This window comes from Struthio camelus, chromosome 7, assembly GCF_040807025.1.
Source record: "Struthio camelus isolate bStrCam1 chromosome 7, bStrCam1.hap1, whole genome shotgun sequence".
Lineage (NCBI taxonomy): Eukaryota > Metazoa > Chordata > Aves > Struthioniformes > Struthionidae > Struthio > Struthio camelus.
In genome coordinates, this window is record NC_090948.1 from 44,021,295 (window position 1) to 44,072,558 (window position 51,264).

General features: G+C 55.0%; 2 protein-coding genes and 2 non-coding genes across 4 annotated transcripts; 2 read left to right on the forward strand and 2 right to left on the reverse strand.

Annotated features, from left to right (window-relative positions):
* Positions 1-13,360: 13,360 nt before the first annotated feature.
* On the reverse strand, positions 13,361-13,432 carry TRNAE-UUC (transfer RNA glutamic acid (anticodon UUC)). Its single transcript has one exon. It is a non-coding gene; the product is annotated as a tRNA-Glu (tRNA).
* A 9,048-nt stretch (positions 13,433-22,480) lies between these two features.
* Positions 22,481-27,289, forward strand: LOC138067876 (PHD finger protein 7-like). Its single transcript, XM_068951185.1, has 8 exons — positions 22,481-22,514; positions 23,275-23,366; positions 23,958-24,059; positions 24,521-24,645; positions 25,228-25,390; positions 25,479-25,585; positions 26,156-26,272; positions 26,869-27,289. Exons 1-8 carry the CDS (start codon positions 22,481-22,483, stop codon positions 27,182-27,184), a joined length of 1,056 nt encoding a protein of 351 aa, XP_068807286.1. The 3' UTR covers positions 27,185-27,289.
* A 3,574-nt stretch (positions 27,290-30,863) lies between these two features.
* On the forward strand, positions 30,864-30,936 carry TRNAK-UUU (transfer RNA lysine (anticodon UUU)). Its single transcript has one exon. It is a non-coding gene; the product is annotated as a tRNA-Lys (tRNA).
* Positions 30,937-33,427: 2,491 nt separating this feature from the next.
* LOC138067877 (PHD finger protein 7-like) lies at positions 33,428-38,118 on the reverse strand. Its single transcript, XM_068951186.1, has 8 exons — positions 38,085-38,118; positions 37,242-37,333; positions 36,879-36,980; positions 36,469-36,593; positions 35,851-36,013; positions 35,156-35,262; positions 34,555-34,677; positions 33,428-33,848 (listed from the first exon to the last, which is right to left on the reverse strand). The coding sequence occupies exons 1-8, from the start codon at positions 38,116-38,118 to the stop codon at positions 33,533-33,535; spliced, it is 1,062 nt and encodes a 353-aa protein (XP_068807287.1). The 3' UTR covers positions 33,428-33,532.
* Positions 38,119-51,264: the final 13,146 nt, after the last annotated feature.

A 51,264-nucleotide genomic window follows, 5' to 3' on the forward strand; every position in this document is an offset into this window, starting at 1 on the left:
CAGCATGTTCATCGTGTCACATATTATGGCTTCTTCAAATACATCAATAGCAAAAGGAAGACTAGGGAAAACGTCGGCCCGCTGCTGAATGGGGCGGGTGCCCTGGTAACGAAGGATACAGAGGAGGCAAAGTTACTGAACACTGCCTTTGCTTCAGTCTTCACTGCTGAGGCCAGTCCTCAGGAATTCCAGACCCTGGGGACGAGAGAGGAAGGCTGGAGAAAGGAAGACTCTCCCTTGGTCGAGGAGGATCAGGTTAGAGATCTTTTGTTCAAACTTGACATCCACAAATCCATGGGCCCTGACGGGATGCAGCCACGAGTGCTGAGGGAGCTGGCGGATGTTATCGCTAGGCCACTCTCCATCCTCTTGGAAAGGTCCTGGAGATCAGGAGAGGTGCCTGAGGCCTGGAAGAAAGCCAATGTCACCCCAGTCTTCCAAAAGGGCAAGAAGGAGGAGCCAGGAAACTACAGGCCTGTCAGCCTCCCCTCCATCCCTGGAAAGGTGATGGAACGGCTCCTCCTGGAGGTCCTCACTAAGCATGTGGAGGACAAGAAGGTGATCAGGAGTAGTCAGCATGGCTTCACCCAAGGGAAATCATGCTTGACCAATCTGATAGCCTTCTATGACGGAATGACTGGCTGGGTAGATGAGGGCAGAGCAGTGGATGATGTCTCCCTGGACTTGAGCAAGGCTATTGACACTGTCTCCCATCACATCCTCCCAGGTAAGCTCAGGAGGTGTGGGCTAGATGAGTGGACGGTGAGGTGGCTTGAGAACTGGCTGGATGGCCGAGCTCAGAGGGTTGTGGTGAGTGGCGCAGAGTCAAGTTGGAGGCCTGTGGCTAGTGGTGTCCCCCAGGGGTCAGTCCTGGGTCCAGTCTTGTTCAATGGAGTCATCGATCACCTGGATGAAGGCCCAGAGTGCACCCTCAGCAAGTCTGCTGATGATACTAAACTGGGGGGAGTGGCTGACACACCAGAAGACTGTGCTGTCACTCAGAGGGGCCTTTTACAGGCTGGAGAGCTGGGCCGAGAGGAACCTCCTGAAGTTCAACAAAGGCAAGTGCAGGGTCCTGCACCTGGGGAGGAATAACCCCATGCACCAGGACAGGCTGGGGGTTGACCTGCTGGAAAGTAGCTCTGCAGAGAGACTCCAGCGGAGGGCTATGAAGATGATCAGGGGATTGGAGCATCTCTTCTCTGAAGAAAGGCTGAGAGAGCTGGGCCTGTTTAGCCTGGAGAAGAGAAGAGTTTCCCACCCAAGAGGTTCCCACTCAGCTACCATCCTTCTGGGTGGTGTTTCAGAAGCCTTACATGACAGCAAGGCATGATCAGCTCTCTTGGGCTGATCACCATCACCATATACCTTGAAGGATTACACAACCAAAATTGTAAGCAATCTGGGCACAAAGTCTCAGCAAATGTCTTGAATTCTACCTGGCATCATCCAGGACAGAGGCTCTGTGACCTTGGGGATTTGGTGACTTCACGTGTGATTATACGAAGAGTTCAGACTCTTCCCCAGAGTCTGGACCGTCCCACCACCCAACCCAAGTATGTGCTTTTTTTTTATGTTAACTTCATTCCACAGGAGAGAGAGTGAGCCAATATTGACAGGAGATACTTTGGTCCAAAAGCCCCTCTTATGGCTGTAGTGGTCATCTGCAGCAGTCATCTAGACCATGACCTTCCTAATCACTCCCTGGTATCCACTTGGTGTCAGTCCAGCCTCAGCACTTTCTTCAGGCCCGAAACACTGGCAGTACCTGCCCCCTTGGTAAACATGTCTGGGCAAACTGTATCTTATCCTATAGGTATACCTCATATGTAGCTGTTGGCAGCAGAGACAGGTCCCACAAATGGATGCCAGGCCTGAACTGGACCAGTCATCTTGCATACTGGCCTCTACTGTAGTTTTTCTTTTCCTTATGCTCTTTCCTCTTTTTTCCCTCTCTTCACAAGACACTTCATCTCCCCACTCTGCCTCTGGAGCCTCACTTCCTCTGGGCACCACCAGATCCCAACTGTGGAGTGCTACAACCAGACCCAGCAGGAAGCTTCTTCTGTTGCAGAGTAAACTTTCAACCCCCTAATGTAGGTGGTGGAATGGGCTAGTGATCTATTTGAGATACACTATACCCTCTGTGACATTCCCCCAAACAGACTCTGCTATTGCTTGTTAACTTATGGGGCTGAAGGAGAACAGCCGTCTGAACAGATGTCTGTCTGAAAAAAAGAAAGGACCACAAAATCACAGTAACTGGAAGCCAAATACTGGAAGCTCCCCTGAGGGTCTCCAGCCTGAGGTCAGCTCACAGTAGGGCCAATGTCACAGCTACAGCAGGTTGCTCAGGGCCATGTCCAGTGGGGATTTGAATATCTCCAAAGATGGAGTCTCCACAACCTGTCTGGGCGACATGATATAGTGTTTGGTAACTCTTAGAGGAAAAAAAGGCTTTTCTTATGTTTAAGTGGATTTTCCTGTATTTCAGTTTGTGCCCATTGCCTCTTGTCCTGTCACCAAGCACCACTGAGAAGAGTCTGCCTTCGTCTTTTTACTTACCCCACTGGCAGGTATTTATACACATTGATCAGATCCTCCCTGGACCTTTTCTTCTCCAGGCTAAACAGTCCCAGCTCTCTCATCCTCTCCTATGTCAGATCCAATCCCTTAATCATCTTCATAACTCTTCACTGGACTCACTCTGGCATGTCCATGTCTTTCTTGTCTTGGGGAGCCCAGCATTAAGGCAGCACTCCAGGTGTGGGCTCACCCATGCTGATTAGAGGGGAAAGTTCACTGATCTCCCCTCATCCACTGAGCTAGTCATCTCATCAGAGAAGGCTATCAGGTTGGTCAGGCATGACTTCCCCTTCACAAATCCATGCTGACTACTCCCAATCACCTTCTTGTCCTTCATGTGTCTGGAAATCGTTTCCAGCGCTATGCGTTCCATCACCTTCCCAGGGATGAAGGTGAAGCCAATCTGCCTGTGGTTCCCTGGATCCTCCTTCTTGCCCTGCTTGAAGAAAGGAGTGGCATTTGCTTTCTTTCTGTTCTCAGGAACTTCAATCTTTTCCATGTTCTTTGTCACCAGGACCCCTGCCCCATTTGGCAGTGGGACCATATTTTACCTAGTCTTCCTTTTGCTGCTGAAATCCTTCTAGAATCCTTTCTTGTTGCTCTTCATGACCCTTGCCAGATTTAACTCCAAGTAGGCTTTGACCTTCCTATTCCTATCCCTGGGTGCTCAGACAGTGTCTCTGTATTCTTCCTGGGTCACCCATCCCTGCTTCCACCACTTTTACACTTCCTTTTTATGTCTGAGCTCCTTGTCAGGAGCTCCTTGTTCATCCATGGAGGCCTCTTGCTGCCTTTGCTTCATTTTCTGCTTGTTACGATGAACCATTCTTGAGCTTGGAAGAGGTGATCCTTGAAAATTCACCAGCTCTCCTGGACCCCTGTTCCCTCCAGGACTGTATCCCATGGGATTCTTCCAAGCAGGTCCCTGAACAGGCCCAAATCTGCTCTCCCAAAGTCCAGGGTTGTGATCCTGCTATTTGCCTTGTTCCTTCCTCTTAGGATCCTGAACTCCACCAATCCCATGGTCACTGCAGCCCAGGCTGGCCCCAGCCCTCTAATCCCCGACTGGTTCCTCCTTGTTTGTAAGCATAAGGTACAGCAAATCATGTCCCCTCGTTGGCTCCTTGATCATCTGTGTTAGGAAGCTGTCATCAATGAACACCAGAAACCTGCTGGATTGCTTTTGCCCTGCTTTGTTTTCCCTCCAGCAGATATCGGGGTGGTTCAAGTCCCCTGTAAGGATCAGGGCCTGCATATGTGAGACTTCTTCCAATTGTTTGAAGAAGGCCTCATCTATTTCTTTTTCCTCATCAGGTGATCTATAGAAGACACCCACTACAATGTAACCCATGTTGTTCTGCCTGCTAATCCTGACCCATAAACTCTCAGATGGCTCACTGTCCATCCCACAGCAGAGCCCCATGCATTCCTGCTGCTCTCTCATGTAAAGGACAACTCCCCTTCCTCGTCATCCCAGCTTGTCTTTCCTAAATAGCCTTTATCCATCAGAGCACTCCAGTCATGTTAGCTACCTTACCACATCTCAGTGATCCTAATGAGATTGTAGACCTGTAACTGGACACAGACTTCTAATTTGTCCTCTTTGTTTCCCATGCTGTATACTTAGGGCACAGGCACAGGCTTCAGAGAGGCATCAAGTCATGCTGACTTCCTAGAAAGGGCTTTCCCCATAATAGGACCAAGGCACTTCCTTATTTACACACATATGCTTGGGGCAATTCCACTTCAGCCCTGTTTTCTTGATCAAAAAGTTTACATCATCCCAGACTCTTTGCTTGCCAACCCTGTCCACCACTTTCTTATTTGGACACTGGTCATGTCAATGGCAGTAACTGACACTTGGAATATGCAGATGTAGTAGACACCACTCTGGAGCAAGGTATTATATGTTTATTATCTTGAAATCCCCGAATCACAGGGGGAACTCCAGGAACCTTGTGGGGAAGTGACCAGGCTGTCCCAGGCACTGCAGAGTGTCAGCCCATAGCAAGGTTTGGAGGGGCATGGGTTTAAGGAGAAGTAATAGGCTACAATGTGGGGTACTGTGCATGTGCTATCAGATAACAAAGGAAGCAATAATTCTTTAGGCGTACAGATAACAAGGGAAGCAGTAACTCTTTAGGACTACAGAAGTCCAGATTGACACCTATGTGGTGCAAGTCTAAGGGCTGTGACCTGCTGTTTCTCATGGGTTCTGCACACCAAGTGTTTTTGGAGCTGGAATGATTGATTGGTCAGCATGCTCCTGTCTCCTTGCCAATCTTCTGCTGTTTATCCACTACAGGTCATTCTTCCCACCCTCATCATTCCCATTTAAAGCTCTCATCATCACCAGGTTGGCCAGCCTGTTGGCAAAGATATTTTTACCCCATTTTGTCAGGTGGATCCCATCTCTACCAAGCAGTTGTCTGTCCTTGAAGAGGGTCCTATAGTCATAGAAACTGAAACCCTATTGTTGACACCAGCTGTGCAACCAATTGTTGATCTACAGGATCTGTCCAGTCCTGCCCAGGCCCTTCCCCCTCATCAGCAGGGTTGAGAAGAACACCACCTGGGCCCCCCTTACCCTTAACTATCGCCCCAGAGCCATGTAGTCACATCTGATGCTTTTCAGGTCTCCCCTGGCAGTTTCATTGGTGCCCACATGGAAGATCAGCAGGGGGAAATAGTTTGATATATGCTTCCAGAGGTGCTGCTGAGTGTGAATTCTGGCAGTGTTCCTGGCATCTATACCCATTTATTTGGACAGGTCTTGAAGAGTGGGGAGAAGCGTGACTTACAGAAGCAGTAAATGTGGCTACCTTCCCCTTCAGTTCCTTGCACTCTTTTCTTCCTTTCTTCTTTTCATGTCCAGTCTCAAACAAGATGTGTCCCTCCTACTTTCCTACCTCTCCTTGCCCAGATTGTGTCGCTTTCTGATGAAAGCCAGTCTATATGCGATGATAGAGCAGGTCAGGTACCCTGCACTGAACTGTGTGTAAAAACACATACCTGAACAAGTTTTTAGTAGCGCATCACAAGTTACAAATGGACCTTACATAATCAGTGAGAAGTGTTGTTAGTGTTCAGGTAGTGTTGTAAGCCACCCAAGAACCAGGACATGTAGGCTGGCAAGACCTGATGAGGAGCTGACCTTATTCCAAGGAATGTGTCCCTTCCATTGTTCCTAAGTCAGTGGTAACATAAAATAGACTGACCACACCAAGTAGAGGGGAACAGAAAGTGAGGACTCTATCTGTGGCATACATGCTAATCTCCTGAATAGCTAGAATAAATTAATTCCATGCAGCTCCAAGGAGCTTACAAAGAGTGAGTGGCAGGGTAGGGGAGTGAAGAGGAGAAAATGATGGAAAAGATAGTTGTGTCCTAATGTCATGGAGGAACTGAACCAGAACCTGAGTGACAACCCCAGAACCCAGAGTCCTCTATGGCAACAGGTAAGATGTGATCTAGTCTCCCTTAGGTGTAGCTCATTTGTGGCACACATAGAGTTAATTTGAAATATTCTCCTGCTGTTGATAAGGAATCACTCCTTGGGTGACACAGTGTGCCAAACTGTTTGTGCTTTAAACTTGCAGGATGAGCTGGAATAGCCAGTCACCTTCCCTGTGAGGACTTCCTTGCCCACTTTGTTTGAGAATCAGCTGGTTAGTGGGTTGAAAGCATTGCCTAAATCAGCTGACCCGATAGCCGAGTGGCTGCCATCCTCAGCTGAAGAAAGAATTTGGTGTTTCTTCATGAGCTGGAGAAAGGGCAGTCCAAGTGGAAGCTCTCAAGCATAGCAGAGTTAATATTGTCTTGGGACCATAAGTTAGCAGTCTTAGCCCTGGATGCATCTGCCATAGATAAACAAAGACAAATGGGCCCAACTGATGGTTTTAGAGACTAGGTAATGCAAAACAACAGAATCACTCATATGGAGTCAGAAGATATTTCATAATAGCTCTTACATATTAAAGGACTTTTGTCAGTGATGGACATTGTTGAAGAGCTGCATAAGCCATTCCTAGTGAAAAGGTGCTAAAATGCTGCACTATAGCATTTTTCATAGTAACAGTGGCACAGCAGAGAGAAACTGAGCTGCTGAGAAGGAAATAAGAGAAAATGAAAAGAGAAAGTCAAGTAGCTGCTGAGTGTGACGTCAAATTACACGAACCAGTTGAAGGCAGTCAGCCAGAAGTGCAAGTCTTGTGGGGTATTTGTTTTCAGGACACAGCCACATTGTTAGAACTTGAAGGCAAATGGGTTGCAAAAGAATTAAAGGATCTGAAGAGAAGAGTATGATCAGTAGAAGGAAAAGGCATGAGAGACAGAGGCAGGATGAGAAAAGAACCAGGGGTCTATAGTAGGCTGCAGCTGCTGCCACAGAGACATAGACAAGGTAATGCTGGAACAGAACGTCCTTGCAGCGGTGAGCTCTTCCACCCAGTGAGGACTGGTCCCCAAGCAGGGAGAGAAAGAGAGGGCTGATGATGTAGCTTCTGTATTTTAGTGGATGGAGAACTTCATAAAAGTAGACCAGCAGGCCCCACAGCTCCTGCAATGCAGAGGATAGCGTCTAGTTATGGGAAGGCTACATCAAGCCTAAATTGCTGTGGATGTAGTTGATCCATTCGCTCACCTTTGGCTCAAAAGGGCAAGCAACCAGCAAACCTGGAGAGCAGCACATAAGTGATAACTGTGTCTCACCAAAGCAGAAGGTGGGCCATTCTATGGTGGCCATTCTATGACCATGGGGCCCTGTTTGAAGATCAACAGCTGATGGGGAGCGATGGGATCCACCTTACCAAGCGGGGCACGCGTGTCTTTGCCAACAGATTGGCCAGTCTGGTAAGGAGGGCTTTAAACTAGGCAAGATGGGGGAAGGGGAGTGGTATAGTGGCAGGGGAGTCAGTAAAACACCACTCAAGTCAGGATGCCTCCAGCAGGTGCATGCAGCCAGGGGAGACAGCATGGGACATGGCTATGGAGGATCCTCTTGCACCTCTGCTGGGAAGCCTGCATGCTTGACTGGCTCTCTGAAATGCCTGTACACCAATGCGCGCAGCATGGGGAATAAGCAGGAAGAGTTAGAGCTCAGTGTGCGGTCGCAGGGCCATGATCTCATTGCAGTTACAGAGACATGGTGGGATAGCTCACATGACTGGGATGCTGTCATGGATGGCTACGTGCTTTTTAGGAAAGACAGGCCAGGAAGGCGAGGTGGTGGAGTTGCCCTTTATGCGAGGGAGCAACTAGAATGTGCGGAGCTCTGCCTCGGGGTGGATGAAGAACAAGTTGAGAGCCTATGGGTAAGGATGAAAGGGCAGGCTAACATGGGTGACACTGTCGTGGGGGTCTACTACAGGCCACCTGACCAGGAGGAAGTCATCGATGAGGCCTTCTACCGACAGCTGGAAGTAGCTTCACGATCACAGGCCCTGGTTCTCATGGGAGACTTCAACCACCCTGACATCTGTTGGCAAGACAGCACAGCTAGGCACAAACAGTCAAAGAGGTTCCTGCAGAGCATTGATGATAATTTCTTGACGCAGGTGGTGGAGACGCCAACGAGGAGAGGTGCGCTGCTAGACCTCGTACTAACAAACAAAGAAGGTCTAGTTGGAGATGTGAAGGTTGGGGGCAGCCTTGGCTGCAGTGACCAGGAGATGGTGGGGTTCAGGATCCTGTGAGGAGGGAGCAGGGCAATGAGTAGGATTGCAACGCTGGACTTCAGGAGAGCTGACTTTGGCCTCTTGAGGGACCTACTTAGGGGAATCTCATGGGACAGGGCCCTAGAAGGAAGAGGGGGTCCAAGAAAGCTGGTTAATATTCAAGCGTCACCTCCTCCAGGCTCAAGATCGGTGCATCCCTCTGAGGAAGAAGTCCAGCAAATCGGGCAGGAGACCTTCATGGATGAGCAAGGAACTCCTGGCCAAACTCCAACAGAAGAAGGAAGTACACAGAATGTGGCAAAGGGCACAGGCCACTTGGGAGGAATACAGGGACGTTGTCAGAGTGTGCAGGGATGCGACAAGGAAGGCTAAGGCCCAGTTGGAATTAAATCTGGCAAGGGATGTCAAGGACAACAAGAAGGGGTTCTTCAAATACATCACTAGCAAAAGGAAGACTAGGGAAAATGTGGGCCCACTGCTGAATGGGGCGGGTGCCCTGGTAACAAAGGATATAGAGAAGGCAGAGTTATTGAATGCTGCCTTTGCTTCAGTCTTCACTGCTGAGGCCAGTCCTCAGGAATTCCAGACCCTGGGGACAAGAGAGGAAGGCTGGAGAAAGGAAGACTCTCCCTTGGTCGAGGAGGATCAGGTTAGAGATCTTTTGTCCAAACTTGACATCCACAAATCCATGGGCCCTGACGGGATGCAGCCACGAGTGCTGAGGGAGCTGGCGGATGTTATCGCTAGGCCACTCTCCATCCTCTTGGAAAGGTCCTGGAGATCAGGAGAGGTGCCTGAGGCCTGGAAGAAAGCCAATGTCACCCCAGTCTTCCAAAAGGGCAAGAAGGAGGAGCCAGGAAACTACAGGCCTGTCAGCCTCACCTCCATCCCTGGAGAGGTGATGGAACGGCTCCTCCTGGAGGTCCTCACTAAGCATGTGGAGGACGAGAAGGTGATCAGGAGTAGTCAGCATGGCTTCACCAAAGGGAAATCATGCTTGACCAATCTGATAGCCTTCTATGACAGAATGACTGGCTGGGTAGATGAGGGCAGAGCAGTGGATGATGTCTCCCTGGACTTGAGCAAGGCTATTGACACTGTCTCCCATCACATCCTCCCAGGTAAGCTCAGGAGGTGTGGGCTAGATGAGTGGACGGTGAGGTGGCTTGAGAACTGGCTGGATGGCCGAGCTCAGAGGGTTGTGGTGAGTGGCGCAGAGTCAAGTTGGAGGCCTGTGGCTAGTGGTGTCCCCCAGGGGTCAGTCCTGGGTCCAGTCTTGTTCAATGGAGTCATCGATCACCTGGATGAAGGCCCAGAGTGCACCCTCAGCAAGTTTGCTGATGATACTAAACTGGGGGGAGAGGCTGACACACCAGAAGACTGTGCTGCCATTCAGAGGGACCTGGACAGGCTGGAGAGCTGGGCCGAGAGGAACCTCCTGAAGTTCAACAAAGGCAAGTGCAGGGTCCTGCACCTAGGCAGGAATAACCCCATGCACCAGGACAGGCTGGGGGTTGACCTGCTGGAAAGTAGCTCTGCCGAGAAGGACCTGGGAGGCCTGGTGGACAACAAGCTGACCATGAGGCAGCAATGTGCCCTTGTGGTCAGGAGGGCCAATGGTCTCCTGGGGTGCATTAGGCAGAGTGTTGCCAGCAGGTGGAGGGAGGTGATCCTGCCCCTCTCCTCAGCCCTGGGGAGGCCTCACCTGGAGTCGTGTCCAGTTCTGGGCTCCCCAGGACAAGAGAGACATGGCACTCCTGGAGAGAGTCCAGCGGAGGGCTACCAAGATGATTAGAGGGCTGGAGCATCTCTCCTCTGAAGAAAGACTGAGAGCTGGGCCTGTTCAGCCTGGAGAAGAGAAGACTGAGAGGCGATCTCATAAATGTGTACAAGTATCTGAAGGGGGAGTGTCAAGAGGATGAGGCCAGCCTCTTCTCCGTGGTGCCCAGCAAGAGGACAAGAGGCAACGGGCACAAACTGAAACACAGGAAGTTCCATCTGAACCTGAGAAAAAGCTTCTTCCCTGTGAGGGTGACAGAGCATTGGAACAGGTTGCCCAGAGAGGTAGTGGAGTCTCCTTCGCTGGAGATATTCAAAACCCATCTGGATGTGATCCTGGGCAATATGCTCTAGAGGATGCAGCTTGAACAGGGGGATTGGACTAGATGATCTCCAGAGGTGCCTTCCAACCTAAACCATTCTGTGATTCTGGGGACTGACCTGGTAGGGAACATCAAGAAAGAATGAAAATGACTACACAGAGATTTGGGAGCATCTGTAGGCTTTCCTCCCACAGCCTGTGTGTCCCCATGCCTGCTGTGGCTGGTTTGGCACACAGGGAGCTCCTCAATATTTGAAAAAAACGACTTATCAGCTATTTAAAGTGCTGCAGGACTGCATTTGGGAAGAGAAAGGCTGGAGGAGGTCTTTGGGGAAGGAATGCTTAAAATATTTCTTGATGGGACCTATTTTAGTTTTCTTGTTTTCACAGAACTAAGATTGACAATATGCAGCATATTCCCAGGCAGAGAGTAGATGCAGATCCTGAAAGCAAACTCCTGGATGAGATTCTGCATGTAGCACTCAAGGGGGTGAGACACGGTGCGAGAAGTGAGCCTTCTCCCTGCCTTCTCATGTCTGTGTTTTCTCCAAAATGGGAGTGGAACTCACACTGCCATCATTTCAGGGAATTTATTTCAAGATGAAAGGGCACAGACTGCATATAATAAGGGGGCGTTTGTGCTTGAGTTTTCTCAGTGTATTCACTAGCTGTTCTCTCTGTTTGTGTTTGTACTTAAAAATGTGCTGGAACAAGACCAGACTTTGTTTAACCTCTGTGGTTTGTATCTCGCTACCTTGGTTATAAGAGCATGCAGTTATGCAGGAGCAGGATAAGGAACCTCAGACATGTCAATGCATGCATTGCCATCAGTTTTCTGGGCAGGAGCAGAATTCATCCTTTTGTCCCACAGCAAAGGACGGCTCTATTTCCTTAGGGTTTTATGCAACTCAAGAGAAGCCCCCAGCCCTGTACTTATGGGTCTATGTTGTGTGGTCTCCCACAAAATGTCAGTTCCCTCAAAGAATGGGCTGGCTGCCCCCTGCTCCCTGCCCCCCCTCCCCCCCCAGCTCTCACCATTTCCAGCTCAGATGGAACTGAGAATGTACCCGTGTCTGTTTCTGCTCAGCCACTCAGTATTTCTCCTTGCCTGTGTTTTGTGGGCCCAGAGGCCAAATCTCTACTGTTAGGGTGAAGTGTCACTGCAGTTGGCCTTGCCGATCCCAAGACAGCTTACAGATAATGCATATAGTCATGTATACCAGAGATGGCTGCAGGGGAAGGAGCTCAGCAATGGAAGCTAGCACATAGCTAGAGGCTGATGACTGAAAGGGGAAACATCCCCTACCAGAAAAAAAAGCTATTGAGAAAGAAAGGGTATCTGCAATGTTTTCTTTTTAGTACTGTGTTGACACAATGAGAGCAAAGCTGGCCAGAGCTTTGAATAAGGTGGCCAAAATGGCTTTTTAACCCACTGGAGGCATTTCCTTGCAGGCTGCTAGCCAGTATACCACTATTGCAGGGCTGTCTTAACATAGCTCAGTCATAATCCTGGCTGTGCTGATGCACAAAGGAAAAAGGAAGTTTTTTTCCCCAGGTTTTCCTTCCATGGGTCTTTCATGTGGGTGTTTTTCCTGGGGAAGGGTTTCAGGTACAGGTTTCGAGGTTTCAGTTCCGTTTGCAAGAAGAGCATGCTGCCCCTGAGTAGCACCTCAGTGGAGAGGAGGGCCAGGAGCAGAAGGGCAATGTAAGTGTCCTTCGTGGGTCAAGGACAAAAAGTTTCTGAACCCTTTGGCTCCTCTCAGGGTTATCATTTTTCTCCTCTCTCAGGCTGACCCAAAGGCACAGGCATGATAGTTCAGTCCTCCTGGAAAAATGAGTGGGAGAGGACCTGTTTCCAGAAACAGGACTGTCTGGGGAAAGGTCCTGCTGTGAAGGGTCATGATATCAGGAGCTGTCACCATCAGAATGTTCAGAGCCTGTGTCAACACAGTGGTGTGGGCAACGGATGTGCTTCTTTTGTGCAGTGCTCCCTGCAAGTGGGTTTGGATCCCACCCTTGCTAGCGGCCAATATTATTGCTTCTTAGAGCCAAAGGAGAAGCTGTGATTTGGAGAAGAGGGATTGGTGGCTTGGTGCTTTCTCCACACCAGCCTTTCCCAAAGCATGTTTAAAGCTGGTCAACAAACTGCCCAGCTGGACAGATGTGTTACCAGTTCCCCTACTCCTGCTTCACCATGACTCCTGGTGAGACAGCTCCCTGTGTGAGGTGGCAGGAAGTAGAAATTCTGGTGGTTAGTCTATGCCCCTTGCCAAGGAATGTGCCCTCAGGTCCTTCCGGAGGTCTGCAAAGTTGGCAGCATTGTGTGCAAACAAATTGCCTGCTTTAACAATTGTGGGTGGGGGAAGATGAAAAGATTTAAATATCTGCTATCAGATAGACCCCTGCCAGAAATCAGTCCAGGTGTGGGCAGCCCTTTTCCCAGTCCTAGGCAGGGACTCCCAGTGGGACAGTGAGTCTCTCCTTCAGTTAGTCCCTCTCTGCTCTTTCCTAGTCACTGACACACTGGTTGGAGTAGGGGCTCAGGCTAGTGGTGGTGAGGGATGTTGCAGGTAGCACACCAGGCCAAGCCCCCGACTTTCTGCAAAGAGGTAGATTTGAGGAGGGGGCATGTGGTGGTAGCAGCAGAAGCTGAGAGGAGGACCAACAGCAGCTTGCTGGAGGTTGTTTGAGCCGAACTTCCCTTGTGGGGTAGAAAGAACATTAAAGAGTTGGGAAGAAACTGTAAAGGTCAGCTGGACAGTGCTGTATGATGGGTGAGGAAGTGGTTCTGGGGATAGGAACACAGGGAAGGGTTTGTGAGATGTCAGAGGAAAACTCATTGAAGAGTTCACCTTTCATGCAGGATAGTTGGATTTGGGTCCTAGCTGGTTCCCTTTGATTTGCCAGTGGAAAGATAAAGGAGATAGATAGATAGAATAAAAGGCCATGCAAGGTGCTCAAGCCACCAAAAATCAGCTGATGACAAAGACAACAGAACTTCCCACACCGGGAGTTGAACCCGGGCCGCCTGGGTGAAAACCAGGAATCCTCACCACTGGACCACATGGGAAGGGATGCAGGAAGAGCTTCATGAAGCCCTCTTTCCAGGTGATGCCTCACCTGTCCAAAATCCTACTGGGCCAAGAGCAGTTATTGGGCCCTGGCCATGAGACAGAACTTACAGCTTACATAAGGCAATGTCCAGGAGGTGCAGAGGGTGTTTTGTGAGCAGGGCAAGCAGCAGCTCCTTTTTGTGGAAGTCCAGATCTAGGGCTCTGATATAGGCTCTTCTCCCAGAGAAAAATCCCCCAAGTGACTCCTTCAGCCCCAGTACTCTGGACACTGCACCAGTTGCCCCTCCAGGAGGGAATGACAAGCCTTGGTTGCCATGTGAACAGTCCTTGTCCTGGTCATGGCAGGGCATCCTGAGGGATCCCGAGCCCTGCCCAGCAGCTCCCTATCTGCAGCTTGTACACAGTGAGAGCTATCTCATGTCAGGGGAAAGCTGCAGAAGGAAACTTGCAGATAGCCTTCTAGCTGTGCTATCTCCTCCAAGTGGATGGAGAGGACAGCAACTGGGAGAGAGGAGGTAAGCAGGGATAAGGACTGTGCTGGATAGAAAAAGAACAAAAGTGATGTGTTCAGATGCAGTGATGGTGAGATCAGCTTAGAAAAGAAAAGTCTGAAGTGTGACTCACAAGACTGAAGCCTAAATGACATTTAGACTCCTAGATGTGGGGTGTTTCCTGCCATCATAGGGCGTTGAAGGGAGAGATCTTTATATGGGGCTGAACGGGATCCACAGGAACATGATGGCGTCAAGCCAAACCTCGAAGCACTGCCTCCCTTCTCAGCAGAGTGAGACAATGAGGAGCTGGGGACCAGGATCTCTCATGTCTCTCATATGCCTAGCAGGGCCCTGTGGCTTAGTGTTTTGGAAGAGAAGAGAGGAAATGGCCAAAGGGCAGTGAGGAGGGTCAGCATTCCCCCTGTCTGGGATTATCTGGGAATTAGGAGCTATAACCCTTCACAGAGTGAGCAGAGCTGGTATTGCAGCCAGTGCCTCTCATGGATTGCTCCCAGCTTGAATGACCACTAGCATTTCAGGGACATATCCTCAGAGCGTGCATGGACAGGACTCATCAAACCCTTATTCATTGGACCACATGGTTAGCAGTGAGCTTGTTTTTCAGCTCCTGTTTAAGTCATTCTGACAGAAAGTACCTTGGCTCATTCTTGCTGGGATCAGGCAGTCCCTAAGCACTTGAAACCCAGCTTGAAGCTCATTCATCAGCCTGTTACAGTGACAGGAGCTGGGGCAGGGCTGGGCTCCTTGGAGGCAGGAGCCACCAGAAACATGCTGCATAGCAGTGGCAGGGACTGCTAGAAGAGGAGGGAGCTGTAGGTCTTTCCAGGACATGAGTGAAGATTTTCTCCTTCACAAAAGGAGGGCTAAAGGAACAGTTTGGGATTTACTCCATAATGTCCCTCTTCTCCCATCATCCCTTGGAGCCAACCAGGAGGCTTTGGACAAACCTTTAACCCTGTGAGGAACAGATTTTTTTGTCAGGGCATTGGTGCTCTCTTATGTCCCAGGGTTCAGTGGCCAGAGCAGCAGGTTCATTGGCCAAGGGATGGTAAGGCAAATTTTGTCAGAAACTGAGTGTATAAATCTCAGTGTTGTCCCTTCCCTTGGAGAACCTGGGCCTCTGTGGAGATCCCTGTGGCGCTCAGGGGTCAGCCTGGTAGCACAGCAGAAAGGAGGCACTGAAGGAAGCAGGGCCCTACTTCTGCAGAATGCTGGATGCGGTGCTCCCCTAGACTCTCCTGATATGGTAGAGTCAGCAGGGCTGTGCTAGTACACAGCTGGAAATCACTGAGGGAAAAACTTAGTCCCCTGTTGGGATTTAACTCAGGGGTAGTACACCTGCTTTGCAGCTAGGAGCTCTTGCTTCAGTTCCCAGCATTTCGTGTCTGCTTTGACTTTAAAGTCTACTCACATGTGGTTGTGGTGGCAAAGAGACACTGGCATGCAAACTGAATGGGTGGGGGTTTGGAGAGGTCAACACGCGGGTTATACAAGTGGAATCAATGGACATGCCCTTGCTTTTGGTTTTCACAGGAGATGGCTGAGACCTGAGTAGAACATGCCTTTCCTCTACAGGACCTTCTGGGAAGAGACTTCCCTCACGTGCCCTGAGCCCTTTCTGTGCTGAGGGCTTTGTATAGCAAGGCTTCTCGAATTCTCTTCTGGCCATTTCTTCTTCCTGCACCCCTCCCCACTCCACATTACCCTGGGGTCCAGGCACTAAAAGGCTGATGAGAGCATCAGGGGAGTGTTTCCAGGAGCTTTGGGGTACTTAACAAAACCCTTGGCTTGTCTAGGCCCTTTCAGAGACCAGAAGACCTGTGCTTAAAGTGAACAGGCTGTTTATGGATCCAAATCCCAAATATGTGGACTGTCCCTATTTTTCCAAGGGAGGGATCAATCAGACAGAGTGAAGGAAGAAGTACAATGTGGCCATCCTCTGACTCAAAACTCCAACCATTTTCTTCCTCAGGGGCTTTATTGTACAAGTCACACATGAAATCTTCCCAAGGACCAGTTGGCTGGTAAACTGCAGGCCCAGGGCTGTTTTTTCTAACCTTCCTTTTCATTCCCAAGTATGAGCACAACGCATACTGTGTACCCGAGAGACCTGTGCCCTGTGCCTGTGTCTCTGCTATGGTGGAGCCTGTTGAAGCTGTGATAGCTCCAGGCATGCTGATTACTTTAGCTGAGCATACTCTGCAAGGAGACATCAAAGAACTTGGGCTTGTTCAGCATGGTGAAAAGGAGTCTAAATCATGATCTAAGAGTAGCCTGCAACTACTGGTAGGGCATAGAGACAACAGAGCCAGACTCTTCTCACTAGCAGAAGAGGTTATAGCAAGGGGCAGCAGTCACAATTGTATCTTGGAAGCTTCAGCTCAAACATTAGGATAATTTTGCCTAGGAGGGTGATGCAGCTCTGGGACATGTTGCTTACACAGGCTGTGGCAGCTCCACCCTTGAAGGTTTTCAAGAACCAAGCTAGATAAAGCCATGACCAACCTGATCTATCCTGGTGATAGTCCTGCTGCAAGTGGGAAGTTAGACTGGAGACTTCCAGAGGCCCCTTCCAGCCAACAGTGCTGTTATAAAAATCTCCCCTGGCAGAAGAGGGTCTCTGACACTCCCACAGTCCTTTTTCTTTTCTCAGTCACAGCAGAAGCCACAATTCTCATGAGGAATGTCCCTGGGAAGTCTCCTATAACCAGTACTGATGTTCATGGCTGGATCACAGCCTTTGCAGTGGGATGCCCTTTTGAGTCAGGCAGGATGGCAACTGAAGATGTAGAGCTGTGTGGAGGTGACATCTGAGTATCTGAAGCTTACCTGATTGGCAAAAATACAGCTATCTGTCTTCAAGAACATAATAGCAATTGTCTTATAAAGAAAAAAAACATACAGAACAGAATGGACACATCGGTGAATCAGAGCAGAGAATACTACAGAGCATCCAAAGAGTTAAAAAAAAAGAATTGATAACATTCATCTTACCTTGGATAAAGAGAAAGCCAAAAGAGAGCACAGCCAACAAAGGCAGCGAACAGACACAGCAGTTTGCGCAGCAGTGTCTGGGCTCTGCCCGGGCCTTTTGTGGGCCTTGTTGGAAGTTGTGGAGGCTTTCTGGGGACCCCTGAGGAACTAGACGGTGCTTGCTGCTAGCAGGAAGGGAGAGCTGGGCAAAGACTCCTGCTGGGGGCCTTGACTTAGCTTCTCCTGGGAAGTTCTAGCTAGGTGGGGCTGCTGCTAACAAGCTCTCTGGGCTGCCCTGGTCAGAGGGAGTTGGGGCTTTTGTTTCAGGTGGCTCCTGATTGGGTGGGTCAAGCACCCTTGTGAGTCACTGCTAGGCAGAGGCCTATATAAGAGCCAGGCCCAGAGTGCAGCCAACAGAGGCAGTGAGCAGATGCAGCAGTTTGTGCAGCAGGGTGCCAGAAGGCAAAGAAGGCACCTCTCCATTTTGCACAGTGGTGTGTCCTTCCCCGGGGCATGGTGATGACATGCCGCAGAGCACGTTCCCCAGTGGCTGCGGGAGGTGCTGCATTGGCTGTGTCTGAGGCTTCAACCCAGACAGACCCTCAGACAGCAGATGCAGCTCTGCAGGTGTCAGGCTGCAGGGAGTGCCTGGGGCTTCTCCGTGAGGCCTGGGCTGACAGTCAGCTCTCCTGTGTGAGGTGTGCTGTGGTTGACCAGTTGCATCACCAGATAAAGGAGTTACAGGAGGAGGTTAGTAGGCTGCGTAGCATCCGAGAAGATGAGCAGGAGAGTGACAGGGTATTCTCGGAGACTGTGCAGCTCCAGGAGTCCCCTGCCCCCACTGCAGTGGAGTAGTCAGAGGGCTCAGTACCGTGTGTAAAGGTGCATCATAACACTGTTGAAGAGGGCTGGAAGCTGGTGACCTCTCGTAGAAGGAGAAAGGCTCTTGCTCCTCCTCAAGACTTACCCTTGAAGAACAAGTTTAGTGCCCTCCAAGCTGAGGAGGAGCTGGGCATGGCTCCGAGGGAAGCAACTGGCCTGGCAGACCCTGTGCCGTGCAGGAACCCCCGGAAGAAGCGGCGAGTGATTGTTGTGGGTGACTCCCTGCTGCAGGGGACAGAGGCACCTCTCTGCCGACCTGACCTCTTGTCCAGAGAGGTTTGCTGCCTGCCAGGGGCTCAAATAAGGGATGTCGTGGAAAGACTGCCAAGGCTTGTCCACGCGTCGGACTACTACCCTCTGCTGATCTTCCATGTGGGTGCTAACGACACGAAAGGCAAACTGGAAACCATCAAACGGGACTTCAGAGCTCTGGGGATGGTGGTCAAGGGTCTGGGAGCCCAGGTCATTTCCTCCTCAATCTTGCCTGTGAGGGGAAAGGATGGGAGGAGTAGGCGCGTTTTCCAAGTGAACAACTGGCTGCGCCGCTGGTGTTGGCAACAGGGCTTTGGTTTCTATGACCATGGGACCCTGTTTGAAGATCAACAGCTGATGGGGAGCGATGGGATCCACCTTACCAAGCGGGGCACGCGTGTCTTTGCCAACAGATTGGCCAGTCTGGTAAGGAGGGCTTTAAACTAGGCAAGATGGGGGAAGGGGAGTGGTATAGTGACACGGCTCTCAGTAAAACACCACTCAAGTCAGGCTGTCTCCAGCGGGTGCATGCAGCCAGGGGAGACAGCATGGGACATGGCTATGGAGGCTCCTCTTGCACCTCTGCTGGGAAGCTTGCATGCTCGATTGGCTCTCTGAAATGCCTGTACACCAATGCACACAGCATGGAGAATAAGCAGGAGGAGTTAGAGCTCAGTGTGCGGTCGCAGGGCCATGATCTCATTGCAGTTACAGAGACATGGTGGGATAGCTCACATGACTGGGATGCTGTCATGGATGGCTACGTGCTTTTTAGGAAAGACAGGCCAGGAAGGCGAGGTGGTGGAGTTGCCCTTTATGCGAGGGAGCAACTAGAATGTGCGGAGCTCTGCCTCGGGGTGGATGAAGAGCAAGTTGAGAGCCTATGGGTAAGGATGAAAGGGCAGGCTAACATGGGTGACACTGTTGTGGGGGTCTACTACAGGCCACCTGACCAGGAGGAAGTCATCGATGAGGCCTTCTACAGACAGCTGGAAGTAGCTTCACGATCACAGGCCCTGGTTCTCATGGGAGACTTCAACCACCCTGACATCTGTTGGCAAGACAGCACAGCTAGGCACAAACAGTCAAAGAGGTTCCTGCAGAGCATTGATGATAATTTCTTGACGCAGGTGGTGGAGACGCCAACGAGGAGAGGTGCGCTGCTAGACCTCGTACTAACAAACAAAGAAGGTCTAGTTGGAGATGCGAAGGTTGGGGGCAGCCTTGGCTGCAGTGACCATGAGATGGTGGAGTTCAGGATCCTGTGAGGAGGGAGCAGGGCAATGAGTAGGATTGCAACGCTGGACTTCAGGAGAGCTGACTTTGGCCTCTTGAGGGACCTACTTAGGGGAATCTCATGGGACAGGGCCCTAGAAGGAAGAGGGGTCCAAGGAAGCTGGTTAATATTCAAGCGTCACCTCCTCCAGGCTCAAGAGCAGTGCATCCCTTTGAGTAAGAAGTCCAGCAAAGCGGGCAGGAGACCTTCATGGATGAGCAAGGAACTCCTGGCCAAACTCCAACAGAAGAAGGAAGTACACAGAATGTGGCAAAGGGCACAGGCCACTTGGGAGGAATACAGGGATGTTGTCAGAGTGTGCAGGGATGCGACCAGGAAGGCTCAGGCCCAGTTGGAATTAAATCTGGCAAGGGATGTCAAGGACAACAAGAAGGGGTTCTTCAAATACATCACTAGCAAAAGGAAGACTAGGGAAAATGTGGGCCCACTGCTGAATGGGGCGGGTGCCCTGGTAACAAAGGATATAGAGAAGGCAGAGTTATTGAATGCTGCCTTTGCTTCAGTCTTCACTGCTGAGGCCAGTCCTCAGGAATTCCAGACCCTGGGGACAAGAGAGGAAGGCTGGAGAAAGGAAGACTCTCCCTTGGTCGAGGAGGATCAGGTTAGAGATCTTTTGTCCAAACTTGACATCCACAAATCCATGGGCCCTGACGGGATGCAGCCACGAGTGCTGAGGGAGCTGGCGGATGTTATCGCTAGGCCACTCTCCATCCTCTTGGAAAGGTCCTGGAGATCAGGAGAGGTGCCTGAGGCCTGGAAGAAAGCCAATGTCACCCCAGTCTTCCAAAAGGGCAAGAAGGAGGAGCCAGGAAACTACAGGCCTGTCAGCCTCCCCTCCATCCCTGGAGAGGTGATGGAACGGCTCATCCTGGCAGTCCTCACTAAGCATCTGGAGGACAAGAAGGTGATCAGGAGTAGTCAGCATGGCTTCACCCAAGGGAAATCATGCTTGACCAGTCTGATAGCCTTCTATGACGGAATGACTGGCTGGGTAGATGAGGGCAGAGCAGTGGATGATGTCTCCCTGGACTTGAGCAAGGCTATTGACACTGTCTCCCATCACATCCTCCCAGGTAAGCTCAGGAGGTGTGGGCTAGATGAGTGGACGGTGAGGTGGCTTGAGAACTGGCTGGATGGCCGAGCTCAGAGGGTTGTGGTGAGTGGCGCAGAGTCAAGTTGGAGGCCTGTGGCTAGTGGTGTCCCCCAGGGGTCAGTCCTGGGTCCAGTCTTGTTCAATGGAGTCATCGATCACCTGGATGAAGGCCCAGAGTGCACCCTCAGCAAGTCTGCTGATGATACTAAACTGGGGGGAGTGGCTGACACACCAGAAGACTGTGCTGTCACTCAGAGGGGCCTTTTACAGGCTGGAGAGCTGGGCCGAGAGGAACCTCCTGAAGTTCAACAAAGGCAAGTGCAGGGTCCTGCACCTAGGCAGGAATAACCCCATGCACCAGGACAGGCTGGGGGTTGACCTGCTGGAAAGTAGCTCTGCCGAGAAGGACCTGGGAGGCCTGGTGGACAACAAGCTGACCATGAGGCAGCAATGTGCCCTTGTGGTCAGGAGGGCCAATGGTCTCCTGGGGTGCATTAGGCAGAGTGTTGCCAGCAGGTGGAGGGAGGTGATCCTGCCCCTCTCCTCAGCCCTGGGGAGGCCTCACCTGGAGTCCTGTGTCCAGTTCTGGGCTCCCCAGTACAAGAGAGACATGGCACTCCTGGAGAGAGTCCAGCGGAGGGCTACCAAGATGATTAGAGGGCTGGAGCACCTCTCCTAGGAAGAAAGACTGCAAGAGCTGGGCCTGGAGAAGAGAAGACTGAGAGGCGATCTCACAAACGAGTATAAGTATCTGAAGGGGGAGTGTCAAGAGGATGAGGCCAGCCTCTTCTCCGTGGTGCCCAGCAAGAGGACAAGAGGCAACAGGCAGAAACTGAACCACAGGAAGTTCCATCTGAACCTGAGAAAAAGCTTCTTCCCTGTGAGGGTGACAGAGCATTGGAACAGGTTGCCCAGAGAGGTAGTGGAGTCTCGTTCCCTGGAGATATTCAAAACCCATCTGGATGTGATCCTGGGCAATATGCTCTAGAGGATGCAGCTTGAACAGGGGGATTGGACTAGATGATCTCCAGAGGTGCCTTCCAACCTAAACCATTCTGTGATTCTGTGATTCTGTGATTCTGTGAATAATTCCTGCCTTGAACAGCGATGTTTGTCTGCAGTTTGGCTGCTGTCACTTTAAGAATTAAAACCCACAAGATTTGGTGTGAACACCAGTCCTTTAAGCACTGCCATTCTGCTTAGCTGTTTTGGCAATGCTCATACTGTTTTGAAAGCCGTCTTCCTAGGGAGAAGCTGTGGCAGCGGACGCTAAAAGCAGGGAGTCTTTGAGGAGAGGCTTTTGGCGTGATGGGTTTGGAGTAGCCCTGAAACTCCTCCAAGGCCTGAAAGGCCACCTTCCATTGCTGCACCATTGCAAGGGGTTAGGAAAAGCCTGTGGAACAACATCTCTGTTTGCCAGGGTAGCCGAGGGCTGTTGTCCCCAGACTTAGTCTTCACATGGATCCCAGTGACAGGCCTGGTGATGGTGTCACAGTGGAGAATGTGATGACACGGGTCACAAGGGCCAGGATATAAAGGCCTGCTGGTCTCTGGCTGGCACTAGGTTGGGAGGCAGCACCTCTGAGCAACCTAGTGAGGTGAGTGGAGGCAGGCGTCCGTCAGAGGGATGGCTTGGGGAGGGGTATTGATCAGGGAGTCCTCCATGGGAGGGAAAGGTCAGCGGGGGAGACAATCCGCCTTCTCGAGTGACCTGTAGAGCTCAAGGGCTGTCAGCCTCCGGTGCCCATCATCAGCGCCACTCGAATGTCGTGTGACAGAGACTTGGGGAGCCCCAGCCTTTGCTTGAGGCTTGGAGAGCCCAGAGTCAGGGGAAGGGAGGGGCTTGGTGGGTGCTGCTGAGGGAGGGAGCAGGTCCCCATGCCTCTGAGCTCCTGGTGCTGTGCCAGAGTCATGCCCTTGTGCTGCTTGTCCCCCAGGGTCGGCAGAGCAGCCTCTGGAGGGGAAAGCCCAGCCCAGCTGAGGCAGGGACTTTTCAGAGCTCTCGGGACCGATCGGCACTGTGGATTCCGCCATGAAGCGGAAGGCCCGCAAGTCCAGGGAGGATGGTGAGAACAAAGTATCCCAGCAGCTCCCAGAAACCAGAGGCCAGGCAAAGGCGTTGTGGGGGGTGGGAGGGGGTGGGGGATGGCTTTTGTGTGGAGCTGCAAGAGAGGCAATGGGATGCAGGAAGTCCTGAGGCGCCCCATTGCAGGGCCCATCTTGTCCTCAGCAAGGGAGGCTTGTAGTGTGGGGAAGGAAGTGTAGGGAGGGAGGGCTGTGTGGGGAGGGCAGGGGTTGCCCAGAGGTCGCTGTGCTCCAGGAGGCCAGGGAGGCAAGGGGAAGGCAAGGGCAGGGAGAGAGCGGGAGCCTATGAGGCTGGGGGAGCTTGGAGGGGCCGTGCTTTGGGCTAGAGCACAGCATGGTCTGGGAGAGGTGGGGGCTGGAATTGACACATTGCTGGGATTTCTGCGGGAGCGGGATGCGCATGGGAGCGGACAGGGACAGGTGTGAAGGCCAAGCCCCATACCCTGTGGGGAGGCGCTCTGACTCCCGAGACCCAGCGACAACCTTGCCCCGGCTGTCTGCCACCTCGTGCCCATCACAGCCCCGGGTGCCTGTCGTGACACACAACCCAACAATGCCCCCTTCCTCTCCAAGGCCCCAAAGGGCCCTTCCAACAGCTCTAGGCCTGGTGCAGCCCATGCCCCAGCAGAGAGAGGATGTGCTCTTGGGGGAATCCCTCAGGGAGACTTTCCTTGGCCCCTCGAGAGGTGCTCAGTGCTGGTGGTGTTTGCTCTCCCTCACTCCTTCCCTCCCTGCCTCCAGAGTGTGTGCTGTGTCGCCGTGCGCACTCTGACCCGGATGTCTACGGGCAGACGTGCCGGGAGGACAGCCTCTGCGCACATGAGTTTTGCCTGGTGAGTTCCCCTGGGGCTGCCCACAGCTTTGCCCTGGCACCCCAAGGGCCATGCATGCATGTGTGAAATCACAGCCCCAGGTGCCCTGTAGGTGTTAACTCCTCCTCCCGTGCTCCCAGCACAGCCTCCCCACCCTGGTGCTGCTGAGCAACCCTATTCCCTGTGTGTGGGAGATCCAGCTCTCCTGATGGGGGCCCTCCTAGGTGGATGTGCCCAGCCCGGGGGACTCCTTGAATTGCTTTCCTGAGCACCACCCTCTTGCTCTTCACAACCACCCAAGCATGGCGTCTGCTCAGCTCAACAAGGCCCAGCCAGCCAGCTCTGCAGGCGGTGTCCACCAGCCCTTCTCCACAGTTCTCTGGGTCAGCGGCTTGCAAAGCCACAGCACTCGTGGGGCTTGGCCCTCTCCATGCCTTTGTGCTTCCGGTTCAGGGTGAGGTCTAAGGCGAGGCCTACTGCAGCTCGCCCAGCCCCAGCAGAGATGAACACTGCCTTGCCTGGCCCTGCTGTCTCTCAAGGCTCGGGACAATCCATCAAGAATGGTGCCTGTCTTACTGACCCGATGAGCTCCTGCACTTTTCTGTCTTCCAGTATTTTGCTGAAGGGCTTTACCAGAGAGGCACCGATGAGGATGGATTCTGCCGGTTCCTCCCTGGGGATATCAGGCAGGCAGTGAAGCGGACAGCTCGGAAGGTGAGGAGCTGGCAGCAGGCAAGGGCTGTGCTGCGGTGACAGGTCCCCCTCATGGCCTTCCCTAGCCAGTCCCAGGAGGCCAAGAGTGCAGCTTGCACTAGAACCCCAGGTGCTCCCGCATAGCTGTCTTGGGAAGAAGGTAGCCAGCTCCCTAGGGCTGCTGAGAGAGGAGGGAGAGCCTGGCTGCAGGTCATTCCCTACTGCCGCTCCTGGCTCCCCATCACAAGCTCAGGATCACCTGATTGGTTTCTTTACCTGGTGAAATGCTGTTGTCCGAGAAGACCATGGGCAGAGTGTTCTGGGGATGAGCTGGAAAGGAGAGGGTTCTTTAACAGAAGGCTTCTGTGTGAGCTGAGCCAGGCCCAGAGATCCCTGTGCCCTTCCCTGAAGGGTAGGGCTGAGCTCAAGGTCCCTGACCATGTCACTGATGGGGAGCGGGGGGGCTGCTGTGCTCTTTGCAGACCTGCTGTGTCTGTGGAAAGATGGGGGCCACTGTTGCGTGCCGGCAGAAGCGGTGCGCCCGCAAGTTCCACTTCCCCTGCGGGTCCGAACGGGGCTGCATCTCACAGTTCTTTGGGGAGTACAGGTAAGGGCTGCCGTTGCTCGGGCTGGAGCCTGCCGTGCCTAAATTCTCTGCCTGCTGCCAGCACTGGCCAAGCACTGGGGGAGCCTGCCTGCTGTGGCCTGCAGTGCCCCCCTGGGTGTCCCCCAGGACCTGATCCAGGACGTGGAGGGCTCATGTCCCATTTTCCCCCTTCCCTGTGGTGATGGAGCCAAGCAGGAGGGTCATGCAGTGCCCTGGCAATCCATTGGTCTCACCACCGACCCCTCCCCGGGGGGAGGGTGGGTGGATGTCAAGATGGATTCCTAACGGCTGAAGGCTGGCAAAGGTGTGTCTTTGTCAAGGCCTCCACCCTGCAGGCAAAGCCCCCAGCTTGGCATGAGTGCCCCAGGGCCTCTCAAGGCAGGGTGGAGCCCAGGCCTCAGCCAGCACACGCCGAGCCCTTTTGGGTGGGGAGCATGCTGGGAGGAAAGGGACGGGAAAAGGGACTTTTGCTCAGTGCCCTGCGGAGGGGAAAAGGGACTTTACAGCCAAGGTGAGCCTCATCCAGAGACACGGAAGGACTCTCGCAGTTCCTCCACGCTCACCTCTTCCGCCTTCACCCAGGTCGTTTTGCTGGGAGCATCGCCCAGAGCAGAGAGTGGAGACGTACCAGGATGGGGACACCACGTGCATCATCTGCATGGAGCCCGTGGAGGACAGGACCTCCTACAGCACCATGGTGTGCCCCGTCTGCAAGCACGCCTGGTTCCACCGTGGCTGCATCCAGGTAGGAGAGCCTTTCCTCTCCAACTGCCTAAGGACCGGAGGTGCCCAGCAGCAGGGTCCCGCTCACACTGGCAGCCTCTCTCTTGCAGGAACATGCTCTCCATTCTGCTCTGAAGCACTTTGCCTGTCCCTTGTGCAAGGACCGGGAGAAGTTTCTGCCCGAAATGTGGCACATGGGTATCCGAATACCTGACAGGTTGGTTCCCTTCTTCCCTCCTGCTACGCAGACAGATGAGGGTGGCCAGGGAGCTGTGTCCAGCCATCCCACAGTCCCTCCAGTGAGGCTGGAGGAGAGGAGCTACCTGGAGGAGAGGAAGCTACAGCTCTGCCTGCAGTCCCTTTCCCAAGCCCAGACTTGGCTCTTTGAGTGAGAAGAGAGGTCTTGGTGGTTAGGAGCTATGGAGAGACATGTTCTTCCCAGAACAATTCTTTTTTCTTTTTTCTCCATTGTTTTTTGAGCTGAGTTCAGCTTGTTGTTCTCAAAGCTCTCCTGGGACAAGGAAAGCTCCTGATGGCAGGCAGCTGAGAGCAGACGTCAGTGTCCTCATTCCCATTTTGCAGAGGGGGCATGTCAGGCCCGGAGAGAGCCCCGCAAGGCCAGGGTGGGACTCCCAAAGTGGCCTGGCCCCCAAGTGTCCTGCTAGCCTGGTTCCCTGCTTCACTGAGGTGATGAAAAGAAAGGGGCTCCAGAAGACCAGGGGCCTGCACGAGCTGAGTGATGCTAGGGGTGAGGGAGGCTCATGTCCTTTCCTTCCTTCTCCCACAGAAGAGCGGCTTGGGAGGAGGAGGAGGAGACCTTTGAAGAGCTATATGAAACATATAGCCACTGTGATGCTAGGCAGTGCCTTTACCAGGGAGGCAGGGAGCAGTCAGAAGAGGAGGGGTAAGTCTCTGCAGGAGCAGTTTCCCAGCCTCCTCAGAGGAGGCGGATGCCGTAGCAGTGGTTTGGCCAGATGTCTGAAGGGCTTGCAAGGAGGTGGAGGGCCCCCAGCATCCTGGGTCCTGCCCAGGTTCATTTGTCTCAGCCAGGACTTGGGGAGCAAGGACTCTTGGCAGCCATGCCAGAGAGCCCTGTTGGGCACTGCCTCTCTCCAGCCACGCTGTCCTTGGTTGCCTTCCGGGCATCGCTCCCTGCTGGGGCTTCCATAGTTTCCATGGGCAGCAGCCTGTTTGCTTCCCCAGCCCATGGCAACTGCTGCTGTGCTCCTCGTGCGCTGCCAGCGGGACCCACCGCCGATGCTCTGCCATGGGGCATACCACGGGCCTGTGGGAGTGTGACGGCTGTGCTGGCCGCAGCACTGGTAAGAGGCCGAGGCCCTGGGTGCCAGGGCTAGAGGCGGATGCCAGGCAGGCCCTGGCAGGGGGTGGTCAGGGTGGGGGTGGCACAGCCTCTGCGCCCCGGTGAGAGTTGGGGGGGGCACTGCTCTGACACCAAGAGGGGTGGGGTGGATCTGCTGACCTTTCTGCCTCCCCTTACAGCATCCAGCGCGCAGTCGGAGCTGGTCTGCCCTGGCACCAGCCAGGCAGCGTTGGCATCCTCCCAGGGCTCCCCGGATGCTGGGGGCAGCAGCTCAGTGCTATCCCGGCGAGACAGGAGAGCAGGCCACTCCAGGTTCCTGCACCGGCCCCTAAATCCCTACAGCCGGCCCTGAGGACCGCTGGCCATGGCACTGACACCCAGCCCCTGGCAGGGGGAGTCGATGGGAACACCTCGGGGCTGGCTGTGCAGGAGCTGCTTGCATGCTACAGCCCTGCTGCACTGCCTACCCTGAGAGGGACGCTGCCTTCCCAGTGACAGGGCACCACGCTGTGCCAGCAAGGGGAGACTTGGAGACCACCCCGTGCTCTCGAGCCTCCCCCAGGCTCATCCAAGGGCATGCAGCCGGGCAATAAAGTCAGCCGCTAAAGAAAAGGACGCTCTGCGAGGGGCTGTGTGGATTGTCCTGTGCTCTGATAATGGCCTCGTTCCTGCTTAGCCTTTCTGTTGGGGGTCTGGTTTGGGGGTTGGGAGCTGCGGGCCTCTGCTCTCTTTGACCGTTGCTGCCAGGAGCTTCCCGAGAGCTTTCTGGCTAAGGCCAGGCTTTGGCGAGGCGCTCCTCTATGTGCCTGTGGCCTTGCTGTCTCTCAGGAGGCGGCGTGGGCTGAGCCAGTGTGGGCTGAGCCAGAGGGCAGGCAAAGCAGACTGTGGGAGCCAAAGCCAGGGGAGCCTTGGGCTTCCCTTGGATGACGAGAGGAGGGCAGCTTGCAGGTGCGCGGGCGGCTGCGCAAGGCCCTGGCAGCTGGGCGAGGAGCCAGGCTTGGGGGAGGCCCTGCTGGGGCAGTAGCCCCAGGCTTGGTCAGCAGGGTGGCAAACGGGCAGAGACGTCTCCTCAGAAGTCTCTTGACTGTCAGGGAGGACAAGTTTGGCTTTGGTGCCAACGACTGCTGTGGCGCTGTGGCCTTGACCACTGGCCATGGCACTGACACCCAGCCCCTGGCAGGGGGAGTCGATGGGAACACCTCGGGGCTGGCTGTGCAGGAGCTGCCTGTGCTTTGAGGCCCACCTGTTTTCGTCCCGCCTTCATTAAAGGGGCTCATTTCACAAGCTTCCTTGAGGCGGAACGTGGCCCACTAGCAGCAGCAGCAAAGGGAATTAGCGGGCGCAGCGGCTGAACTAGAAGCCACGGGTCCTTTCCTATTGTGAGCAGAGAGCTTTCCAGCATAAGCGCAGCTCCACCCGTAACGACCAACTCCTCCTGTTCTTGACTCACCCTCCGCTGAAAGGAGGCAAAAAGCACAGCCAGACAGAGTGCAGTGGCCTGGGGCTCTGGAAGAAAATGGTGCTCAGGATTGCCCGAGGCCCCCGGCACTTGCCCACAGTGTTGACTTCTAGACAGAGCACTGTCGGATAACCCGAGAGGGGCCTCACAAAGTGCAGGAAGGGAGACCTTCAGAAATTAAAGCTCTTGCTTGAGCGTTCAATATCATGTCTGTCAGGGAGTGGACTGGGCTGGCAGCTGCCTGGGGCTTAGCGGGGCAGTGGGGACAGCCTCAGCCCTGGACACGGGGCACCTCCGTGGGGACAGGGACAGGCCTAGGCCAGACCAGAAGGTCAGCCCACAGCTTGGGGGAGGGGAGGGTCTGGGTCAGCGGAGCCTGCGGCCAGGCAGGGGCGGGGCTGTGCCGGAGCTGGAGACGGGCACTGCTACAACATTGCTGGGCAGGGACTGACGGCCCCCGGCTGGGCCGAAATGGGGCCCCGGGTCTGGGGTCCTGGGCAGAACTGCAGGGCCCAGGGGAGGCTGGGCAGGGCCATCAGGGCCCGTTGCTGCCCTCAGGCCCTGACACTGCCATCATGCCCTTGGTCGTAGCAATGTTTGCCGATTATCACGTTTACTTTTGGGAGGGTAGAAGCAAAGGTTGAAGAGGGACCAAATAATTGTAGGCAGGTTAGATTTGAAAAACACTGCTTTCATCTGTGGAAAATCTGCTGTGTGCTGTAACGATCCTAATGGGTTCCTTCTCTCATTGCTGGGTTTGGATGTCAGGGACGGGCTGTTCTGAGGACAGGGAGGGAGCTTTCAGGCGGTGAGAGCAGAAGGTGTGCATCTGTGTGGTGCAGCAATTCAACAGCCAAGGTGCTCGTGTTTCCCCAGCGATCTTGTTGGGCTTCACCTCCCCGCAAAGCGATATTCTTCTACTCGCATTGTGTTAGATCAAGAGGGCAACAAAAAAATCCATTTTATTCATGGGGAGGGAAGGGGGGGGCTGTCTTTTTGTTTCCTGGGGTTGCCTGTCTTCCTGGATCTGCTTTTGCCAAGAACTTTTGGCACCTGGTTTGTTTCCCCTGCTTGTTAGTGGTCCCAGCTGTGCTGCTGCTCTTGCAGCCTGAGGCGTTGCCTGGCAATCGATGTTTTCACTGAAGGCATGACAAGATACCAGGGTCCCAGCACTGCCGTATGAAGTTTTCTGTGCACAAAGGCTGTGCGTTGCCTGACGCCTTGCACAGGTGACGCCTGTCTCGCTGTTGCCTTGGCTGACACAAAGTTCTTGTGGCTTTTGTGGCCTCTCAGCACAAATCTTCCACTTGCTCGCCCGGAAAGTAAATTATTGGGTTATTGGGTGAGCGGGGAAGCACTGTGGGATGAGATGAGCATGGGGAAGAGGACCAGGTGGGGAGCGCTGCTGACAAGGGCTGACTGGTCAGTTGTCTGATATGAATCGTGCTTGTGTTTTGTTCCCTTCTGCGTGGGTCCTCTCTTCTCCCGACTTACGGCTTGTGTCCTTCCTTACTGATTTGTCTTGAGCCTTTGCCTGAGTGCTTCCTGCTCGTCCTGCTTCCTTCGTTAGCGGTGTCGTTTGTGCATTTGGGGCCAAAGCGCCCGCATGCGCGATGTTGGCGGGCAGCAGGGGCAGGGCCCGCAGCCCTGCCGCTACTGCTCCCTGGGGACGGGAGGGGGCCTGGGGAAATGGGAGCCCCTTGCCCTGCACCTGGCCCCAGCTGGGCCACCTGCCCTCATGCCTGGGCGACCAAATGCTGCTCATTGGCTGCTTTGGGATTTCTCTGTCTTCCTGAGCTGCTCGTTCCTTCCTTCCACCGTTCCTTCTCTGTCTTCCTGAGCTGCTGTGTATCCTCAAGAGAGTGCAATTTTTCGTTTACTTTTATTTGTCGTCCTAGTCACTCCTCCGTGTGCAACGCATTCAGAGAGATCCCCTCCAGAACGGAGAGGTGCTATTCCTGAGAGAGCTGTGTGCTGCCAAAGCCTGCACCAGCCCAGTGACCCAGCCTGCCCACTCCGAAGCAGGAGGCCCTGGGCCGGGGGAGGAGGGGGTGGGGGTGATCCCTGCCCCAGGGCAGACAGTTGATACAGAGGTGCCTGAGTCTCTGCCATGGTGCTGCCCAGGGTGGAGATGCTCAGGGCTGTGGAGAGACCTGGGAGCTACCTGTCCTGGGTGAGCTGTGTGTGAAGGAGGGCCTGCTTGTGTTGCCTGCCCCACTGAAAAGGCGCTACAGCACGCACAGATGGTGGTGCTGCAGGGCCGCAGCAGCATCACTGCAGGCACCAGGAGGGGCTCAGGAGGCACCCGGTCTCCCTGGACCTGGTATGGGAGCAGAGGAAAGCGGCAAGAGACCCCCCCCCCCCACCACCCCCAGGGCTGGCATCGGGATTAGTGGTTTGTTAACAGCCGAGCAGCCCAGGGTTTCGCCTTGAAAGAGCCACAGCATTCCTACTTCTTGTCGTGCACTGCTGAGTGCGAGCAAACTCCTCCTGAGACTGCAGGGCTCACGCCCAGCCTGGCGGCAAGCAGGTGCTTCGGAACAAAAGTGCCAAAGGGCAATGTTAACCCAGTCGGTCCGGCAAGGTGTTAATGAATTGCTGATCTCAGGAGTTGCCTCTCTCTCTCTCTCTCTCTCCGTAGACCTTCTTAGAAAGCCCTTGGTCTGCTAATTAGGGCTGCGCTCTGGAGCTGGGCTCTGTTTTTCCCCTCAGGGAGCCTGGGTAGCTCAGCTGGGAGAGCATCAGACTTTTAATCTGAGGGTCCAGGGTTCAAGCCCCTGTTCAGGCGGCGCGCGTTCCTATTTACTCAGTGCTTTCACCTTTGCACAAGAAGTGGCACTGCCAAAACGGAGGAAAGGCAGGGGGATCTGCAGAGCCACGGGGAAGCTCTTTGCATCCAACTCCTGTCTCCCACAAAAGAGGCAATCTCTCGCCTTCCTCCTAGGCAGAGCCTCAGAGAGTTACTCTCGCAGGACGCGAGCCTAACAAACTCAGGACGCCCCAAGGAAGGCATTCCGTAGCTCTGCCTTTCTGGTACCCTGAACAAGCAGGGCCCCTGCCCCATTCCGCAGCGGGCCCGCTTTTGCCCTACTCTTCCTTTTGCGACTGATTTCGTTAAAGAAGCTGTCCTTGTTGTCCTTGACATCTCCCACCAGATTAAACTCCAGAGGGGGCGGAGCCCTTCCTAGCCCCTCGGATTGCTGGTGCCTTGCTAAGGTGGCCCGCCAGCAGCTGTCGGGGTGGTTCAAGTCCTCGTGAGGCCCAAGGCCTGTGACTGTGAGGCTACTTCCAGCTGTCCGTAGAAGGCCTCATCCACTTCTCCTTCCTCATCAGGTGGCCTGTAGCAAACACCCACAACAGTGTCACCCATGTTAGTCTGCCCTTCGATCCTTACCCGTAAGCTCTGGGTAAGGACCCATTCCAGCCACCCTGTCACAGAAAGGACGACCTCCCTCCTCCTCCCCCCCGGCCATCCTGGTCTGTCCTTCCTCAAGAGCAGTTTAAAGCCCTCCTTACAAGGTTGGCCAGCCTGTTGGCAAAGACGCCTGTGCCTCGCTTAGCGAGGGCGGGTGCGGGGGGGGAATCCCACCTCTCCCGAGCAGATGTTGTTCTTCAAACAGGGTCCCTTGGTCACAGAAGGCAAAACCCTGTTGCCCACACCAGCTGCGCAGCCAACTGCTGACTTGCAGCATCCGTCTACTCCGCGGCACATCCTTCGCCCTCGCTGGCAGGACCAAGGAGAAAAGCGCCTGGGCCCTCGTAGTCCTGCCAGCTGTCCGCCGAGCTCTGCGGTCACCTTTGATAGGTTCCAAGTTGCCCCTGGCAGTGTGGTTGGTGCCCACATGGAGGAGCAGCTGGGGCGGGGGTGGGGCATAGTCAGAGGAGCGGACAAGCTTTGGCAGTCTCTCCGCACCATCCTAGACCTGAGCCCCTCCCCCGTCCCAGCAAGCCTCTCTGCCCAGGAGGTCAGGTCGGCAGGTGGGTGCCTCTGTCCCCCCTGCAGCAGGGAGTCCCCCACTACTAGCAGTCGCCACTCCCTCCGGCTGTTCCGGCGTGGCGCAGGGTCCCTCGGGCCAGATGCTTCATGTGAAAGCATGCCCAGCTCCAGGTGAGAAGAGACAGCACTAGCATTCTTCCTTGGAAATGTGTGAAGTTGCTCAAAGCTCATGCTGGCGACTTACTCATTAAAGCGAAGAAGCCCATCTGGAAGAGTTCCATTGGCGAAGGCTCCTATAGGCCTTGCATTGCTCAAGGCCACATGCCTGTTGTCGCCTTTTTCGCCCTCCTTTCCCTTGCTCTTGTTGTCGGCCTTTCCGACCTTGCTTTCCTGAGGTACTCGTTGGGTGCTTCTGCTGCAAGACAGCCGCCGCTTTCCTCTAGAGTGACCAATGCCTGTTGAATTTAAAGCCCCATGTCCTAGGGGAGCTCCAGAAGCTGTCAGTTGTGTGTCCGCCAGTGGAGGACAGGTTACTTGTGTGAGTATGTTTCTGAGCCTTTCTTCCTGGGGTGCATACAGAAGGGGCCCTTCTTCCTGGGGTGCATACTGTCTCAGCAGAGGGAAAAGCCAAGTCCTGCAGCTGGCCCCATGCCAAGGGAGCTGGAGGATGCGACCTGTGAGCAGCAAGGAGTGGGCAGATGTGCTGGAGCCCCAGCAGGACCCACCAAAGCAGCTGTGGCCAGCACAGCCTGAATTTCAGAGGCCTCCACCTGCAGCCCTGCATTGGGCAGCAGGTCGAAGGATGGGAAAGGCAGTCGTCGGCAGCAAAGCCAAACTTGTCCTCCCTGACAGTCAAGAGACTTCTGAGGAGACGTCTCTGCCCGTGCCTTTTCTCCGGCCTACTGACCAAGCCTGGGGCTACTGCCCCAGCAGGGCCTCCCCCAAGCCTGGCTCCTCGCCCAGCTGCCAGGGCCTTGCGCAGCCGCCCGCGCACCTGCAAGCTGCCCTCCTCTCGTCATCCAAGGGAAGCCCAAGGCTCCCCTGGCTTTGGCTCCCACAGTCTGCTTTGCCTGCCCTCTGGCTCAGCCCACACTGGCTCAGCCCACGCCGCCTCCTGAGAGACAGCAAGGCCACAGGCACATAGAGGAGCGCCTCGCCAAAGCCTGGCCTTAGCCAGAAAGCTCTCGGGAAGCTCCTGGCAGCAACGGTCAAAGAGAGCAGAGGCCCGCAGCTCCCAACCCCCAAACCAGACCCCCAACAGAAAGGCTAAGCAGGAACGAGGCCATTATCAGAGCACAGGACAATCCACACAGCCCCTCGCAGAGCGTCCTTTTCTTTAGCGGCTGACTTTATTGCCCGGCTGCATGCCCTTGGATGAGCCTGGGGGAGGCTCGAGAGCACGGGGTGGTCTCCAAGTCTCCCCTTGCTGGCACAGCGTGGTGCCCTGTCACTGGGAAGGCAGCGTCCCTCTCAGGGTAGGCAGTGCAGCAGGGCTGTAGCATGCAAGCAGCTCCTGCACAGCCAGCCCCGAGGTGTTCCCATCGACTCCCCCTGCCAGGGGCTGGGTGTCAGTGCCATGGCCAGCGGTCCTCAGGGCCGGCTGTAGGGATTTAGGGGCCGGTGCAGGAACCTGGAGTGGCCTGCTCTCCTGTCTCGCCGGGATAGCACTGAGCTGCTGCCCCCAGCATCCGGGGAGCCCTGGGAGGATGCCAACGCTGCCTGGCTGGTGCCAGGGCAGACCAGCTCCGACTGCGCGCTGGATGCTGTAAGGGGAGGCAGAAAGGTCAGCAGATCCACCCCACCCCTCTTGGTGTCAGAGCAGTGCCCCCCCCAACTCTCACCGGGGCGCAGAGGCTGTGCCACCCCCACCCTGACCACCCCCTGCCAGGGCCTGCCTGGCATCCGCCTCTAGCCCTGGCACCCAGGGCCTCGGCCTCTTACCAGTGCTGCGGCCAGCACAGCCGTCACACTCCCACAGGCCCGTGGTATGCCCCATGGCAGAGCATCGGCGGTGGGTCCCGCTGGCAGCGCACGAGGAGCACAGCAGCAGTTGCCATGGGCTGGGGAAGCAAACAGGCTGCTGCCCATGGAAACTATGGAAGCCCCAGCAGGGAGCGATGCCCGGAAGGCAACCAAGGACAGCGTGGCTGGAGAGAGGCAGCGCCCACAGAGCTTCCTGGCCTGGCCTCACCTGGCTGTCAAGTGGCCTGGCTGCCCAAGTTCTTGCTGAGCTCAAAGAGCCTGGGCAGAGCCCAGCAGCATCCTCCACACCTTGGGGGAGCCCTTGGTGCCAACAGTGTTAACAGGAGCGTCCCTCCTCTGGAAGCTCAGCATCCCCATGGGCGAGGTCTGTCCTGCTCCCTCACCCCCCAGCCCTTGGAGGCGGTCCCTCCACCTTTCTGCAAGCCCTTCAGACATCTGGCCACACTGCTCTGAGGAGGCTGCGAAACTGCTCCTGCACAGACTTACCCCTCCTCTTCTGCCTGCTCCCTGCCTCCCCGGTAAAGGCACTGGCTGGCATCGCAGCGGCTATACGTTTCGTATAGCTCTTCAAAGGTCTCCTCCTCCTCCTCCTGCTCCCAAGCCAGCCTTCTGCAGCAGAAGGAAGGAAAGGACATGAGCCTGCCCACCCCCAGCACCCCTGGTCAGGTCCAGGATGTTCCTGGTCTTCTGAACCTCCTCCTTTTCATCACCTCAGTGAAGCAGGGGACAAGACTAACGCACTAGGTCTTCGTTCTGTGCCCACTCCACGCCTAACGTTGTCTGGCTGCAAAATGGGAACCTGATCTCTGCCCTCTGCTCTCAACTGCCTGAGCAGCTTGCCTGAGAAGAGCTTTGCGGGCGAGAAGCTGACCCCAGTTGCCTTCTTGCAAGTCCCACTCCTGGGGCTGGGGCTGGGGCTGGGGCTGGGGCTGGGGCACCCTTGCAGGCAGGCCTGAATCTGCCTCTCCTGCAGGCAGCTGCTCTTGCTGGAAACACAGCCTGCCTGCAGGACTGTGGGCTGGCCTGGCACAGCTCCCTGGGCATTCCTCTCTCTCCCAGGCATGGCGGAAGGGAGAAAGGGACCTACCTGATGGGGATTCGGATGCCCAAGCGCAACAGCTCTGTTAGGAAACGGTCCCCGTCTTTGCACTGAGGGCACCTGAAGTTGCTGAAGCCAGCCCGGAGAGCCTGTCCCTGCAGAGGAGACACAACCAGCCTGAACAGGACACTGCTGCTGGGCACCTCCCGTCCCTAAGCCTAAGGGAGGAGATAATACCCTGGTGGGCCCTGCAATCTGGGCTGGAGTGAATGAGAAGGGAAGGCAGAAGGCCTACTGTGGAGGATTTGGCACAGCTGGGCAACAAGGGAGTAAGAGGCCCTGGGATTCCCTTCAGCTCTGGGCCACAGGCCCCAGGCACAGGAGCAGAGGAGCAGGCAGGCTGCTGGGCCCCGAGCCCCTCAGAGGACTGAGAACATCCAGGGAGGTCTGCTGAGGGGAACCTCTGCAGAAGGCCATGAGGCTGGGGGGATGAGGGGGAGAGGGGCTCCACCCTCCTCATGCCCCCAGAGTGGGCCCTGCACATATGTTCCCATGCCAAGAAAGGTGGGAGGAGAGCGCCCAGGCTGCCTTCCTTTGGCCTCTGGGTGGACATGCCTCAGGAGAAGCTTTGCATGATCACGAGCCGTCTCCACAGTCACAGCAACATCACCTTTGGGTGCCTTCAGCTGTGTCTTGCGCAGAGCAGACAGCCCGGAGAGGCGGGTGAGGGAAGGCTCTCCTACCTGGATGCAGCCACGGTGGAACCAGGCGTGCTTGCAGACGGGGCACACCATGGTGCTGTAGGAGGTCCTGTCCTCCACGGGCTCCATGCAGATGATGCACGTGGTGTCCCCATCCTGGTGCGTCTCCACTCTCTGCTCTGGGCGATGCTCCCAGCAAAACGACCTGGGTGAAGGCGGAAGAGGTGAGCGTGGAGGAACTGCGAGAGTCCTTCCGTGTCTCTGGATGAGGCTCACCTTGGCTGTAAAGTCCCTTTTCCCCTCCGCAGGGCACTGAGCAAAAGTCCCTTTTCCCGTCCCTTTCCTCCCAGCATGCTCCCCACCCAAAAGGGCTCGGCGTGTGCTGGCTGAGGCCTGGGCTCCACCCTGCCTTGAGAGGCCCTGGGGCACTCATGCCAAGCTGGGGGCTTTGCCTGCAGGGTGGAGGCCCTGACAGAGCCCGGTCTTTGCCAGCTGTCAGCCCTTAGGCATTCAGGGCAAGCTGAATTTGTCAGCCTGAATCCCCCCAGGGGGCTGAGACCAAGACAGAGCCCACCGGTTCTGACAGGGCTTGGCCAGTGCTGGCAGCAGGACGGGAATTTAGGCACGGCAGGCTCCAGCCCGAGCAACGGCAGCCCTTACCTGTACTCCCCAAAGAACTGCGAGATGCAGCCCCGTTCGGACCCGCAGGGGAAGTGGAACTTGCGGGCACACCGCTTCTGCTGGCACACAACGGTGGCCCTCTTCCTTCTACAGACACAGCAGGACTGCAAAGAACACAGCAGCCCCCCCCCACTCCCCATCAGTGACACGGTCAGGGACCTCAAAACCTGCCCTGCCCCTCAGGAAGGGAGCAGGGATCTCTGGGCCTGGCTGGCTCAAGGCAGGCAGCTGCACATGCAGGCTAACGTTTCTGATTTCGCTGGAGCACATGCAGGAGCACTTGGGACACTAGTGCAAGCTGCACCCTTGACCTCCTGGGACTGGCTAGGGAAGGCCATGAGGGGGACCTGTCACCGCAGCACAGCCCTCGCTCTCTGCTAGCTCCTCACCTTCCGAGCTGCCCTCTTCACTACCCGCCTGATGTCTCCAGGGAGGAACCGGTAGAATCCCTCTCCGTCGGTGCCTCTCTGGAAAAGGCCCTTGGCGGGATACTGGAAGACAGAAAAGTGCAGGAGCTCATCAGGTCAGTAAGACAGGCACCATTCTTGATGGATTGTCCCGAGCCTTGAGAGACAGCAGGGCCAGGCAAGGCAGTGTTCATCTCCGCTGGGGCTGGGCGAGCTGCAGTAGGCCTCGCCTTAGACCTCACCCTGAACCGGAAGCACAAAGGCATGGAGAGGGCCGAGCCTCATGTGAACGCATGGCCCTTGGGGTGCCAGGGCAAAGCTGTGGGCAGCCCCAGGGGAACTCACCAGGCAAAACTCATGTGCGCAGAGGCCGTCCTCCCGGTACATCTGCCCGTAGTCATCCGGGTCAGAGTGCGCACGGCGACACAGCACACACTCTGGAGGCAGGGAGGGAAGGAGCAAGCAAACACCACCAGCACTGAGCACCTCTCGAGGGGCCAAGGAAAGTCTCCCTGAGGGATTCCCCCAAGAGCACATCCTCTCTCTGCTGGGGCATGGGCTGCACCAGGCCTAGAGCTGTTGGAAGGGCCCTTTGGGGCCTTGGAGAGGAAGGGGGCATTGTTGGGTTGTGTGTCACGACAGGCACCCGGGGCTGTGATGGGCACGAGGTGGCAGACAGCCGGGGCAAGGTTGTCGCTGGGTCTCGGGAGTCAGAGCGCCTCCCCGCAGGGTATGGGGCTTGGCCTTCACACCTGTCCCTGTCCGCTCCCATGCGCATCCCGCTCCCGCAGAAATCCCAGCAATGTGTCAATTCCAGCCCCCACCTCTCCCAGACCATGCTGTGCTCTAGCCCAAAGCACGGCCCCTCCAAGCTCCCCCAGCCTCACAGGCTCCCGCTCTCTCCCTGCCCTTGCCTTCCCCTTGCCTCCCCGGCCTCCTGGAGCACAGCGACCTCTGGGCAACCCCTGCCCTCCCCACACAGCCCTCCCTCCCTACACTTCCTTCCCCACACTACAAGCCTCCCTTGCTGAGGACAAGATGGGCCCTGCAATGGGGCGCCTCAGGACTTCCTGCATCCCATTGCCTCTCTCGCAGCTCCACACAAAAGCCATCCCCCACCCCCCACCCCCCACAACGCCTTTGCCTGGCCTCTGGTTTCTGGGAGCTGCTGGGATACTTTGTTCTCACCATCCTCCCTGGACTTGCGGGCCTTCCGCTTCATGGCGGAATCCACAGTGCCGATCGGTCCCGAGAGCTCTGAAAAGTCCCTGCCTCAGCTGGGCTGGGCTTTCCCCTCCAGAGGCTGCTCTGCCGACCCTGGGGGACAAGCAGCACAAGCGGGCACCGGAGGCTGACAGCCCTTGAGCTCTACAGGTCACTCGAGAAGGCGGATTGTCTCCCCTGCTGACCTTTCGCTCCCACGCAGGCCCCCCTGATCCATACCCCTCCTCAAGCCATCCCTCTGACGGACGCCTGCCTCCACTCACCTCACCAGGTTGCTCAGAGGTGCAACCCAGTGCCAGCCAGAGACCAGCAGGCCTTTATATCCTGGCCCTTGTGACCCGTGTCATCGCATCCTCCACTGTGACATCAACACCATGTCTGTCACTGGGATCCATGTGAAGACTAAGTCTGGGGGCCAGAATCTGGGGACAACAGCCCTCGGCTACCCTGGCAAACAGGGATTTTGCTCCTGAGGCTTTTTCGCAAGGTCACCAAAACAAAGGCAATAACTGTTCTTGGAGTTGGGTTTAATGACTAGCTGTCCCCTTGGGTCTGCTCCACAAACTTCATCCTGGAAGAAGGAAAAATCTTTGCCGTCAGCTGCACTGCCGAGCCTGCGAGATGAAACCAGGCTGCTGTGGGCAGGCTTTCCTACTATCAAACCACTCTCCTACATGACACCTCCTCTCAGTGAAGCAGTTTGGCACCTCCTCTTTGCTCGTATTGCCCTTTAGAGAATTCCAGAGGGGAGCGTTTGTTGTCCAAACCCCTTTCTTGGTATTTTCATAAATGGGTCAAAAGCTGAGTGCGTGATGGGGCTCCGAGCACGCTGGTCAATGGGTCGTACTCTGCCTGGTGTCTCCACCTGTTTAGCCAAGTGGAGCATGGCAGGGCCCTGCCCTGGCATCTGCCCTGTGTAACACCTTTCCCATGAAGCCAGAGGAGGCAACAGAGCACCCTCTGCTCAGGTTTGCAGACAACACCAAATTGCCGGGGGTGGGTCAGCATGTGCGAGGGCAGGGCTGCCATCCAGAGGCACCTAGTCAGGCTGGAGGAATGGGCTGACAGGATCCTTGTGCAGTGCAGCAAGGAGAAATGCCAAGTCCTGCCCGTGGGAAGGAAGATCCCCTTGCAGCGATGCAGGCTGGGGCCTGACTGGCTGGGGAGCAGCTCTGGGGACTTGGTGGGCAGCAAGCTGCACGGGAGTGTGCAGTGAGCCCTGGCAGCAGAGGAGGCCCACAGCACCCTGGTCTGTGTGACCAGGAGCAGGGCCAGTAAACGGGGAGAAGTGAGTATGCCCCGCTACGCAGCCCTCGTTGGTACGGTGTCCAGTTTGGGGCCCCGCAATGCAAGAGAGACGTCAGGAATCTGTAGCGAGTTCAGCAGCCAGCCCCCAAATGGTCCGGGAGAGACTGAAGGAGCTGGTCTTGTTCAGCCTGGAGAAGAGAAGGCGTCCTCTGCAGGGAGGCCTTCGCAGCAGCCCTCCAATGCCCCAGGGAGGTTGCTGAGAAGAGAGAGCCAGGCTCTTGGTGGTGCATAGTGGGTGGACGAGAGGCAGTGAAGAAAAGTTGAAAGGGGAGAGGTTCTGACTGGATATGAGGAAAGCTTTTTCACCATGGGACAGTCAAGCAGTGGGCCTGGTTGCCCAGAGAAGTTGTGCAGTCTGCATCCTTGGAGGTTTCCAGTACCGGACTGAATAAAGCCCTGAGCAGCTCGGTCTGACCCCATAGCTTGCAGCAGGAGGTGTGACTAGAGACCGCCTGAGGGCCCTTCCAACCTGCGTTATCCTATGGTCTTCTCCTGTAATGCTAGAGGCATGTGCAATGCAGTGGTGTCCCTGCCCCGCCCGCCCCCCGCAGCAGTCGTAGCCCAGTGGCCCCATGCTTGGGGCTAAGACAAGGATCCGTGCACCAGAGTGAACTCCAGCCCCAGAAAAGCTCCTTGTGCTCCCTGCTCCTGCTCCGTGGCCCCCCTGGGGAGGGGGCAGTGGGGTGGGGTCGGCTCCCTAAAATGCCCAGGGCAGCTGCCCTGCCCATTGTTGGGCAACACCTGGCAGGGTCGAGGGCGTGGCGGTCCCTGCAGCTCCTCTGTGAGACGGTCTGGGCTTACAGTGCAACACCTGGCCTGACAGCGAGAGCTGCCCTCTCCCTTGCTCCATCGGGCCTCTCCCCACACATCCCTGCGAGGCTGGGGTGAGCCCAGGTGCTGGAGGCTGCTCTTCACCACTGCTCTGCTTTGGAGGAGCTGCTTTGCCACGCAAAGGAGAAAGCGAGGGGAGGTTGTGGGATCGCGCTGGAGGCTGCGTGGTGAAGTGAAGAACAGGAGGAGGAGACTGAAGAGAAACATTCTCCTGGTCTCCTTCTCACTGCGTGTGCTGAGCCACAGGACGGGGGAAACAGAGATGGACTTCTGCAACCTTTGCCACAGGACACAGCACATGCCCACATTTCCCACACTCAGCATGAGAGGTGAGGCCTTCAGGAGCTCTTTCTTGAGGGCTGTCAAGGAACTCAAAGACTAGTTGTGGGAAGCGGTGGAAACCTCTTGGGGTGGTGATAAGAACAGACTGGGGGTTGCACGGGGAGTCGTGACTGTCCCTTAGGGCTGAGGTGCCAGTTTGCCATCCAGGGCTCTAGGGTCCTGTTCCCGGCTCTGGCCTTGCCTTCCTGGGGCAGCACCAAGCAGAAGTGGCTGGCCTTGAGGGCTGTTGCTTGCCTCGCAGTGGTGATAGTCCACCCTGAGCTTGCGGCTGGGTGGAGGAGTTGGAGCTGCTCAGGCGGGCGTGCAGAGTCTCTGTGCAAGGAGCTGATAAGAGGGAAATGGCCCCTGCAGGAGGGGCACTGGGGAGATGCTTCGAGACTCCTGTGGGCACAGCACCGTCCTCTCACTAGGATGGAGATCCATTGCCAAGTTTCCCCAGGGAGCGGAAAGGAGTCCTGGCTGGAGAAGGCTGAGGTGTTGTGCAGCTCTGGCTGGGCTCTGGAGAGACTGCTGGCAATGCATGTGTTTGTTAGGCATGAGACTTTTGAGTTTCCCGTGGCTCTACTTGGCTTCTTGTGTGGGAGCCCAACCACTGCTGGCTGTTCTTGTGGCTCCACATTGGCAGGACTGGCTTTGAGCTCGGAGGCACCTTCCCGCTGTGGATGTCAGACGGCAGGATGCCCTTGTCCATCACATGTCTGATGGCTCCGCTTCAGCTCTGACCTCTCCTGGTACCCAAGTGAAGGGCACAGTCTGAAGTGAAAGCCTAAACTTGCTAGTGCCTGTCACGGCTGTGTTTTTTGGCGGGCAGGAGGAAAGAGGTGATTGCACCCGCGCTTCTTGTCTCCTTCCTCCTCCACGTAGTGGAAGCTGCAGAATGATTGTGAGCCTGTTGACTTAGAGCATGACGTGTCTTTCGCTTGCCTTCCAGAGGTCCTTACCGTCTGGGGCTGTGTGTCTGACTACATTATACGGCAGCTGCTGCTGAGCAAGGTGGGTCTTGTGTGCTGTTCCTCCTGTCAAACCCGAGGATTTCAGGCATCCTGGCACCCCGTGCCGATTATTCTGCGCCTTCTCTGAAAGCAGAAACCCCACCCCGGAAGGACACTGCAGCTCCTCTGTCCAGAGGGGTAAACTATCGAGCATAGCCCCACGTGAGAAAGCGCTGGACACGGCTAGAGTGCAAAGACCAAACAGGACGCTGGGACATTCTCCAGGGTCGTTTGATTGCTGGCAATCCCTTGGATCTTATCCAGCTGGGGAAGCTTGCTCGGCTTTTACTTCATCAAATCTTCCTTTGAGAGAGAAGAGTAAGGAGAAAAAACCTGGAATCTCTAGGTCTTCTCCAAAGCTTGCTGAAGTGCCCGACTTGCCCCTCGCGAGTGGCCCGGTCGCAAAGCCCTGTCACTGTGCTCCGACGAATCCTAAGTTAATGTTCCCCTCTACAGATCTCTCACTATTGCTCCTTTGGCTTCTCTTTTGCTTGCAGGGTGTCAAAATTCCCAGACTGGGGACATTTGATGTCGTTCGAGAGCAAGTAGATAGTGGAGAGAATGCCCTTTTGACTGTTTGGAGACCCAGGTTTCATCTTGCGAAGACTACTGCAGAAGCTCACGGCCTCGCAGATGATAAAGCATATGATTTTGGTAAGGGGACAGATGAAAACCTTTCCTTCCCTTTGTGCCATAGTGGGGCTGTGCGCTCAAGTGCTGTTTAGAAGTCATGAGGATTTCTTCAAAAGGTCCCAAGAACAGCATCAGCTCGCCCTAAACAACCAACCAAGTAGCACTTTCTAAAATGGGCCCTTTCTGCCTTCGTCTTTTAATACTCCTCCGATCATAATCCTGCCTAACATGAGACTCTTTGTCTTTGGCCTGCTTGACGCCTGGCCACATCCCTGGTGTTTTGGGGGGGGGGGGGGGGTGGGAGAGGCGCTGGTTATTCTAATCAGCGGGCGCTCTGCATTTAAGCTGCAGCAGCCCTTGTCAAAGCAAATGCCAGGGTTCCTGCTTACTCTTACAGCCTTGTTCCCATTGAAGGTGGGTTAAGTCCTCTGTAGTCAAGCTTGAGGCAGAAATGGAAACAGCAGGTTGTTCGATGACCGTGTTTATCATAATTTCTGGCCAGTGCTGTCAGCAGGGTGGCTGCAGTGTGACATCATTGCTGGTGGGCGGGGGCACTGAGAGCTCGGGGCCGCGTTTGGAGTGATCTGTTCCCCTGGCTTGACCCCGTCGTCTCTTTGTTGGGAAGGACAGTCTGGCACCGCCCAGGGACAGGACTCTGGCACCAAACGCTCAGGCATCTGCTGCTGCTGCATTTCTGAGGGTCTGTGGGGCGATGACCAGAATAACCCTAAGATGTGTTGTGCAGTCCTTGTGCTTTCCTTCTTCATGACACCCCTCTGACGTGGCACAGCTGAGTCTCTTTGAGCCCAGGGGGCACAGAGCGGGGGCACAGCTGCAACGGCCTAGCCACCTCCCCCTTGCCATGGGGCCTGGGCCATGGTCCCCAGCTTGTGCTGAAATCCGCTCTTGTGTTTAGAGCAGCCAGCTAGGATTCTTTCTTCCTCTGTCCCTGCTGCACGTGTGGCACATCAGCGTGCATGGTGCTTTGAACTTATTCCCAGAAGGCAGGAAATCAGCTTGTGTCTGAAATCTGCCAGAGGCTGCAAGAGGACAGCTCCGAAGCTGGGTATTGCCTGGGGGCCTGGGGGCACCTGAAGCTTGGCTTCAGTTTCTTGAACGGTCCATCTCCTGTGAGTTCTTTTGCCTGTTGTTGTTGCTTGCTAGACCAGAAACTAATTGAGCCACTGAAGTATGCTGACTTAGCCTTGGACGTCATGGCTTCAAAGAGGACAGTGAAGGTTTGCATACAAGAGACCGTGCATCTTTTCTGTCACTACGTGGAGAAAGGCGAGAACGTCGCCTTTGTTTTGAAGGACATTGGCATGCTCATCATCCAGGGGAAAGATGTGAACATGAGATTTTACAAGGATCTTCTGAAAAGGCTGAATGGGCCTGATAAGCTGCCAAAAGCTCTTCTCAGTGTAAGTAAGTGTTTCATTTCCCAGTGCTGCTTCTAGTCATGTGGGAGTTCTCTCACAGGACGAGTGAGCGGATTTCTGCTGGCCTGCCACAGCCTGCCTGGGTGCTAGAGCTAGACGCGGTCTGCAGCAAGGCCAGCGCTCTGTGGTGTCCTTGGCTCACATTCAGTGTCTTGGCAACACAGAGGAACCTCAGAAGAGCTGTGCTGGGTGCAGGCAAAGATCCCTCTAGCCTGGCCTCCCAACCTTGAATCCTTTGGGAAATAGGGCAAGAACGGGGCAGGTGTCCCCGGTACTGCCTACCTACTTGCCTGCCCCCTCTCCCCGCTAAGGTGTCCCTTGACGTTCAGAGCACGGGGGGGTCCCACTGCTTTTTGACGCTGCTTCCACTTTGGTCCCATCTGGGACTGTGGGGCAGGGAATCCAGCAGGTTCAATGCAAGTGGCACACACTATTTCTGTGTGTCCATGTGAAAGCTCCTGCCTGATCCTTTCCGCCAGGAAAGAGCTGGTCTCGTGGACGGAGCCTGGTGCTTCTTGCCCTCGTAGAAGCCCGGCAGCATTATTAGCTGATCTCACTTTTCTGTGCCACTTCTCTTCTCTATAAGCGAGGAGTACTGGGAGTGAAAGCAAAATTTCTGAGAGTTGTCTGAGAGCCAGCTCGTAGTGTGAGCAGAAGAGAGGGTTGCTGCCTTTGTGGGCGAGGCAGTCATTTCCTTGGCGTCCTCTCACTTGTCTCTGTCCCTGCTGCAGATGCCAGGGATGAGGGACTCTTTGCTGTTGGGCACCGAGACTGCTGCTTCTCAGACACGTTGTGGCCGCGTCATCATCTTTCCACAGTGAGTAGGTTTGGCTCCGCAGCCCCCGGCTGACTTGCAAGAGCTTCTCTACTCACAAAGTTACCTGAGACTAACTCTTTCAAGTGCCTGCATCCCATGCATGCTTTTCCTTACTTTGGACTATGTGTGCCTTTACAAGGAGCAACATGGAAGAGCAACACTTTCCGCCAACGTTCATTCTCTTTCTGTAGGGCTGAGATTGGAAAAAAGACGTGAAAATCAATTCTGGTATTTCCTGTGGGTTGCGTTTTACCTGGAAAGCAGCTCTTAGAAAGTGGATCAAAGAGCAAATCCATTCAAGTCCTCCCTTGGTGCCCTTTTCCTGTGTCCTGTGAGTCTCGAGGGAGTAGAATGTCTCCCGACTGCCTCCTTCCGGGCTACAGACCTGGGGTGCAGAAGGAGTGTTTTCTTGACCTCAGGGTAGCTGCTGCGTAGCGGGGCTCTGCAGAGCTCTGTCATGTGCCCAGGAGCTGCTGCAAAGCAACTCCATTAACGACCGAGAGGGTGGAGTTCACTCCTTACAGGGGCACTGCCATTTGGCAGGGAGGGTCTGCGGGTGAGCTGGACGGCAAGTCTGGCGTTCACGATGGAAAAGAGACCCGTCCGTTCTCCATGTACACTACAAAGAAGAGATTAGAGGTGGTATCCAACGGCAGGAAGGCAGACTAATGCCCCTCCAGGTGCTGGACTTTTATTTTACTGCGCCACCCAGTTTGCTCAAATAATCTGCAAGCGTGTTGCATCATCTGCTTTGGAACACTATGGACCTGACAGTACCTCTGAAATACCTCTGGGACTAGATCGCTAATGCAAAGTGCAGAGGGAATGTGCGCGTTCCTACTTCAACCTGGTGCCGTCGCCTTCTTTCCAGGTTTCAGCTTCAGATTGAGCCCCAGAGAGGAACCATGAAACCTGCTGTGAAAGACAGTGCAAAGCCTATTCAAGCGAAAAAGGTGAAGAGAGAAGAGCTCAGTGATCAGAGGGTCCCAAAAGGTAACGTAACAGCGGACTCCTTTCCGAGCTGCGTAGGTTCTCCTGTTGTCTGTATCTCGAGGGAAGTAGAGCCAAGGTCACAATGGGATGTACGGGATGGTCTAATGGCCTTCCTGTGACTTTATTTCCCCCAGCATGGCAAATCTCTGGTGTCTTGTTATGGACCAGGAGCCCCAAACAGCCTTGCACCACCAATTGCAGCTGAGAGTGGTGCTCGCCCCACAGGTTGCGGCTGACGCTGGGCAAGGACGCTTTCTCACTGCACGCCATTCCCAAGCCTGTGTTGCAAGCTGCTCTTCTGCTTTAGGAGTTTGTGTGGTAGGCACACAATAATAAGGAAAAATCCATTGGCATCGTGAACAACAAATTTACCTTCAGTTGTAAGTACTGGCAAAAAGAACGCCGTAGCTCCCCACAGAACTACTGTGTTTTAATTGGAGGAGAAAAATGATCTAGCGATGACTGTCAAGCGGCTGCTGGCCTGCGCCAAAGCTTCATTTCCCTTTCAAAACTGGGAATTTCAAAACGAGCATCTTCAGGCTGGCCGCAGCAAAGTCACGCCTCTGAGACCAGTTACAGAGATCGGAGATTCTGCTCCCCTCGTGTGAAATTACTGCCCCCAAAGAGACTTTCTTAGGTCACCATCTCCTCCCAGCAAGCTATCTTTTTCAGAGTATGGACCAGGCAAAGCGGTACAAAAGCAATTCCCCGGAGAGCAAGTGAGGGAAGAAAGAGAGCAGAGAGCAAAGCCCTCTGTGGGGTGAGTCTCTTGTCAAAAGGGATGAGGGTGAGGCTGTGCTGTTGTTCTGGTGCGAGTGAGAGGTGTCCTTTGACGCGTCAGCTTTGAAGGGCCATGACCACAGGCCACGAGGACGCACGATTTCCTGCTGCATGGCAAATGCAGAGCGGGTGTTTGTGAGACGCTCGTGTTGCTTTCATTGCTCTCCTGGCTCTGCTTCCGGGGCACAGCTCTTTCTGGCAGCTCAAGGCAAGTTGTGACTCCACAAGTTCAGGATCTTTTTCTTGTTCCCCTCAGAGGTATATGAAAGGATCTTTCTGTTTGATGAAACTAGTTCAGGGTCTATAGACATTTTCATGAGAGCGGGGAGGGATCCAAAAGCTCTCAGATAGCTCTTGAGTGGTGCAAGTGTTTATCTGAGGGGAATGGTGTGTCCTGTCACGTCAAGGGAAAGCATAGATCCGGGCATGCTGGCCTTTCCTTTGCGAACGTCACGCCACGCCTGAGTGTTACAGCACAGGACTAGCCCTCTTCTTCTGTTTTCATTTGAGCACAATTAAGAGATTACACCTAACTGTGCTGCGCAGTTGCCTTCTGCTGCAGAAGCTGGTGCAGAGCTTGTGAGCCCAAACTGGAGAGCAAGCTACTGCTGAGCTCATACCAACGCTTCCTGCTGTGTATTTCAGCCTGCTGCCAGCAATCCCAGGGCGCACCTTGAAGAAAGAGAAAGGCAAGCAGGAACCAACACCTCAAGTCAAACGCAAAACCAAACTTCCCCTTTGCGAAGGGTATCAGAGAGCCAGACAGGTACATGGTATGGATGTGTGTAATTATTGCGTCACATTTAATTGCAGAGAAGCCCAGTTACGCAAGCATTGACTCTGAAAAGACCCCCTTGATGTGGGTTCATTCTAACATTGGAGTATGGCTTTTGGATCCTTACGAGGGGCAGGGGAGTCGGTATTTTTAGAGTAAACTCTTCACTTCTGTGGCCTCAGGAAACATGGAAGAGCACTTTGCCAGGCATTACTTGTAGTGGAAAAGGTAACTGTTAGGCTTTTACAGGATAGAAAAGGGAGAGGTCCTTTTCAGTTCGTGGGTTGTTTGGATCATTGGTCAGAAGAGAAGGGCTTTTCAGGTGTGCTGTGATGAGCTTTAGAGCAAAGCACTGCTAACAGAAAGCCTCCAGGCAAGGGGCAGAAACTACAGTAAGAATACCGCCCCCTGCCAGAAGAAAAACCACCAGCTGAATTCTGCATGCTCTTGCATTCCTGGGGTCCTCCAGGAGATACACGACCTGATCCTGCAAAGGGACCAACGCAATCGCTGGGCCTCCCGGCATGAAGAGAAGCGTAAGAAAGAGCGATCGGAATCGGCAGCTCTGAAAGCTAGAAGAGAGAGGCAAGAGCTCCAAAGGGCGCAGGTACTGGAAAGACTGTAAAATGTTGGGAGCAAACAGTCTTCTCCTCCTGTGGAGGAGCTGAGTGTAAAAGGTGGCTCAAGTCTCCGAGTCATAGGAGCATTGCTGCCAGAAAACAGCGAGGCGTGTGACTGTTGTTTGGCTTGCTTGCCTGCTCATTACTACGAGGCAGAAGCTGCCAGTAAAACCTGCAGGACAAAAAAGGTTATCTGCTGTGGGGAGGGCACGAATTCATCATCCCTTCCGTGCACTTAGGCAACCGCTGCCTTCAGTGCAGAGTCTGGGGCGGGGGTTGGGGGGGGGGTGTGTCTTTTTTGTTACTCTACCTCTATGAGCATGGTCAGTAGTAGTGTTCTTAATAATAAGGTCTGGTTTTGTGAGTCTAATGTTTGGGAGGACTTCCTCCACAGTCTTCTAAAAAAACCAAAACAAAAGAACAAAAAGGAAGAAGAAGAAAAGGGTTTCTGTTGGCTTTCTGTGGTTGGAGAGAAGCAGCCTTAAATGTTCGATTGGTTGGAAAAAGACTTCGGGCTGCATGTCCTGACGATGGCTGTGGAGTCAGCAGATGCCTTCCAGGCTGCTTAGTGGTACTGCCTCTGGTGGCCTCTCCAACTAAATGCATTCTCTTTGCTTCCCTTGCTTAACAGTTGGGAAATGAGGCAAGATGCCTGGGAGATTCTGTCATTGATGTGGCGGCTCTTGAACTGGAAAGAAAGAAGAACGTTAAATGGATCAGAGTGGATGAAGTAAGAACTCTTCTAGGAAAGGAAAACGTACTTCTCATGCTGGCAACTTCTTTGTCAAAGCTGTGGCGCTGCTTTCTAGCAGTGTGGGGAACAGGCCAAGAAACATGCGGAACGGGGTCCCTGGGTCAAGAAAAGACCCTGTGTGATTAAGTACACATTTCTAGGATAACCACTGCTGGAAGAGCAGCGAGAGTGGCAGTGAGCACTGATGCTGAGGGTGAAGCCTGAGGGCAGAAAGGGTGCTTTGGGTTGCTCGGTCTGGCCTGCTGAGCCCCCGGCAAGGTGGCACAGCAGAGCTCCTGCTCCGCGAAGGGCTGTTCCTTCCCCTTGTTTGTGAGGCCTGGAGTGATCTCAGACTGAGTGGGAAGTGCTGGAGGGCAACTGCTGCAAAGCCTTGCTCAGACACAGACGTAGCCCTGCGGCATGTTGAAGCAGTTCTCCTGGTTCTCCAGTTAGTGCTGCAGCGTTTCTGCCCCAGGGGAGCTGCTGTCACTGGGGTGTCGGAGGCCAGGGCAGCAAAACGGTCTGTGGGGCTGCACGGGTCCTGTAGTTCCTGGCTTGTCTAGCACTGAATTTCCAGTGTGTTGGAGTGAGGCTAGAGGCAAGGCAAAATGTTTTGTCCTCTTGGTGCTTCAGCTTGAGCCGAGTCCTGGAATGCTCCCAGATATTGACACCGACTTCCTCTGGTTCCCAACTGAGGATGCCTGACCAATGAGGGGCTGCCAGGAAGCACAGCTGGCAAGCAGGGAACCCCTCCTCTGCTAGAAGAAATGAGCAGAGGAGAAGACGACGACTTCACTCTTCAGTTCTGTAACAGAGAAAAAGGCGGAGGCGGAAGACCAAAGGCCAAGTAAGTGCGTGCCAGGCACAGGAAAGGCCAGGGCCTGTCAAGTGGTGTGGCCCACAGAGGTGTCAGGGATCCAAATCCCAGAGCCCTGGGGCTGGATACAGCGTCCCCTGGCTTCTTGCAGCATGGAATTGACCTGGGTTCGACCGCGATGCCAGGGGCCTCTCTGAGGCCCCAAGCAAATGCCTGCAACTCATCCTGAATTGCAGAGGCTGTGGGCACAAACGGGAGCATGCACGCAGGGCTGGGGCAGGGTCTCAGCCAGAGAGAGAGAAAGACAAGTTGTCATTGCTGCTGTAGCCACGCTTCACCACGAACAAGCCCTAGGGCTGTGGATCCGACACCCCTATATTCAGAGAGTGTTTGCTGGGCACAGAGAATGAGATGGAAAGAAGGGACATGAAAGTCCAGGGTAGCAGAAGATGTTTGGCTCTCCCTTTTCAAACCAGAGAGTCTATCCTTCCCTCCCAGAGTCTCAAGACTGAGGCACTTTGCCCTGAGGGTCAGTACCTGGTCAGTCCAACATGTCATGCCTGCCTGACTCAGTAATAGGCTTTGCACACGAGGGTTGGTATCGCCTCACAGAGGGCACTGAAACTCCAGCACATGCTTGTCCAGGTCACCACGCGCTTTTTCTGTGCCTTCTCCCTGTGCGTCACACTGAACCCTCCCTATTCACTCCTTAGGACTCGGGGGAAGCCCCAGTACTAGGACCAGTACGAACTACGCCAGAAGAGTGGTACCAGTGACTGCCAGCTGTGCCAGCACGCTCCGAGTTTTGTTCTCTTGAATTAAACCAAGGCCCCAAACTGGTGTGACTCTTTCCTTGGTGGGGCGGAAACCCTGCCTTTAGCAGCGTGTGAGCTTTGGAGGAGCAGGAAGAGGACAGCTCTGAGTCAGGGTTGCCTGTCAGTCCCTGCTGCCAGGGCAGCTGTCTCCAAAGGTCATGCCATAACTGTTCAGCTGCAGCGCTGGTTGTTGCGACCCAGGGACCTCCCCGGTCTGTGTTGGTCACTGGCAGAGGAACGGAGGGGTCCTGCTGTGGCCAGCACATCCCCTAGTGATGAGGGGGGCCTCTGTGGGGAGGGATTGAGCCCAAGGCTCACTGCCTGAGGCCCAACCCTGGCTGCATTGTGGGAGGCGACCACAATCTCCCGTGCGTGCGTTTGTTTTGCTGGAGCGCTGGGCCTTTTGGGGCGGCGTGACGGGGAAGACGTGGATCCCAATAGCCCAAGGTGGAAAATCAGCTCCGGGCAGCACTGGGCACTCACAGAGCAGAGCTGCGGGGCACTGCATCCTTTCACAGGGGAGCAGCAGGGCCTATCAGCCAGGGGTTGGCACAGCCAGGCTGCTCCTGGGTGCACAGGCCAGCACGGCCAGGGGTCCCCAGCGCTGGCCAAGCACTGCCACTGCCAGGGAACAACCTCGTCCAGCAACGCAGCCCCAGGTGATTTTGGGAGCTCCTCGGTCAGAGGAGAGGGCTCTCCAGGGGAGGCAAGGAACAATTGGACTGAAGTACCTTGACTCGGCCAAAGCTGTGTGCTGGGCTCTGGAGTCCTTTACCTTACCAGCCCCCTGGTCAGAAATGCCTGGGCCTCCCCTCTGGGCGGGCTCTGGGGGACAGATGGCTGCCACTCTTGGGCTTGTTCCTGGCCCTGCTCGCAGAGGACTAAAGACTGCATGAAGCTCCAGAATGGCCAGACGCGAGGGATGGCACGTCCAGGGCTGAGGGGAGGCATACTGGTGTGGGACTCCCACTGCTGCTGTCAGTGTCCTTATTACTCAAGAAAAGGGGAGAGGCCAGGGTCAGGAGATCGGAGAGGCTTGGTGGGTGCTGCTGAGGGAGGGAGCAGGTCCCCATGCCTCTGAGCTCCTGGGGTGGTGCTGGAGTCACACTCTTGTGCTGCTTGTCCCCCAGGGTCGGCAGAGCAGCCTCTGGAGGGGAAAGCCCAGCCCAGCTGAGGCAGGGACTTTTCAGAGCTCTCGGGACCGATCGGCACTGTGGATTCCGCCATGAAGCGGAAGGCCCGCAAGTCC

What these genes read in the sequence shown, in the direction of transcription:
- LOC138067876 (XM_068951185.1), top strand. Translation starts at nt 22,481, where the DNA reads ATGAAGCGGAAGGCCCGCAAGTCCAGGGAGGATG. An exon ending in CCGCAAGTCCAGGGAGGATG is followed by an intron (nt 22,515 to 23,274) that starts GTGAGAACAAAG and finishes CCCTGCCTCCAG; the next exon opens with AGTGTGTGCTGTGTCGCCGT. An exon ending in TGAAGCGGACAGCTCGGAAG is followed by an intron (nt 24,060 to 24,520) that starts GTGAGGAGCTGG and finishes TGCTCTTTGCAG; the next exon opens with ACCTGCTGTGTCTGTGGAAA.
- LOC138067877 (XM_068951186.1), bottom strand. Translation starts at nt 38,118, where the DNA reads ATGAAGCGGAAGGCCCGCAAGTCCAGGGAGGATG. An exon ending in CCGCAAGTCCAGGGAGGATG is followed by an intron (nt 37,334 to 38,084) that starts GTGAGAACAAAG and finishes CCCTGCCTCCAG; the next exon opens with AGTGTGTGCTGTGTCGCCGT. An exon ending in GAGCAGGCAGAAGAGGAGGG is followed by an intron (nt 33,849 to 34,554) that starts GTAAGTCTGTGC and finishes CTCCCCTTACAG; the next exon opens with CATCCAGCGCGCAGTCGGAG.